This window comes from Thermobia domestica, chromosome 1 (assembly GCF_964235325.1).
Source record: "Thermobia domestica chromosome 1, izTheDome1.hap1.1, whole genome shotgun sequence".
NCBI classification, from domain to species: Eukaryota; Metazoa; Arthropoda; class Insecta; order Zygentoma; family Lepismatidae; genus Thermobia; species Thermobia domestica.
Window position 1 is genome coordinate 216,295,969 of NC_137454.1, and position 72,089 is coordinate 216,368,057.

General features: G+C 33.9%; 1 protein-coding gene across 2 annotated transcripts; it reads right to left on the reverse strand.

The window, feature by feature from the left end:
• Nucleotides 1-582: 582 nt before the first annotated feature.
• On the reverse strand, nt 583-41,896 carry LOC145693718 (uncharacterized). 2 transcript variants are annotated; one of them, XM_081770015.1, is made up of 2 exons: nt 40,322-41,896; nt 583-3,622 (listed from the first exon to the last, which is right to left on the reverse strand). In XM_081770015.1, exon 2 carries the CDS (start codon nt 3,560-3,562, stop codon nt 1,745-1,747), a length of 1,818 nt encoding a protein of 605 aa, XP_081626141.1. In that variant the 5' UTR covers nt 3,563-3,622; nt 40,322-41,896; the 3' UTR covers nt 583-1,744. The 2 variants fall into 2 exon arrangements, with proteins under 2 accessions (XP_081626141.1, XP_081626131.1); XM_081770005.1 differs by lacking the exon at nt 40,322-41,896 and adding an exon at nt 25,307-25,466.
• Nucleotides 41,897-72,089: the final 30,193 nt, after the last annotated feature.

Below are 72,089 nucleotides of genomic sequence, written 5' to 3' on the forward strand. Positions count from 1 at the left end.
ATATATATATATATATCCTTACTCTTGTTTCACCGGCCTTCGGTTGCCTATCTAATACAATACTCTATATTTTCTCTTTCATTTCGGTAAGATAATTCTGAATACCTCCTTTTGCTATTTTATAATAACTGAACAATTTAAGTATATTTTTCTTACCAATAAAACTATAGTCTTTGACCATTTTTTAACTGGTTGAAAATATTCCACACAGACTATATTTAATTCTACCCATTTACAGAAAAATCTGTACATAGTCAATGAAAGATATTTGAATAAACGAGGCAAAAAGAATCCTACAGTAGTATCTTGTGCTTCCACAGCAAAACGTTTTCACACTCACTAAAGTATAACCTCAATGTAAAATTTAACATTATTACAATCTGAAATTAAAGTTTACCATCTCTGATCTCAATTTCAGGTAAAGGAAGGACAGGTCATATTGGCTTCTTAAAATTATAAGGGGAAAGATCAAAAGTAAATATTTTAATATTGAAATGTTAAAATAGGATCAGGTATAAATATTAGATAATAAGAGCAATAGATTTACCTTTCAATGTCTTTAATCCAGGGATGCAAATAACCGGGCGAGTAAAATTTTATTGCTTATTTGTATATCCCTGCTTTAATCGTTACAAAATTGTATGTTGAAATAACTATTATGGTATTCTTCATATACCGTATATAATCCATTAGCGGGGGGAAGAAGGAATGGTGTAAAAGAAAATCATTTTTAGTTCAAAAGATGGAAGTCCTAAAGTAAATAATCACTTTGAACCAGAACATTAACTAAATGTTCAGTGAGCTTTTAATAATTTGCAACTCAATTGATTATTCTTCTTTAAGTTCAAATTATTATAGACATAATTGAAAAGAAAAGAATTATAACCTAGTTTTTACACTTTTGAGAACTGATTTTTTTCTCCGTATGCTTGAAATGATAAAATACAAGCAAACCACTATTTGATTTTACAGCAATGAAACTGTAGCAAATGAAATAATGAAACAAAAAATGAAAGAGAAACAAAAAGCATTTCCTTTTTATAATGAACTTCAAGCTTTGCGTATTCATGAAAAGGAAGGAACTACGCTTGTCATTTGGGTCACAACAGGGAAATGCAATTGAAAACCCGCCTCCTCCTGTTTTTAAATGCTCTTATTTTCGTAGTCCAAGCTAGAAATTGAAAGACTAATAACAACTCGAACGCCAGTTTTGACAATTTTGACGTTGTACTATTTTCATACTCGACAGGCGTTTGTGCTTCTGTGCTTCTGGTTAAATCCAAAACAACCTCTGGATGCAATTACGAATGTTATGCAAGCTCGGTGTGACGTTGAGCATTTAAAAGGAAATGCAATTTATGCAGTGGATATTGGCTACTTTTACGGTTGCGGTTGCATAGACTGCTTTTGAAACGACTTAAATACAATTATATGCCTTGAACATTGTCATGAATACAGACTATTTGTAGGATAAATAGGATAACCAATATAGCTTTTATTTATTTATTGTTTATGCTTTACGTTTGAGCTCCCATTCAAATATAGAGCTTTCTAAAACAGGAACATCATCTATATTGGACATTATTTCAATGATATAACTTAATATTACAGTAACTTAAAGGTTAGACACATTTTTTGATTGAACTTTGCGGCTCAGGTTTCAAAACCTGAACACTTGCAGTCTTCGAATGAAAAATAACAACAACAATATTAAAATTATCACACAAAAGTTTTAGTTAATCATTCACGCTCCGTACGTACTTGTTTTGCTGTAATTTCCTTGGCTTGCACTTCCAGCGTGAGAATCACGATGAAATATAACGTAACTAACTCCTGAAACTGGGTTAGCTTGATGTCCTTTACTGTTAGTTAGACCTACACTAGGTGACGTTTCGTCCCTGTATGGACGACTGTATGTATTATAAACATTGTTAGAGGCTGAATTACTTGTAGTGGAATACCCAGTACCATACTGAGCACCATTGGGTGAATTACTCGTAACGGAATAGCCAGTGCCATACTGAGCAGCATTGGGTGAATTACCCGTAGTGGAATATCCAGTGCCATACTGGGCACCATATACATTAGCATTAACGCCTTGATAACCAGCGATCGTCAAGGGACTTTTCACATTACCGCGGCTGCTGTACACACTACCCAAACTGTAACCCAACTGATAGCCACTGTCTGAATCGTCGTCGTATTCAGATCCGGTATTTTGTTGCGTTTGATACTGTACATCGCCTCCAAAAGCATCCTTGTACTTGTCAACAGCAGTATCTGTACTGTCAATACCTGCGTCATCTTGCTTTCGTGTGTATCCGTAGCCGTAGCCTGATCCCGAGTAGTATCGTCCATAATCATTTAAATAACTTCCTTCGTAGGCATTACTTTTACGATATCTATCTAGGGTCCTATCTCCATAGTTACCTAAACTGTTATATCCTCGATTTTTGTAGCTGCTAAGATAACCTCCAACAGGACTAAATCCTAAATTTCCTGCGTAATATTTGTAATAATCTCGCAATAATTCTTGCTGAAGAGCGTAACTATTTCCAAATTTTGATACACCGGTAGGCTGACTGTAATAATCTATGGGTGACGAACTACTTGCACTGTACTGACCAAAGCTTTTGGTCAAGCTATCACTATCATATCCTCTGAGTCTGTCTCTGTTATATCCTTCACGATTTAAGCTCGATGTCTCGGATCCTAAAGGATGCTCATCGTTATAATAATCACTGTAATTATTCCTATATCTATCTCTGACTTTTCCTGTCTTACTTCCTGCTTTGTAAGTATAATCTTTGTAAATATTTCTAGTCCCTAGGCTGACAGCTCTTTCGTCCTCTATTCCATAATCTATATCATAATCTTTGTATGGTCTTTCAGGCTGCTTAAATCTCCCTCTGCTTCCGTGGCTTGACACTTCACTATGATGTCCCTCAGCATCAGAATCTTCTTCATAATCAGCGCCATGAAGTTTATCTAGGTCTTTTGATAAAGGGTTGTTGCGAAATCTTCCTCCAGAATTCTTAACAAATCTTCCCCGTGGAACTTTCCTAATTCTTTGATGATATTTTACTCTTGACAATTCGGACGATGAATAATCTTCACCCGACTCATCTCTTAAAGGCCTCCTGTTGCCACCACCTTCTCCTCTGTTTGGACGTCCTTCATATCCTCTGGTTGATTGTCCTTTGCGTCCCTTGTTTTTGTATCTCCTGTAACTACCTGTATCTTCAGCACTGTCGGTATCGTAGTCATCGCGGTGGTAAGCAGGCTTCTTTGGTACTCTTCTAAATAAAGCTCCTCCTCCTCGATGAACTCGTATTACTCCTCCTCCTCCTCCTCTATATCTTCTCCCTCCTCTGCTTCCACTCTTGTACTCAGTGACGTCCTCCATGCTCTCTGATGATCTGCCACTGAGACGATCTTCATCTAGGTTGCTATCGCTGGGAGCTATTTTGCACAAGAACTTTTTGGAAGCTGCTTCAAGAGTCTCGCCAACAGCGAGATCTGTAGCTTCTCCCATTCTGTCTATGTATTCGCATCCTTTCATTCCTCTGAGGCGACGTGCTTCTCCTACGCCGACGAAGAGGACGGCAGAGGCAATAAGGATCTGAAACAAAATTGAGAAAATACTTTTAAAACATTTTATTCTTTAATATAATTCTAATAATGTTAAACAATAAGTAATATTCATATGTAATGCAAGAGAAGATACATGTATAAAAATGCCCTATTGCCGTCAAGAAGGAGCTCTAAGCGTTCAACCCTTCTCCAATTTATTTGGTATCTAAGGAGCACATGGAATTCGGAGTTGGATTTCTGAAGGAAGATTAATCTTCACTAACCTATAGGATAACTATGAGACAAAAATTAAACGAAACTAAACTTAACCCGACGTTTCTCTCTATTTCAAAATGTCCATCTTGAAATTTGATATAAGACGAAGCCAGATACTTAATAACTCGATAAAGAACCTGTTCCATTACAAAAAGGCTTACATAAATGTATTATACCATTCACATAATGAAGAATTCTCGGTCTTTGCAATAGAAAGTGTATTAGAGATATCTATCGGAGGAAGTTATAATAGAATATGTCTAAGCAAACTTATATTTTATCTTAAGTAATCATTTCTTGCATGCTATTTATATCTAGATTTCAAAGTTACAGCATCAATTTCCCATCTGCTTTTTATTCGTCTCCAAATTTCAGTCTCATTTCTTTAACATATGCACAGTAGGAGATGCACTCTTACAAAGAATACAAGGAAAAAAGAGTAAAAAAGCAGTGAAGAATGGCAAACATAAGAGCCCTACAGCCCTTATTGCTCTTTATTCTCTTTCTTTAACTTTCTTTTTAATGTTTAGAAACTTTTCTTCCAAATGTTTTTGGCAAGTGAAACTATTTCCAGTGTGCTACTATATGTGCAATCAGCTCAGAATCAACAAAGAATTGACTGTTAAACTTTTTTCTTTTGTATGTTTCATTTATATGATCACAGATATAACATTCGTACACGTATCAGGAGAGCGTATCTTGTTTGTCTTCTTTATGTCCTTATTGAAATAATAATTACTGTATAATGAAATATATCTTCGGAAAGCATGAAGGAAGATAACATTGATTCAATTTTATATAGAGGTGACTATTAAGCTTTCATTTAATTGGAACTTAATATTTCAAGATATACAGCTATTTTTAAGAATATATTCTAATTAGTAAGCAGTTTTAATTGATATAACATTTGAATTTGTTACTTAGCCATGGATTAGGATATGAGTAAGGAGTAGTAAGTACAATCAAAGGCAAAGAGCAAAGCGAAATCGCACAGCTATGAGCGAAATTACGCAACTATGAGTGAAAGAAGTGCGTAACTATAAGCAAAATTGCGCAACTGAGGTTTACAAAATCGTTATCAATTTTATTGCTTCACCTTTACTTAATATTGAAGTGTATTGAAGACATTTTCTCATGAGTATAAAAGATACGCATACACGCATTCTGTTAGTCATGTTTAAAAAGTCTAATGTGACCAATATCTACACTGCATTGTGTAGTACAATGTTTAAGTAATATGAGTCACTTGTTGGACAAGATGGTGGGAAAGTCTGTGATTGCAAGTTTGAAACAACGTGTCGTTTTTTTGTATGAAATTTCTTGAAAATGAAGGCGTAAAACCGGGAGAGATTAACGGGAAGACTTCAAGCACACTACGGGGCCGTGGTGGCTCAGTGGTAGACCGTTCACCTCCGGTGCATGCGGTCTCTGGTTTGATCCCAGCTCGCGCCAAGTGAACTTTGTGGTGGGAAAACACCGTGTGCGTGGGTTTCCTCGGGGTTCTCCCACTTTCTTCATTCCACCATTTCATTCATTTCTCATCATCACCGTCTCCTTTAGCCTAGCTAGCATAACCGTTGGACGTAAAACTCAGAGATTTCATATCATTTCAAGCACACTACGGTCATGAGACTCTTAGACATAGTGAAATATTTAAATATGCAAACTACAAAGTGTTTTAAGATGAACGTACATTAGCGCAAGACGGTCCCAATCGAAATAACTCACTCGTTCCTTTGATCATTCAGTTGGGGAAGCAAGAGGTCCGATGCTTGAAAAATCGCAACGATAACATGTCGCCAGTTTCGAAAACTGACTCACTTTTCTGTGAGAATTGTGAATACATCAACGGATAAGATGTCACCAATTTTGTAAACTGGGGCACTTTTCTGTGAGGACTGTGAACACAATAATTCACAAACACCTACAGTTGCAGGAAGATAGTGTACGTTTGGTTCTGCAACATGCTGTCCACATTACTATTTGCACATGTCAGGAACCTGACTGGGAGTTGCTGCTACATCCTCCTTACGGTTTGAACCTCGATCCAATGGATTTTAACTCATCTAGACCTTTGAAAGAGTTCCTGGAAGGCCACCTTTATAGCAGTAGCGACGAGATGAAGCAGTACAATTTGATATGCATCCAGATAATAGAGAATTCTTTCTACGTTACTGGTATTCAAGCAATAGTGAAACATGTGACAAATATATTAGTGTTGAGATGAGTTACATTAAGAAACACAAATCAATCTTTTCCATACGTCTAAATATATTCAACAAGAGCTTGCTCGTATATTTCTCGTATATTTAATATATATTATTACAACATTTTTAAAAGGCCAAACTAACTTCAACGACAAAAATTAAATATATTTTATTTTGTATTCTAAATTGTTTCCACTTCGGTTCTTTACACATCATCCTAATTCGAGCTAGAATAATAAGCTTTCAATATTCTTATGTCTCACATTTTATATAAATAAAATATTCATGATAGATCGTAAAATATTCACGATCGATGTATGTAGTCCTATATATGTACTCAGTTCATGAATTTATAAAGGTAATGAAATCAAACTTAACATTTCCTTAAATACACAAGCGTTACCTCTAAATAAAATCTAGTCGTGGTATACTCGTCAAAGCCTAATAAAGTATTTCATTATAATCAAATTTTTTTAAAAAAATTGGGAAAATAACAAACAAATAGTCTATTCCCTTCGTATATTAAAAAAGCAATCTGTATTAGCAAAACTAAATCAGAGTAGAAGAAAGAAAAATCGCCGAGAATTTGAGTTGGGACATGGTATAAGAAAAAAGTACCAGATCAAAGATTTCAATAAACCGATCAGAAAAAAAAATGGAGAAAAAAGCTTACCACGTTAATCAAAGAGCTGAGTTTCTCTTGCATTTGAATTTGTACGCACTAGATTCACTGAATTTTTTATGTTTCCTTCAGGGATTTGCATTAAATATGTCCAGTAGAATTTTAGATTCGTGATTTCTCATTTACTTCTAATTTCAATAGAACATTTGTTATGTAGGACGAACATGGTGCAACTATTATTGGAGTAAATATTATAACTATGTTTTGTAATATGACATGGATTTGATACATTAGGTTTAGATTTTCAGACTGTAAGCTGTATATACTATATAAAACTCTTCGGAATATGTTATTCTAGCAGAGCCAAGTAATCATTTCTATCTGGTTTTACGGCAAAGTTCCGAATCACCAATTATACAGAAGGATAATGTAGAGATGGATGTCAAGTATTTATGGAATCGATTAAGATTAATCCTAGAAGTACAAAGCCCGTATGTGTTACTTGTAATAAAAAGGACAGGGTGGGTCAAATTTGCCAGTGCTTTTTCCAAGTGATTTTTGCACTATATCTGTTGGATTTAAGATAACATTTTGAACTTAACTAAGAATACGAGTAGAAACCTTTAATGTAGTTCTACTCTATATTTATTGTCAATGGTTACATATATTACATTGTTTACATTCTTAATTCAAGGGTTTCGTCTTGGAGGTATATGTATATGTTTATGTCTACGTTTAGACTAAAAAAAATAATGTTCTTGTAAGCTTCAGTATTTAATAAGAGACAGAAATAACACTTTTAAGCAAATAATATAGGTTTTAGATTAAAGAGAAATTTTGGCGAAAAGAAAGATTGATTTGCACCAAGCGTCAAATCTGTTTGCAGAAAATGAATTTTTATTATTTTTTTTTATAAAAGTAAAATAGATAATATTATAATATAAAATCAACAAAAGGGAACATTGCATTCCAATGAACAATGTACCACTTAGGAAACACTTTATCCTACAAAAGTAACGAATAGATAAATATATTTATAAAATGAAAATTTGAACTTGTGGGCAAAATTACTCTTCCCATGGTATTTCGAGGGTTAATGAATATAGAAGAGCGGTGTCAACTTATATTCATAAGTATTCTGCAATTACTGGAGGTCAGCTGCCAAAAAATTAGAAGAAATGTAACGACATATTACATAATCACTCGCTATGTTTATGATGGTCATCTTGGGTTGACATTGATATTATAAATGGGTATATGTGATATATCAATTAAGATTGTTTTCAATGAGAAAGCTAATAGTGCAAGCCATTTTGCGATACTTTTAGTGGTCTTGAAATACTCTGTATAGGGAATGATTTTGGAGTTTTTTTTTTAAAAAAAATTCGAACCCTGGATTGTAAATTCTACAATATTTCAATATTAGCGTCAATTACTCGCTTCACTGGGTTAAAATAAGAAATATTAGTAATATGTTCCTTTAGTCAGTCATTTTTTTCTCTGTTACTGAAGCGCTCTCTGATATCTGTAATTCTCGATCATTTTTATATATCTTCCCCTCCCCTAAGTTGCGGGGATGAATTTGGATTTAAATGGCATCGGAAGTGTCACTGTTCATCTCACTGACCCCCAAAACTATGGATTCGACACAAATATCGGTCATTTTCGATCATTTTAAAATATTTCCTCCCCTTCCTTTAAGTTCTACCGTCAAAGTGAAATGATGAAAATTATCCCAGGCTCGAACCTCATCTATGTTGAAAATTTGATCGAGATCTGTCAGGTGGTTCAAGAGTTATTACGTCGCAAACATAGTCACTTTCATTTTATATACATGGTGTTTCAAAACAACACCGACAACGTTTAGGAGGTGATTTCTGACACCAAGATAAGACCAAAAGTATAGACCAACCTGGGTACACAAATGCTTCCTTTCAGAGTTATAGTTGGCCGAAAACATGAAAAATGAACTTTAAAGGTCCAAAGCTCCAAAACTATGGGACCTACCATAGTCGGGTCAAGACTTCGCTTACAAATTAATAAGTGTCCTATCCAAAAATCCGTGTTTCAGAATCCTGCGGTACTTACACAACATTTTTTATGGAGGGATTCTGCCTACGAGCATGCTATTTGAAGTACTCTCCAATTACCTCTATAAAAATTGTTGCGGAAGTGTCGTAGGATTGTGAAACATTGATATTTGGATAGGGTACATACTAGTTTCTAAGTGAAGCTTTGACCCGACTGCGATAGGTCCTATAGTATTGGAGCTATGGACCTTTCAACTTCATTTTTTCGTGTTTTCGGCAGCCTATAATTAAAAAAAAGCATTTGTACACCCAGGTTGGTCTATAATTTTGTCTTATCTTGATGTCAGGAATCACCTTCTAAATTTTGTCGGTGTTGTTTTGAAACACACTGTATATATAGGATTAACATTTAACGTGGAAAATGTGCAAAGAGAAGACATATACCAATCCAAAAATTATATTAAGCTGAACAAATTGATATGGGTGACTGTAAATTCTCATGTGAAGTTTTTGAGAAAAATCGAGATATATATATATTTTTTTTGTAATATTAAAAATTTATGTTGTGTGATAATCACTCTACCTATTAAGATGAAACTGATACTGAACCATATTCTCGTCAAATTTTTCATTATGAAACTTGGAAGACGACAGTATAGAGTATGGTTAATGAAAAATAACCCAAAATTATAATTAACTGATAAATTTTAAATAGTATTTAACTATATTTTACCAAAGATGGCATAAATGAGTCAATAGATCACATCCAACTAAGCAAAATGGCATGCCATAGGGCAAATTCTCATGTGTAGTTTTCGAGAAAATCGAGGAAAAACTTTTTATGACGTTAAAAATTATGTCATTTGTTGCCAATCTGATGTAGTTTTAATAGTTTTTAGTTTGTTAGAATAGACTGTTTATTTCTGTATGTATTGTATTTGAAAAACACATTGTAAAGTAGCAGATTCTATATATAGCCTATTGTTAATCGATTTCTCCTAACAGCGACACACATGCTCCTAACAGTCACTTAATAGTCATACAAGTTAGTCATATAATCTTAACATTGATGCACATACTACATGTAAAGAATGGTATATATGGAGTGTAACTGAGATCAGGAGCTGACATTTTGTTTCTATTTTTATCTTTCAGGTGAGAAGACACGATTTAACGGGAGTGGAGAGAACTAAAATAATTTTATTACGTTGAGGATGATATTCATGTAATAGCTGCTGACTTTAACATGTATATTCTTATGAATACTCGCCGACAAACATCACTGTGAGAAAACCCATACCCAAAATTGAATCGGGTGACCACGAAATACAACCATATCAGCATCATCACCAAAAGCCTTACCAAAACATTTGGCATCTATAGGGTAAACATGGTGTCAGTATCAGATGGCAGATAGCATACCTTCATCTGTTTGCGCATAAAATTTAATTAATTATATATCTAACATTTATGATGGAAAATGAGGTTAACGTCAAAGTTTTTCTTACTAGTCAGATTCGAATCCTGGTTCGACAACTGCAGTGTAAATACAACGTGAAGGTAAGATGGATTTGGAAATCATTGGGTCCATCTTCGTTCATGATAATATAGATCAATTTTCGCTTCGTAATTCTCTTTATCTCACTCAGATTTACATATTCCTACCACATCTAAATTATTTTGTTTAGATTATTCTGATTTTTTAAAAATTGAAATCCTCCTTGTGGCATAACGCACATACTCATGTTACTTTCCTAATTTGTTCTTGGTTGTCTTTTCCCTTCTAATTGTTCTAAACACATTAAGATTCTCTCGTTCATTAGTTTGCCCAAAATCTCTTCCTCTGAAGCTTACTTAGATCAGATACAAGTTGCTATTCACAATTTGCGGGACTGTGCTCATCACTGTCAACTAACTCTTACGAGGAAACTGATTCAAGTGTGACACGGAATTGTGGACAACTTCATATGTAAACGAAGTGTTTTTGTGTACAATCAAACCCATTAGAGGGAAAACCCTCGATCTCAAACGTTTCGCAGATATAGAGGAATAAGAGGAAGGCTGGTGTTCTGATATTTTGCGAATTTTTGAATATGTAGCGCTAGTACAAGTAAAAGAGACTTTTAAAAATGAAGATTTCCTTCTCCACGAAACTTTAATAACACCTCACCTTAGACATGAGAGTTACAAAACCGAAGAGTCCATAAAAATCTAGTGGAAGAATGTTTTGGACGGGGAAGGCGAAAATAACGGACTTCCATTGTTGCCTAAAATAAGCGTGTAAGGTGTCAATGTATAGGTTTCTTGGTACGCTGAATCGAATAAAAGCATCATCAGGTCAAATACTATGAAAAATGTTAAAAAGAAAGTGGCGGTCCGAACTTTCCAAACATTTATAATTTTTTCTACAATTATTAACCGATTGGAACAACAAATGGCCCAAAAATGCGTTTTACAATGTAATAGTCAAAAGTGAAAATCGGAGCGATCCATTGAAAAATAACTGAAAATAATTTTCCAAATAATCGTAATTTCCGCAATCATCAACCGATACAAATCAAAGTTGGAACAAAACTGGGTGTTTGCAATATCTTAGGCAATTAGGAACATCAGCATAACTCAACAATAAAGTTTCAAACTGGCGGCAGTTTGTAATTAAAGAAGATCCACTTGTCTCTTGCAGCCTTGTGTCAAAGATCTACTTGTATTTTTGTTCACATAATAACTAACGTATCTGTTCCTTTGCCAATATAATAAACACATTTTCATATCACTATTTTTTTTCATTTTCTACGAACTAAACAGATAACATATTAGGCAAGTAATAGGGGGTATATCATACAATCTTGTTCTTCGTGTCTATGGGGTTTATTATTGCTCATAGCCCCTTCTTTTTCCGGCCCCGCCACTCACCTCAACATTCAGTACCACTTTTATTCGCTCTGGTGCATCTTTCTTAACGATTAAATGCAATTTTCAAACATGTTCACTGGCAAAATAGCCCAAAATCCACACAGTATCAGAGCATCTTTCCCCTTACCCCTCTATATCTCCGGAACGGTTGAGATTGAGGGTTTTCCTCTCTAATGGAATTCATTGTTCACAAAAACACTTTGATTGCGCATAAACTCGTCCACAATTTCGCGTTACAATTGAATCGGTTTCCTTGTTAGTAGAATGCTGCAATATTAAGTGACAGCAGTCATGTATATTGTGAATCAGTATACGAAACGGATTGCAGTTTTTTCACTAATGTTTCAGCTAAATATTTAATTGAGATATATTACATGCACTACTGGCCTTTTTTTTAAATACCCATTTGGGTTAAAAGAAATGGCTACCTGAAAACAAACAACTATACAATTCAATTCTTGCACAGAATTCAGTAACAAATACCACTGATCATCTATGATACAATGAGTCTGGTTGACAATTCCTGGGCCCTAAACAAGTGTTCAAGTTCCGTTTTAAGGAAATGAAAATGAAATAAAATCTTTGAATTTTATGTCCCACTGTTGTGCCTATTAGGCTAAAGGAGCCAGTGATGATGAGAAGTGAATGGAATGGTGGAATGAAGAAAGTGGTAGGAAACGGGAGAACCCCGAAAAAACGGGAGAACCACTGTGTTTGTCCACCACAAAGCCCACTTGGAGCAAGCTGGGATCGAACTAGGGACCCCACGCACCAGAGGTGAATGCTTTACCACTGAGCCGCCGTGGTAAGGAAAACTGAAGAAGAGCATAGGCTATAAGAAGACTTCAATATCCCTAACATAAATCGGCACCTACTTTGACAAAGTTTATGAGCTGCTGAAGTGACATGAAAATATGGCCAAATTATTAGCAAACATTTGAACATGCACTGCATTTCTGTCACATTTATTTCTAGGTTGATCCTTGATAATGATTCAGTAAGCAAGATGTTGAATACAATGCATGGAATTTCTAATTGTACGTCCTACGGTTATGCCCTTTTAGGCTTTAGGAAGCGGATTATTAATGAAAGTAAATTATTATGAATGGAAATGATAAAATGGGAATGTGGGAGAAAATAGGAGAACGCGACCTGGGATCGAACTAGCGACTCCTTGTATATACAAGAGGTGAATACACTATGAGTCACCGTGCCCCAAATATGTGTTTTATTCACGCCCTGACCTACTCGCATGATTTTCTCTCTCCGAATTTTACCATTTTCTCAAACTTAGAATAAGATTAACAGAGTGAGTTTCCTCTCAAACAAAAGAATTTATCAAGAACTACACATAATGCTTATTACAGCTTTTGAAAAATGTCTTACGTATTATAAATGTGCTGGGTGGAATTATTCTAGGGTGATGGCAGCCACTAAGTAAGAACTACGGTAAATTATGTATTATTATATATTTTACTGCAACAGTTTCCAAAATTTTTGAATAGCACCACCAGAATATTTTTCCTGCGAAAGATTCTGGTGGTGCTATTCAAAAATTTTGGAAACTGTTGCAGTAATATATACACTAGTTTCCCGTTTCTTTCTACGTCGTTTCCACTAACATTTTCAATTCTTTTAAATATGCTTTTTGCGTCCACCAATTCGTTTTTTCTTGCGTTCATTTTATGAAGAATACAATGTCAGTTTCACAACATTTTACACCTTTTCCACGGAATGTTGATCTCACTTTGCGAGAAAGCAAGGGACATTCCATTCAGACAGTACTAAATAAGTGCAGTGATGATTTCCTTCTTTGAAGGACGGCTGCGATTTCATTAAAGAAGAAAATTCTGCTTTCCCATCCTCTGAATTAGATTTTACTTTTATTATTCCGGATGTCAGAGCGCTAAAAGCACTTAGTCAATAGTGTCATCTGCAGATATTGCAGTTCGGTAAACACAATGCTTTCTTTATTTTTACCATGCTATTTATTTTTGTTTAGTTTTATTTTGTTTTCTTCCTTTGTTTTACCAAGCGAATGACACAGTTGAGCTTTGAAACATATTTTATATAAATGAAATCTGCGTTTTATATCGCCTTTTTACGACAAAACTGCTGAGCCATTGGAAATGAAATATTGAAAATAGTTAGCACTTGGGCCGAGATGGATTTTCATCATTCAACTATCCAAAAGTCGAAATAAATTATCATTAGTGTCCATTGCATCGCAAAGAAGCCAATTTCACATTGCGGCGGCAGGTCACTACACATGTGTAGTGGACCACTGCACTCGAACTACTAATTTTTAGATAGGTATCACAAACACGAAGTGGAAACACTGGAATGACGATGCTTCTGTCCTCATAACTTTTGGCAGGTTGCCTGAGTTAATTCTCTTAGTACCTCTTGTCGTACGAGTACAATTCTGAAGGCGCATATCCTACTCACAGCTACTCTCAATTTCATATCATTCGGTTCCACTTCGAAGTTATGTCGAGTCCTCAGGTTTCCTCTTGTCAACGAGCAATGTGTTCTCCAGCACACATTTCGATATCTTTGTCATGCATCAATGCCATTTTCTCGTGATTGCACGAAAGATTTGAAGATTTTGGCCTTCTTTTCAACATATTTTCCCGGTCGCTTTGCTTAGTGAACTGTGTGAACCAATTTGAACTTTTCTTTTTACTGATGATTGTTGATTCTAATCTGATGGGAGAGGGGGTCACCCTCGACTTTTGCTTAGGTATCCTATATTTGTATTAATATCTTTTTTGTAGACGATATCTGTCCACGAAACACATCTGAACATCCCCCTCCTCCGAAGTTATACAGACAACTCTACTGATCGAAGTAAATTAGTTGGTGATTTGTTTGTTTGTTTTCATTTATCATGAGTGTTACGAGACCAGACAACTACTTTCCTTTTTCTTCTCTTCGGAAATCTTTGGCGAATCTTTTGGCCTTTCAAGCTTGGGTTCGTCTTCTAAAGGATCAAAATCAGGATTTGCAGAGTATGACACAGAGTTTTTCCTTGACTACGGTAAGCTTTCTACGTTGAGCTCATTGTTGTTCAACGTTATGAAGTCTGACAAGTCCAATGACTGAGATACAAGATCGCATGTTCTGCAATATTCAGTCAGTATACTCGTATTAGCAACGTTCTATGCGGATCTTTGCTTGTGATCGTTTGTTAGTCCAGCTTTGAATCTGTTGAAGTCGACGAAATCCTCAAGTTCGCTGACTAAATCAAAAACATTCTTCACGTTGAGCTTTGACAATTGATTTACACATTCAAAAATATTTCGTAAGCTACATCACTGGATCTAAACCATTTGGAGCCTAACATCCCTTGGCTGAATGTGATTATTCTGAGAGTCCCTCTTCATCTTAATCCAATCCACCCATGCACACGCCTTTAGACGAACATAATGGGTTTCGGCACATAATTAAAAAAAATAAAGTCTAACAGATCAGGAAACTCGAGCACGCCGTCGGTCTTTCTGTTTCAGTACCTCCTTTATATACAAGAACATCCTCCTGTGTGCATGGAGAGGGGGAGGGGAGTTAACGTCCATGTTGAGAAACACTAAGTTACACGAAACAAAACTCCAATAATTGAGGTTGGAAAAATAACTTAGTTTGGAAGAAATATGAAAGGTAAGGTAAATCAAAAGATTGGACATATCTTTGGAACTGAATCGAACAGGGCAAAATTGAGAATAGTTCTATAGTAAGCCATAAAAGACTATTATATAATAATATAATGTTTCATTTTGGTATTTTGATTCTCTCTACCATTTCTGATTAGCAGAATAAGTTTTTCTTGATTCACGTGTAACGAATTTTAAAAATAGTTTTAAAAGTAGCCCCTTCTTGCATTTAAACTTTATTGAAAACATAAATTTAAAAAAAATAGTCTGGAAAGAACTACGTATGAGAGATTTTTGTGGATTTTGATACCTTGATGTGTATCTTTGCGAAGTATAAGGAATCAAAACGCGGTAGTCGGGTCTCGATCTTGAATTAACGATTCTATAGATTCGGAGCTTAACGTAGAACCTAAAGCACGAGCTCTCCCTGGAGGTCGAAAAGGTGTCTTCCGCACCGAGGACGTGTATGCTAAACATATAGCCACAGAGAGGTGAGAGGACTCTTATGGAAGTCAGAAAAATAATAGAGATTATTATGACGAAATATAAACTGAAGCATCATCAACGCTGCTTATTTGTAAAATAATACACAGTAGAAAGCAGAATTTTTTTATAATTATTGCGTAGTTACCATACGCTTTTTCTCCTTAATCTATTATACTAAATATAGACTAAATTACTAGTACGTGATTAAACTATGTAACAATAATTATGTAGAGTTGTTCTAGTAATTGTGATGGAAGTAATCTGAAGAAAATTACGAAAGTAATATTGTCACAACGTTATCTAGACTCATAGTATTGACCTCTATATTGTAATTGACCTGATATTCCGGTTACAATTTTTAGTTAGTTATGTTAATATAGCACTCAGTCGTAACAATTCTTACTAACATTTTGAGTGGCAGGGTGACAACGTAAAGAATGGTAATCAGCCACTGCTTGAAACTAAATAAAATGAAATCTTTCAGTTTTACGTCTCACAGTTATGCTGTCCACGCTAAATGAGACTGTAATGAATGTAAATGGTGGAATGAAAAAGCGGGAGGAAACGGAAGAACTCCGAGAAAAATCATACACTGCCATTGCTTGAATGTAACTTGTATGCAAACGTTTGGAACTAATGCAGAACTAAGGCGTTCAGAGCACAATTACCAAAGTCGAGAAAGAAGGATACAAAATTTGTACGTAATACTTAAGTACATGATAAAGTTAACACTGCTTTATAGGTTACAAGTTATTTACAATATCTGAAAATAAACCTTTAAGCTCCAGATAGAGAACTTAAACATTAAATATGTCCAAAATGATTAAAAAGTGGACTTGATTTCCTTTTGCATTGAACATGCCGACTGTAGAACATCATATGACTTTCTTGCAAAATGTACCTAAACTTGCCCATCACCACTCTAAAAAGAATTTCGTCAAATATTCCACTCATAGCATTGGTACTGTAAACGACGGGATGTATTCTCCCTTGATATAACACCTATGTAGTGAACTTAAAGTTCTAGTAAAAAAAGAAATGTGTATATTTAAGGAATAAGTGTGTGGAAGTTACTATTTGCATTACTATTATAAATACATTACGTGTACATCCGAGATGGAAGGTATCGATGGATGGCAGAGAAAATAGATTAAAAGACTATGTATTAAACTAACGGAATATATTTTGTAAGAACAGTTTCATATTTAAAAGTAAAACACCAGCATTCTGAATAAATATATTCTATCTATTCAGATATATGGATCGAAAATGTGGGCACAAACAAAATCGCACATTCGCTATCTCCAGATGATACTACGAAGCATAAAGAACTGTGTGCCAGGAGTTTTTGCAAAGTAGGAGGGGATTACATGGATTGTTAATATGATAGGAATGACGGATATTATCTTGGAGAACATTGGGGGAAGCGGGCCTGGTATTGGCCTTATTATCTCCTCTGTATGTCGAGGTCATAGAAACATAAAACTTATGTCTTTACATAACCGCTCTATACTAAATGAGCCTGTATCTTTAACCTAGTATACACTAAACTTCTTGTAAAACAAGTTCGAAGCTACTTCTATGGCGCAATATTCGTCTCACGTAGTCTCACTGCTGTAATGAGATGGCTGTAACTTTAAGTAACCAGTCAATGTATAACTCAATGAATTTTAAAGTTTAGATATATATGTAAAGTGAACTCGACGAAGGAGAAGGGAAAAAAGAGATTGTATAACATAACATTTATAATAAATATTGTTTATTTTATCCGTAAAGCTTTACTAACATCCTCTATATTCAATTACTTACTGTTAAGCAACGAAAACAGAATGGATATTTACAGAAATTAGAATAATTGAAAGAAAATTTATTTTATAATCAAACAAGTTCTAAGATAGATTGAATACTCAATTCTTCTTCAGAAACTCTGAAATTAGCGCCTTTAAAAATTATATTAGATTATTTGAGGCGCCTAGTATCAAAATCCGCCACATCCATTTCCTTTAGTTTCGAGTAATCTTGCAAAACGTGCAGCAAAGCTCCATATACACGCACGCAAAGTCCCATATTTGAACTAGTTTTTTTAGTATGAAATATTAAGCTTTTAAACAAAATTCTGTTTTCATGGAATTCCTTTAGATCAGACACACAACAAGCGATATATAACTCAATTTCGGTTTTAAAAAATGGATTTGGCAGTTTTTGATACTAGGCGCCTCATTTATTTGAGTACTTGCCACAATTCAAATCTTGAATAGATATTTGTTTTCGAATTGTTTTTCGAAGAACTACTTGTGATCTGAATAATTAAATACACTCTTGTAATTCGAGTAATTATTCAAACAAATTTTCGCCATTTAACTATAGAGGAGTTAGCAAGAAAAGGTCGCTGATAGTTCACAGCGGCGTTGTTACTACTCACGTGCCAAGGCTTTTTCGGTGCATCTATAATGGCAGATTTCATCATGGTGTAAAACAGAGTGACCGTGGTTGGGATGCAAAGGATCCCCTATCAACAGAGTAGCGGATGCATTTTCACTCCGCACATGGTAAAAAAATTCAGGGACCATCTCCTAATGGTTCCTTTATAACTATTCACATAAAAGTTCAGTATTCTAATAATATTTGAACACTTGATCGTCATTTGTATCATTATTTGTTGTTCAATATTTGTTTGTTTGTTGAAATAAAGTGAGTGAGTGGAAACTATAATGAACTGTATAAGTGAACTTTTGGCCAAAATTCATAAATGATATCCATGTATAAGAAAGTTCATGTGATAAAGAGATCTAACAGAAAATATTATTGGTCAAATTTATAGTTGTTTATAATCGCATTTCTCTCTGAGAAACTTATCTAATCAGTCAAGTTTAATATCATTTTCCTCAGAAACTTACACTTTATCGTTTTAACTCTTCAATTGATAGAACAACTATTTGATTTTTTCAAATAATTGGAATCCGAATAACGATGGAGAAGGATTGGAGGAAACATACTAATCTTTGTTTCTGTAAAAGGTTCCTAGCTAACCTCTGTATTAATGTATATACCTATCTACTAAAAGGCAGATTTTGAAAGGAAGGTTAGTCCTAATAAATTTTAAAGGTTTAGGAAAATTTAACAAATAAATAAAACTCTAAAAACGTGTTTGTATTTACTATAGTTTAATGAATGAGATATAATTTGTTACTAATGTGTTAATAAACAGTAGTTTCAACAAGAGTTCTAAAAAAAAAAAAAAAAAAAAAAAAGGTTAAGCTGGAATGGAAAGATCGATGACTCATAAGAAACTCATATATGAACCAATAAGTAAGTGTTAGAAAGGGAGGAAATGACACAGGAGAGTGCAATTGGAAGGAAAGTTCGATATTATGCTGTCTCTCGCCAACATTATTTAATATATATTTAGAAGAGATAGTGAAAAATACCTTACATAAAGAAGATAGCATTTCGGTAGAAGGTAGAATGATTAGGTGTTAACGGTTTGCAGATAATATGGCGCTTGTTGCAAAATCTGAAAAGAAAATCAATAATATTTTAGATAATTTGAGGAAGGGTTGTGAAGAATATGGATGAAAAAAAAATAAATGTTAGAAGCACAAAAGCCATGGTGATTAAAACGAAGCGGTTGGTGTCAAATATAGAAATAGGAGGGGAGAAAATAGAGCAGGAGACTAGTTTTTGATATCTGGATAGTATTATTAGTGATGATATGAAATGCGAACGTGAAATAAAGGCAAGAAGCCTTTAGAAGGAAGAAATGGCGAAAGAAGCCTTTAGGAGAAAGAAAAATCTATTTTGTGGGACCTTGAATAAAGAGTTGAGAAAAAGACTTATAAAATGCTTCGTGTGGAGTATCGTACTGTATGGGGCAGAAACATGGACAGTAAGCAAAAATTATGAAAAATGACTGGAAGCTTTCGAAATGTGAGTGTGGAGAAGAATAGAGAGAATTAGGTGGGTCGAGATGAAAACGAATGAGAGGGCCTTAGAAATGGTGGGGAAGAGAAGAATAATTTTAGATACTATTTAGAAGAGGAATATAAACTGGTTAGGACATTGGCTAAAAAGGAATTGTATCTTGAGAGACGTGCTAGAGAGTATAGTGGCAGGAAAGAGAAGGAGGGGGTGAAGTACAGTTAATGCACGATATCAAAACAGAAAAATCGTACTTGAAGACAAAGTGGTTAGCGGAATACCGTGCCGCATGGCAGCTTCTCAGTTGCAGTAAGTGACCTGCCAATAATGGGTGAATACTTATGGTGATGATAACGATCAACAGTGAGAAACAGAGTTAAAAATATATAATCAATAAAAAAATATTCTACCACGTACGAGTATCTAATTTCTTACATGACTTCCCTGGCCAACCTGTGCAAATATATAGTGTGTTATTTTATACTAATATAAATACACTATCACACATCATTCCTGTAATTTAATAAGATGTTCAGATACGTAATTGTGCGTAATGTATTAGCTAGTGTTGTTACAGAGCAGTTCGGGATCTGTAGTTATATAATATATTTCTTTAAGATATTATTATATACATATGAACATTTAATGTTCAATTAATTTCTGTTTGGAAGATGAAGTGAAAAATAAGGTTCATAGTAATCGTGACTTTTTATTTGCACGTATTCAGTGGCGGATCTAAGGGAGGGCTATAGGGGCTATAGCTCCCCTTTGACGCTCAGGTATACACTGGATAAAATGGGTTTCATTCCTGCTTTACACTGAATAAAGCTGCAAACTATGGTTTAGCCCCTCCCTTGATCATATCCTGGATCCGCCACTGCATATATATATATATATATATATATATATATATATATATATGTGTGTGTGTGTGTGTGATATTACGGATCTCACATTTTTACCCCAAATGTTAGAATTGAACTTCCGGTGAGATCATGCATACCGATATGGAAATTATTTCGTTACTTTTTGTTCACGATAAAGAAAAAGCTTACAAATTATTTCCTAGTGGATGTATGTCCCTACTTTTGCAAAAGATCATCATCATCATTACTGTCTTTCTCTTATGACCCTATTTTCTTTACGTTTCTTTCTCTGAACTTGTGGTAGAATTTTCTTTAGAAAAATAAAGCAAAAAGGTTCTCTTGAGTTTTTCACGCATTGAGGCAAATACTTAGAGGGCGGGAAATGCACGTTTTTTTTCTTCTTAAATGCCTTTTCCTCACTGTATATGCACGCTGAAGATACTTTCAATAATGTCGTCATATATACCTATATAAAAAAGATGAATATCCTTTCTGTTTTCCTCATTCTCTGTGTTCGAATTACTGTTGACCTTGAATTTTCCTCGAAAGAATGTTAATCGTGATAGCCCTCTTACGTTGGGCACACTTTGGACTACAGAGAATTCACAATCAACACATCATAAGTACGTAAATAAGTCATTGATATTTCAGCTGCATAAAGAACTTTTATTTGTAATATTAATTATAAGTTTCTTTCTAGCTTTGACTTCAATCATTGGTTGCAGTACAATGCTCCTTTTCAACATCGATCTTTCATAATATGGAACTGTTTTTTAAGCCCCTCAGGTTTTATTCAACTTAAGCACTTCCACTCGGGATCGAATACACAAAAAATCACAGATGTTTACCTACTTAGCCGCAAAGGAGCACGGCTTTGATTTAAGTGAGTTATTAATGTACGTACACTTATATACTGGAGTATACCATATTTTTCTTAGTTTAACGTCGCACGATTATGCACCGAGGCTAAGGGTGGTGATGATGATGAGATGGATGATCATAATGAAATGGCGAAAATAGGAGGAAATGGAAGAACACCAAGAAAATCCACCCACATGGTATGTATCCACCACAAAACTAACTTATGGATCTGGGGTCGATCCAGGAACTCCATGAGCCAGAAGTGAGCTCTCTATTAGTCACCGCTTCTCGTGTGAGCCATGATGAAGCGTATTACTGATAATTAATACTCGTAATAATCAATGCATTTTATATTCCTGTTAAATGCATATAGGCTACGCAATTTTGCCGCATCTTGCACGCAATTTTTTATAGCACTGTCACTAACCGATTAATTAAACGCATACAATCGAAGAACACTGTATAGCAGTGGGTACATAAAATTTCATCAACGGAGCAGGAGTCTGAATTCAAACTTCCAATTCCTATCTTTTCAGGACTTTTGTATATGGTAAAGAGGAGGAAACACCTACATACACACATCTATCATTACACTGAGCAAACACTGCTTAAAGTACTGTGTGTCTTCATTGATTAACGTATTTTCAGATAGGGACAGTCGACGACGTCATTTCATTCTAGAGATTATTAAACAATGAAACATGGGAAATAACTTTTAGAAGAAGTTGGTCAGGGCTTATATACAGTAAAAGTCGCCTTCAGCTGACCCATTATTAAATGGCATTTCATCGCAAACGGAAATATTCCATGGTTAATTGAATTTGGGGATGAAAGACACGTTAAATTCTTTTTATTAAACGGAAACTGTGTTACGCGACAACGGAAATTAAAATGAACCTTATAACGGAAAATTTCAAGTTCCGAAATGCAGCATTTAGAAACTTCCTAAGCATATAAGAGGTCAAGTATGCATATTACATTGTCTGCAAAGAGGTCACCGTTCTTTCGTTACTTTTCTTCGGCCAAGCCTGTTTGGCTATGTAAGGCCCTAGATACCACGCGACTTTTTGAACGTAATGCAACTTTAATACAATTATTTTCAAATTCCACTAATTCATTCCCTAGCTGGTCTAGAGTTATTAAACAGAAACAGAATACAGTACGCACGATAGATCACATTCAAGAGAGCTAAAAGTAGAGAGCGGCTGCGGAAAAGAACATAGCATCTCATTCTTCTAGGTTGAGGCAACAAACTCATCTGCGGAACATTTGAGGTAACTGCATGCATTAGTTCGTAGCGGAAATAAGTAGTGTAATTCAATAACGTAGTACACCATTCTGTTATATGCATGGTTTATTTTTTATTTTTTTTAAGCATAGGTCCATTTTCATTAACCGGAGTTCTACCTTCAACGGAATATTTATCGAGACCCGTTTTACTGTATTAATATTTCGTTCCAGTATTCGTCTGCTCTAACAGAAGAAAATGGAAAATCTCAATCTGGATGACACCAAGAGTTCAAACTCAGGATCATCTGATTGCCAAGCGAGAACCCTAATCGTTTATCCTTTCCCGTTCAAATAAACATAATTTCTTAGGACGGTACAATTCGAAATCTTTAATTCTGATGATAAGGAGTGACATGTGCTCGAATATTTCAGATCGTCATCAGTGCTCGAATGCATGATATCTTTCTAATTAACGCAGTTACACTGTATGGACTTCAGTGCGTTTTCTTCTTTTATTTTCTATATAGATCTACAAAAGGCAAAACTCATACGGCATGTCTGATGTTCTTCGAAATCTTCGGTTGATGTGCTTTGACATCTGCGTGTACTTTGCTAAACGATGATAAATATTACCAAGAACTAAGTTCCAAATTAGCACAAATTAATGGTTTGACGCAAGACAAAATATTGCTATTTCTTCTACCTAAATACAGATAAAATTACTTCTGCCATTTCTCTTTGGATGAAAGAAATTACTAGTACAGTATTTTTTAAATAATGAGTATTCTCAACAAAATTTGAGGAATAGAAGCCACAATAATTAAATAACCTGTCTTATCTTTAACTCTAAGATGATTATTGTATATGAAGCTATTTTATTTATTTTATTTTTTATTTTTATTGAGGTCATGGTGGCTCAGTAGTAGAAGGCTCATCTCTGATGCGAAGGGTCCGCGGTTCGATTCCAATTCTGGTGTGTTTGTAGTGGGTTACATCGTGTTCTTGAGCTTTCTCGAGGTTCCTCATTTCCTTTCACATTCTCATTCCACCAAGGCTTATATATTCATCCACTTTCATTAATCATTCGCCTCCTTTAGCCTAAAATATAGAACCATGGGAACTTAAATTAAAGATTTATTTTTTAATATATTTTATTGTTAGAAAGAGGCAATTTTAGTTGAGACTATGGTGATGTTGTATATCTACTATAATTTACAATTATAGAATAGGCAATACGATACAGTTAATTTACATTAATTAGCTTTCCAATTGTCAATTTTGAAATACGTAACATACGAGTTTGCATTTTAAAAGTGAAATATTTTAGTTAGGATAAGTATTTTTTTAAGTTTAGTAGATAATGGCCAATCTTGTAGTATATAACCTGGAATTTTTATTTGTTGAATGATGCCATAATATACATTCACAAGACTACATTTTGATTAAATTTACTATAAACTTTGTTTATAGCTTTTCTGTTGAGCATATTACAAATGATTGTAGATGCTGTCTTAGATCATAATGTATTGTATTTATTTTGTATATCATAATTACAGGTATTTTCTGACGACATTCTCCATGGCGAAGAGAAAATTGTTGTATAAGTGAAAACTTATCAAAGACTTAAAGGATTGAATGACAAATACTAATGATTGTTAGGGAAAAAATGCTAAAATAAAGATAGTGGCAAAATCCTGGGAAACTCATAGATATGATATTCTCCACATGACTTAGGATAAACCAACACCTTCGCACTAAGATCTAGTAATCTACCACAGAGCTACTGTGAAGAAAATATTGTTATTTAAGATCATAATTTCTAGAATAATTTATTTGTCCATATGATTTAAGATATAATGCAATACTTGATTTTCTGTAAAGTAGGTATTTTTCACTAGATTTGTCACTAGTCACTTGTTAATCTAAATATAAAAGACGAAATTATGCAGTATAAACATCCACACATGTTTACAATGCAGAATTTCATCGGTTGGAAACTATAGAAGTGCCGTAGTATGACTGATATGTTGATAAATGCAATTATACCGAACTTAATATAAGAAATTTTTAATTATATCCGGTGTAGCTTACGACATTAGCTTGTTTTACATAAATTAAAAAGAGAAAAGCAGTGTTTTCTTGACTTTACACACACTACCAGTTCATCACTGGACAGACGGGACAGAGTGTGGTTCTAGATTTGTTGTGTCTTTTAGATAATTTTCTAAATATTTATTTCGAAACTATTTGACATTTTCAAAGCTCAAACCAAAATCATTAGGTAACTCAAAATTATTATTTTTTTGTTATATATATTCCAACCGACATTTAAGAATTATTCTTTGTATCTGAAACCAAATTAAGCTCTCTGAAGTCACAACCTACGAACAACTATAAGTCATTTGGATGACCTATGGTCAGCACATTGCCTTTCATCTCCTTATTTCTGGTTTCTTTCACCGGATCTCGCTTCCTCTCACTTCAAGCAGATCCATACAACTTAAATTCTGTGCCACCAGTGGGAATCGAACATGGAACCACATGCATTAAAAGTTATCATTCGCATACACAAGGAACACTATTTTTCTTTGAATCAGTAATGATAGAAACCACTGAACAAACAACTAAACGTAACGAATAGTAAAGTAACCACACTTAATAACGAAAAACTTACGCATATTCGGCCCATTTGTTCTGCTTCATACACAATTAATTTCTTTAAAAAATATTTGTTTGGAAACCGAACAAAATATACACAGCTTTATTGGTAATAAGAAATCAACCAACAAAGACAACAAACACACTAAGGGAGAAACACTTAGCAAATGTAAGCCGAGTTAACTCATCTTGTCTTTTTATCATTTCTCTTTTTTGGAGGGGACCAGGTTTTCTGCAGATGCTGTCTTCTCACTTCAATTACCTCTCCTTTTCCGGTTATTTTTATTTTTTGTTGTCGAATCCTTCCTTCCCTCTACTTTCTTGGTACGTGCGGCCAACAGCCAAGGTTAAGGTGAACGAATATGACATTCTTTATAGAAAGCGAGGTGTGTCTTCATTTTCTTCGGAGAAGGAAACTAGCAATAAACGGATGGACGCCAGATCAGGAGAGGGAAAGGGGAAGGGACATGGAGAGAAGAGAAGAGAGAGAGAGAGAAGATAGTAATATGTAAAAATGGGTCAAAAAAGAAACTTGGACTAAACCGCAGAAGAGCTAGCTATAACGTGTAACTAGCAGTGATGCCATTCGTACAATTATTTTCAGTGGTTTGATGGCATCTAAAGTATCATCAGGCATGCGCTTCGCCGATACCGTAATTAATGGCTCACTTGTAATAGCTAAGTTTCATTGTGCAGTCAAACGAATACGTTTGCAAGTACACATGTCTCTAGTGATACATTAACTTACTATAATGCAAAATTAATATAAAATGTTCACTCAAAAACGAATGTGAAATCGTTATTTCTTCCCACTAGAAAGCATGAATCAAATAGTGTTTTTCTGTTATGAACAAAAATACGTACTCGTGCTATGTAACCTCGGAGCATAGCCCTCTCCGCTGTCTAATGACTACCAAAAGAATATCTTTTCTGCATAAAAAGCCGGGTTGGATTCCTGACGAGAGAATATCGAACACACACTACATTGTTTCAATTCCACTTTAAAACCATAGGTCTGGCCTTATATAGCATCATTATTGATGAGTCAAATGGTATTTACTTTCTTCCGAAGCCACTGACAGAATATGCATGAAGATGAGTATACGCTAACTGCAATTGAATTCAATACAACTACTGTATTTGGTGCTTTTACTTAACTAGTTTCAGTGTTTCTTTTGCGTTCTACTAGACAAACTATTGTATTCGGGACAACAATTAAAATATCCCATTCTAGAAATATAATTACTTATTTAGGTCTATGTGCCTGGATAGAGCAATAGATTTTGCTTGCACGATTTGATGCAGCATCGAGGTTAAGAAGAATGGATTTCATTCACTGTTTACATAGGCACAGAATAAAACCAGAAGTTAAATCCGGTGCACTTGGCAGGTACGTTGACTATCATTCAAGACCACTTCATACAGAACTGAACATGCTTCACGACAAAGTTTTGCCTTCAATGGAGTTGGATGACAGGATGATAGTATTAACTAAAGTTACTACCAGTGCCGGATTTATGTATAAGCTAAACAAACTATAGCTAAGGGAGTCCCCAACTCTCTTGGGGACCCCAAAACAATTACAGAAATGTGGATGCCCATTTCCAAATTATAGCATAAAGAACAAGCTATAAACTTACATACATCAACAGTATTTTGTTTGTGTATTCTCCTGTGATGTAAGTAGTGGTGCCCCTCTGCTAGCCTGCTCTCAAAAATATCACTAGTCTGGTCATTTTTGCGTATAGGGTGTGACTTGGTTGCATGGCAACGTGTACCATACAGCTGCAGACAGTTTGTCATTGACAAATAATAGCTGGACATATAAAGGACCTCATTACCTTCAAGAGTTTAGGGCCTCATCAAATCTAAATCCGGCTCTGGTTACTACCTATGGTATATGGTCTGGCGTGTGTACTTTATATCTATGTCATCAATTATTATTATTTTCGGGACAAGCTTCGTTTTAGTCCCGTTTTAGTCGCAGACAACCAGGCTATAAGATCAACGACAGTTCTCTCCTATTTGACCCCTCATTCACCAGCCGTAAAAGCACAAATTACAGAATTACAGGGTATAACACAGGTCCAAGCCATTGTTTATTTGAAGTTGAACTTCCTTTCCAGCTCAAGATTATATAAAAGACATGAATCTACACCCATTATTCTACAAGATCGATTGTCAATCGAACTCAGATCTCCGTCACAAAAAGCGAGAATACAAAACTTTAGCCGCGTAAAACTATCTTCGATATAGGATGAATTGTAAGATTTCACCGTCCCAATCCAGTCCGAGTATGCCCTGGGTTCGATTTCTGGTGAGGACACTCGGTCTAAAAAGTGTTAAATCTTTTTTAGACCAGCCATCTTGAGTAATGTTTTCTCTGGGTTTTCCTCATTGAACTAGGTAAATGCTAAGGATGGGCAAAACCGGTTTCTAGAAAAAACCGAAATCCGAAAAACCGACATTTCGGTTTTCTCCAAAACCGGTTCGGTGTTTCCACTGAAACCGGTTTCGGTTTCCTGCAAAAGCCGGTTCGGTTTTTCACCGAAATCGGTTTTCTCCAAAACCGGTTTCGGTTTTCTAGAAAACTGGTCCGGTTTTCACCGAAACTGGTTTCGGTGAAAGCTTTTGGAAAACACGTAAAATTATTTCTGTTGAAATGGAATCAGTTTCCGAAGAACAACGAAACATTATTTTGGTCAGAAATAGAGCCAATTTTGAAAAAAAAACGGAACCGGTTTTGAAGAAAACCGAAACCAGATCCTGTGGAAAACCGAACCGGTTTTGGAGAAAATCGAAACCGTTTTATTAATTTTTCAAAAACCGGTTTCTGTTTTTCTAAAAACTGAAAACCGAAAAATCAGTTTTTGTGCCCACCACTAGTAAACGCTGGGATAGTACCTCACATACTGGTCCCAGGCAGCTTTCTTCCTCCCCAATCTCCCGGGCAGTGTGATCGACGAGGAGCGTCATTCCTAATACGTGAGTTGGCTAACATGACCATAGTTGCCGGAAGGCAAGAAACCCAATTCCTAATCCTAATCTTAATCCAATCCGAGTAAATCTATTACTTAATGTAAGCATGGATATATATAACACACTTAAGTATTACGTATTAGCTTAGTTGGAATGACCATGAGAAAAACTCTTTATGCAATACTCTGTCTTCTCTTCCACACTCCAAATTGTTACACATTTATATAATGTTAGTCTAATAGATATTTGAGAAATAAGGAGAATATTTAATGGATTTCCACAATTTGGATAATAATACGAATTAATAGGTCCTGACAAAGATATCCATTGAACTATATCGTGTTTCAAAGTTCGGACATATTTTTAACAAGAGAATTTCGATTTACAGCGTAAAACTACATTGGTCTTTCAAAGGTATGGGAATTCAATACTCAAACTTGAAGTAATATATTTATAAATAGTGGTTGCAATAGATTAAGATCAAAAATAGTACCTGTTCATCGGACGCTGAATCCAGTATCAAAAAGCCATTACTCGCTATACCTTACTGTTTTTGTTTTATGGCGATAAAGGTTGAAACCGGGAATGGTTACTTTGAATCACTTCCGGTTTGAATATATGGTTAAGGAAAGAAATAGGACGTACTCTTGAGAAGCTAAACTGATTGCATAAAACTGCATCTCGATATATCTTACCGTTTTTGATCTATGAAAATAAGTATTGAAATTGGAAGTAGTAGTAAATTAAACCATTTTACACATCATCTTCGTTTCTGTACTTTTTCCATTCAAGGAATTTTGAAGATACAAAAAAGGAAGTGGTAATCTGAGAGAGCAGTATCAGGTGAATGTAATGAATGACTTAAAACTTTCCTACCAAACTCTAGTGTTTTCTTCTGGGTCGATAAAGAATCGAAATCTTGAATTATCATACAACGGAATAACACCTTTCCTTTGATATTCGTAGTCAAGGTTTCCAACTGTAGGCATTGTTTATCAGAATTGATTGTCTCGTTTTTCCTTAGAAGTTCATAATGAATTAATTCTATGTCATCAATTTCTTTTTTGTTGATAAATCTTGTTTTGATGTAGAGGGAACGGCTTGTGTTGGTTTGTAGTAAACCCGTTTCCTAACTACATTGTGATAGATGATCAATTTTTCATCACCAGTTACTAGATGGTCTAGAAATGGTACATTTCAATCCCTAGCAAGAAAAGAGGAACTAATAATCACATGCTCCTGTCGATTCCTCTCAGCCACTATATGTGGAATCCATTTGGAATATTCTAACAAACTCAAAATATCTGATTTCGTCAGAAACTTTTTTGTTGACCAACACAAAAGTTCCGTACAATTCCTGATGTAGTCAAGAATTCACCCCATATCAACAAATTACGAAAAGTATCATCATTGATAACGGAAGATTGTCCAAAGCACAGATTATCTTCAAGTGCTAGGTCATCCTCGTTAAATTTCTCGAACCGTCTTCTGCATGCGTGATCAGGTACAGCTTCCTTTCCAAACACCCAAACACAGCATAGAAAGATTCAGTTACATCTGTTGCATTCTTCACCTGCTGGAACTCACAAAGTATACGCAAATAAACTTTATCGAAAGATACCTTTTAGGGATACAGACCCTGTAAAAAATGTAGAAAAAATTCCAACATTATTTTAAAAGTCATAACGTATGACATTAATGCATAAATTATTAATATATAAAAGGGAATAGAATTTACTGTTGCAAAAACGGACAGAACTTTGAAGTAGACCTGACATTATGTAATATTACGAACGAATACATTGTCTACTTATTTGATATTATTTAATTGACATAAATTTATGTACGTTCTTTCATCCACGGAAATACAACTATGATGGACCTTAAATAAATAGGAATACCATATTTTGTATTGTTTAGATGGCAATATTGATATGTAAGTATCGTGAAAATATTCAATTTCTGTCATTACACACAACCACACAAACACAAACACACACACACACACACACACACACACACACACACACACATATATATATATATATATATATATATATATATATATATATATATATATATATATATATATATATATTAAATGCTTCTTTATGAAAACTTTATGATCGTTTAAAGAGCTGAAATTTTCCTCACACCACTAACTTAAAAAAAAAATATTAAAAACATTACCTCATTAAACTTATGCTTTCCAGTTTTTGTAAACTGCTTTGAAAATAATGAATAAAATATACTGTACTGATAATTTTACTTTTCAAAAAACATTTTATAGTTTAAAAGTGTTTTATTTTCACTAATTGCATACATTTGAAGGTAAATACTATAATTACAATAAATAAAGGAAACATAAAACAGTATACAATATTGGAAGACGAATCGGAAGCTAAAACACAAAGTAAACATCCGAAAGTATTATTAATTTTTATTTTTATTCTCTTTCCTATTCGCAGTTTATTTTTCTTGTTGGTATTTTTATCTTAACCATATCATCAAACGAAAAATGAAAGTATACTCAACATATATTTATTTGCTAACAAAGATATAACTTTTTTATTTGAATTGGATGGAAATGAAGAAAAAATCAGCCCGAATTTGTCAGTACATATGCATGTTTTATCATTCTTAATGAAAGCTTTGTACTTTTGTGCAAAAAAGTTTATTTCTACTCTCGCAAACAGAATATCGACACATTATTATTATTATTATAATTATTATTATTATTATTATTATTATTATTATTATTATTATTATTATTATTATTATTATTATTATTATTATTATTATTATTATTATTATTATGCAATTTTCTCTATCACACAGCTTAGATCTATGCTTTGTATTTTATTAATTTACTTTACATACATAAAGTGATCTTAGTAAGTTTCGTTTAGTTTATGATTAAACTACATTCTATGAACTGAAACTCATTGTACATCGCCCGATTCAGTTTATGACTTTTTATTTTTATCTTTTAAAACTCATTAAGGTAGCTCGAATAATACTAAGCTACTTTTACGATCTTCGATTTTACTACTAGCTGATTGAATTCTTCATTTTTTTCTTAATATGTTTTAAAAAACTTGTAATTAAGTAATATTTTTAAAAATAATTTAACATATTGACCAGTTAGGCATTGTGTAAAGTTTATGAACTCAAATTTAATGAAATTAAAATTTCATCTTTGTGTGTAATCTGTAGGATATTATATTTACGCCATTGTCGAACTAGGAAAATGGATTGATAGAGCGAGGAGAACGAGTTTGTATTCTCCTGACAAACTTTCAGTTTGTTAACTTATAGATAAAACTATCTAAGTGTTATGTGTAACATTACTTTCTATTAGTAGCAGATTATTTTTAAAGTAATATTCATCACTTCACTATCACTATCCTCCGCTAACCTGCAGTCTCTAATACTTCAAGTATTTTTTTTATAATTAAAGTCTTAATTAGTAGGAAAAACTTAATTGTTTCTACATAATTTACAATTTAATGTTATAATAATTGGACAAAATACTATGTAAACTAAATAAAATAATTTTTAATGCAATGCTTGCACTGAAAAACAATGAAAAATAATAGAAGTCTTAGAGATAAATCTTACTTTTATTATCATTAAATTTATGTTATTAGTTGAACTTATCAGAACATAGATATTAGTTCTTTAAAAAATAAAGTTACAATTGTAAGCAGTGAAGTTCATTTTTCAGATTTTTTTTTCAAGAGAAAGGAAATATTTTGCGAAAATAGGCAGTGAAAATTCCATCAATTACAGGGAGATATTACAAATATTGAAATCATTATTTATTCCTTTTTCATTCCCTTTGTTTATTTCCTATATCTTCTTTTCCTAAATGGAAAGAAACTAAAACAGAATTTCCTTTCAAATGGAAATTGCTAAATTAATTAATATAGATCTAAATATGATGCTAAGTTAATATAGTAAATCATTACAAAAAGTATTTCATTAATGTTGTTTTGACAATTTCAGAACGTATGAAGCAATGCGATTACGACAAGATACAGAACTTAATCTTTCTGAATTTACTGTATGTTTATGTATTTGTCCGCCTTACAAATCCACACCGTTAGCTTGACATACTTACGGAAGTTTAAATATTTCCTATGTATTCTAGGCTGACGTTAATATACAGTTTTACAATAAATGATCATTAAGGCCTAACAGAGAAGCTGGGCAACCGTTATCGTAACCCCCAATAAATCTGGACTTGATTCAACAATCTTTTAGAATCAGAATATATTTGCCAAGTATTTTTCATAAACACGATTCTTCTTATGTAAAGAACGGGTATTCTGGTAGTAATTTAAAACAATAATCTCTAAATTGAGAAGATAATCGAATTTTTTTATCTTTATAACAAATATCTCTGCAAAATATTGTTAAGTCCAGTGTTAAATTATGATACAAGTTTTACAAGAAAATAGGGGTCGAACTTTTCAGTCTCATAGATTGAGTTGAGTGTATTTTATGACATAGAAAGAGATACTAATCGAAATTAGAAGTGAAGTACCATTTTGAAGGAGAAAGATACTATATATATAAACACACATTTATTAAATTTAAGAATAAAAATTGTTTGTCTGATGAGATTGGTAAGGAGTTCCAAATACTTTTTATTAAAGTAATATACCAACTGCATAGACTGTTAGAAAAGACAAATATAACTTATTTCCATACACAAAAGTAATTCAACTGCTTTAAAAGTGTTCAATATGGCTATCATAGTAATCTGAATTCGATTAATATTAAACGAAATTGAAACTCTACTTTAATTTGGAACTGGCTTCATTTGTTATTGAAGCTCTTTGTCTCTTAGTGATATCGAAACATTGTCTTATAAATGATTAATGAAATAACAATTTGAGGACTTGTTCATGCAGAGAGAGACAGCTCAATGTTAAGTGAAACCCCGTGGCATTTAATATAAATGTTGGCAGTCGATTAATCTCTCAATGAACATGCGCTTTTCGACTCTAGTATATGGTAATAATAATTCTAAAATGTTGCAGTACATTTATTATTCAGAATATTTTATGATGATAGAAAAAATATATTTCTTATTTAGTTTGTTTTTCTGTTTCTTTCTTTCTTAGGCAATTAGAGTTGTAGAAACATCACTATCAATCACAATTGACATATCAAAGTAGTCGAACATAGAAGGTAAAAATTTTACCTAGAATGACTTTCTGCAAACACATTTAAATCAACTCAAGTTGTAGATGCTTAGTATATAAATATAGATTACTTACAACTCAGACTTTGAAAGCATTTTGAAATTAGCCATCCTCGTTGGTGTAGCCGGTATGGTGCAATCAAGCGGTATGAGGTATTAGGTTGACGGTCGCGAGATAAAACCCATTGAGGGTTTGAGTCCCTGTAAGGAGCAGGGATGTTTTTTGGTTGTCCTCGAAATTTCTGTGTTCATGATCCTATTGTATTGGATTTAGGTAGACAAGTGATTATGACCACACTGACCAATGTCCCGGTTAAGGTGACTTTTGATGCAGGGGTTCCCGAGTTCGATCTTAGGTGGGAGAATCTTGAATTTTGAAAGCATTACGGTAGTTCGGTTGAGGGATTGAGTTGGAGTTTAGCTTCCCCTTCTGTATAGAGGCTATATGAGACGTGGGATTAGAACCACATGAGCTTCTACTCGGAATCGAAACCGTTTCTCCCGCACCGAAAGCGCTTACGCTAATCACATATCCATGAGGGAGCTCATTACGGTGATACGGATACCACTTTACAGTATAGGTCCTAGCCTCACATAGCCTCGTTGCTGAAGAGTGATACTATGCTCCAACCAACTATTTTGGAAGTATAAAAAACTTAACAATATTGAAGCATTAAGGTTATAGGCTAGAAAATACGATCAGTTGCAGTTGTAATACCATCTGAAGTCTAAATTCAACTAGTTTGATTGATAAAACAATACAATGAATAAAACAGTTGGTTCTACATTATAAACAAATAAAGAAATCACGTACAAGGAAAAAATCTACGAGGAAGAACCTTAAAAGTGTTTTCTGGAAAATTTTGCAAAAGGTAACTACGCATTTTCCTTTTGTACCCTTTATATGTTTCCAACATCAAAAAGATATTATTCGTAACCACTATCAAGATCAAAGAGCGTTATATATATGGTTTACCTTCCTTAACCAATCCTTCTTTCTAGTGGATTAATTATAGAACAAGCTGTAGTGAACAGATAAATTATAATGTAATTGGTAACTTTGATTGGTAAAAATATAGTATTAGGATTTGGTACAGATACTACATGCACACACAATTAGAATTTAGGAGTATTGAGATATTTTTTGCAGGCATTACATTGTTCTATGGAGAAAAATAGTCAGATAATAATAGCATGGGGTACGTTTGAGCTGTTTAGTTTCTCATATTCTGTATACCTTTTTCTAATTAGTATTCCACTAATACTGTAATATTTTAAAGGAGAGTTCTATATTGTCCCTTCCGATTGTGATCTTATTTCGCAGGTCAATAAAGCAGTGACTTCCAGTCACGTAGAATTAACGTGTGAACAATGTTATTCAGTGACTTTCACATCCCTGAACAAGAATATACACAAATCAATCAGATGGAACCACAGTTGTGATAAAGACAGATTTCTCTTCCGTCAGAGTAATATTTGAAGAGAGAGAGAGAGAAAAAGCTATACTATATTATTGGAATATATGGAGCAGAAATGCATTTTAATTATTTCTGTGGATCTTCTTTTGAGGCAAATAAGATCTCGAACACGTTCTAAAGTAATAAAAGTATAGCTTTTCACCATTGCTTTGTAAATAAAAAGTATTCTGTATAACTTTTGTTTTTATGTGCAGAATAGTATAACAAGATTGGATCTCAAACAGATGTTACATAGATCAAAAACACTATTCTTGCCAAGAAAAATGATTTCAGATAGTTCTTTAGCGACATTGTTTCTCAATTTTTATTTCTGGTTTAACCTTGGTTCAACTCGTACTAAAACAGTAATCCTTGTCTTGACCCTCCTATCCCATAAGAAAAACTAGTTTGATAAGACATAAATGAGGATTCTTGGAATTTGAGGGAGGTTCAGTGGTAGAGTGCTTATCTCGTATATGTGAGATCCCTGGATCGACCGCTGCCAATTAAATTTCTGGTGGACAACAACATGGCCGTGGGTTTTCTCGGAATACTCCCATTTTCTCCCAAATTCGCATTCCAGTTTGGGCACAAAACCTCGCGGCCAGTACCTCGCAATCCAAAATCTCCCCTGGCCAAAACTTCATCATCCAAAACATCGCAGGCCAAAATCTCGCCTGACCGAAATCTCGCATGTCCAAAACTTCGCTACTCAAAACCTCGCATGCTAAAATATTGCTTGGTTGAAATCTCGCGTGATCTAAACCTCATGAGCCGAAATCTCGCCTGGCCAAAACGAGAGATAACTTTACCTAGGAAAAAGTCCCGTCAGTACAAAAACTTGCCACACCGACTTCTTCAGTGTATAGAGTTTTATATATTGCTATAAAGGTAGCACATAGACACTTATATTACAAGTGAAATACGCATAGAATTTTATTTGTTTTTCTGCCCAATACTGACCGTTGACTTCTATTTAAACGAGATTTATTATGTTCTTGTTAAGTCCAGTGATTTAGAAATTCGCTTGTGTAGAACTCGGGAACTCAAAGTCTGTAGTATTTAATATTTCACACGCAGATCGAGGTATACTACTACGCCAAATTTGATCCCAATCGGATGAGTTCGGTCTTTGGATTTTTGTTTTGTAATATATGATACAAAATTTGACCACCCATAACTCGGAAAATGTAAGCCTGTCATTTACATAATGTATCATATTCCTATATAACATGCCATTGTCTAGGACCATATTAACTTTGATTAATTCTGATGGTATGAGTTCGGTTGTACTTGTATATACAATGTATAGTGTCCTTAATTCTTAAAAAAAAAGGACAAAACTAGATTCGATGGATAAGATTTCACTTCATTTTAGTTTGTCTTAGAATTATATATCAATTCATTTTGAACCCGTCAATTTCTAGGTCTTTCTTCTTATTCTACCTATATTATTATTATTATTATTATTATTATTATTATTATTATTATTATTATTATTATTATTATTATTATTATTATTATTATTATTATTGTTATTGCCCTAGAAACTCATTGAGTAAATTATTATGGTGAAACTTTTCTCCGCTAGGTTCTGAGCAGGGAGGTTTTGGGAGGAGACATTTTAGTCCCACAAGATTATGGGCTGCGAGATTTTTCCCATGTGAGGTTTTGGGCGGCAAAGTTTTGGCCCCGCAAGATTTTGAACCTTTATAATCCGTCTCCCTTAGCCTAAAGGGCATAATTATGGGACGTTCAACTGAAAGATTTAATTTTTTCTTGAAATTTGAATCATTATTTTACTAACTTATATAGGCTTTACCTACTGAGGACGCATAATAATAATTTTATTTTGAAAACGTCACATAGTTTTAAGCTGTATCTTTTAAATATAGAGAATAGAAAACAAATTCTAACACTAAGATTTCTAGACAAAATTTTTAATCCTACAGTTGAAAGATCATTAATTTTCATTTATTTATTTATTTATTTATTTATTTATTTATTTATTTATTTCTCTTAAGTGCAAAAGATATGCTTACCAGGCTTTCAGCACCTTTTAGATGTATATTTTTTCAGTTACAAAATTAAAGCGTATATTCGACTCCAGATTTTTGTGGTACCGAAATATTTTCAATGCAACAGATTGAAAAATCTTTCTGAGTATAGTAAACAGGGGTTACTTGAAAAATGTGGGACTATTTGGAAAACTGACATTTTTTATTATATGGTATAATAATGGGAGAACTATGACAGATATGTCATTTTCTTCCAGAACAATGAAAAGTACGCACCTAAAAGAAGCAATATGGATGGTCATTAAGTCTGTATCTTATTCATAGACGAGCCTAAAAATTCTCACAGCAATTTATAGTTTGTGTGTGTGTGTGTGTATTTTTTAATTTTCTGTAAATTGGCCCTGTGTATCCGTAATGAAAAGTGATTTTTACCTAGTTCTGCTAAATATCATTGCTTTCAGAAGTTTCCTAATGAGAGGAATTAATTTTACATTTTTACTTTTTTCTTGGACAATCTGTGGCCATTTTTTATTCCTTCCATTTTTCTACTAAAAATAATGATACTGATCACGGGATAGACAACGATGACATTATTGAAGTTTTTTCCTGAACCTACCTACAACCGCAGAGAACAAATTGTTTTTTCATATGACTTTGCAGCAAAGAATTTCAATATGTAAATTTTTGTCCCTATCATACTGTTACATTATTATTATTATTATTATTATTATTATTATTATTATTATTATTATTATTATTATTATTATTATTATTATTATTATTATTATTATTATTATTATAACAGTACCATATGATATTTTTGAAGAGTTAACGTATCTGTACACTTGTAAAAATGATACCAGGTAATTGTGTATACCAATGTAAGTCAATTACTGATCAGATACATACATAAATTTCATAAAATTATGTAGGGCATGTTTTAGTGTCTTAAATTAATCTCAAGAGCTTATACGTATATTGGCATTTGCCAAAATTTCCCTTGCATTGCTTGAAAAACTACCGTTTATGAAAGCATATTGCAAAAACATTTTTTTACTGGTTCCGTAGGCCTTCAGGAAGACAAACTTACCACTATAGTTAGTTTAGATTGGTTCAACAATTTATTATGTTTAACTAAAAGGTTGAGCAAAAAAAAGTCTCTTTGTTTAAAACAGCCTAGGAACACATTACTATGAAAGAAACATAGGCACATTGCATATCAATCTTCTCAGGATCTTGATAGTGTAATCTTGCAAGTGGTTCTCTCCAAATAGTCCCATTTTTCACATAGCTCTTACTACTATGAAAAGACATATTTTCCAAGTAGCCCCAAAAGCGGGGCTACTTGGAAACAGCATATTTTGGCTCCTGGGAGGCTTCAGTCTCAATAAAATTTGTTATAACTGCAGGAAAAGGTAACATGAACTAAGCTCTAGAAACATCACAAGAAGAATTAAAATTAATTGCAATAGATAAGAAGGGGTAGTATGTAAAAAAAAAAAAAACTTTCCAAGTAATTCCAGTTAAATGTATCTATTTTGTTGTAAATCTCTCTCGGAATGAAGAGCAATGGAATTAAATATAATATTGTTATTTTAATTTAGGATTTAATCACAGGTCACTCATTCATCTGTCCTTTTCTATTTTGAAACGATGATGGAATGAAAGGAGTGTCATAGTTGTGAAAAGAGTTGAATTCAAAATTTTAACGAATTGACACATTCTATGATCCCTACGTGTAGAAAAAGTCACTTTTGGATGCTGTCCATTCGTCCTCATTTCTGTAAACGTCAAGAGTCCACGACGTTTTATGAATCCAGATTCGACTGGGGAGGAGGTAATTTTCTCCCTACTCCCAAACTAAACTTAATTTGCTGGAATCGAAGATTGCCAGTGTCTCAAATACAGCTCTAATGATTCTGTTAATATTTCACAATTCAATATTTCATTAACAACCTTATGCATGATTTCATTATATCTTTTGGAAAAATCTCAACTGTTAATTCACTTTTTGTGACGATTTTCTTAGAAGCTGTTCAGGCGATTTTTTTTTTGTATCTCATAGAAAAATATTTTAAACACAATCCTGCTACAGAAAATAAGTAATTTTCCTTGCGAAAACCCGCAAGGGGTAGTTTACTCTTGGAACGAGTTTTCTCGAACATTTTTGTCAAAAACCAAAACCCACTTCGCCAATTTTATTCATATGTGATAAATAAATACAAGTGTTTCATTAACAACCCTGCAACGTATCATAAGTCATTTTTCCTGAAAAAAGCCGAAAGAAGTAGTTTACAGTTGAATGAGTAAATTGAAAAAGGTACACATTCCAAAAATAGACAAACTAAACTATTTTGTAGTTTTCGTTGCTGAATTCCCCATTTAACCATCATCCATTTATGGAAACCTACTCCACTTGAGAAGAACAAGGAATATGTTTCTTAATTTAGGTCTTCTGTACTAAGATCTGCGGAAAAGAAAAACTTGTATAAGTGGAAAATGGAACATATTCTTGGAATGTGTTCATTTTTCCATCCAGTGTCGGAAAGTTGTATCTTGGAATGTGTTCTTTTCTCAACTCACTCATTCAATTTGGATGAGTTTTTTATTCACCTCTGGTGCGTGGAGTCCCTATTTTGATCCCAGCTAGCACCAAGTGCGCTTTGTGGCGGACAAACATCATATGCGTGGGTTTTCTCGCGGTTCTTTCATTTTCTTCCACTTTCTTCATTTCACTCATTCTCATCATCACCATCACCATACTACACAGTATAACCGTAGGTCGTAAAACTGAGATTTCATTTCATTTTGGAATTTTGTTTCTTTTACTTCCAACAAACAAAGGAAGTGAAGTCTTGTGCTGTTACGTAAGAAAGAAACTCGATATTTTGACAGATTTACATGTTTCATGATCCGTACAAAGCTGAATATATATATATATATATATTGTGGCGGGCCGGTGGTATGCGTTTGCTTAGACCGGCACCCACACAAGAGAGTTTTGTAATTTACCAAAATACTTCTAATTAGTCAACCAAAGTTTCTGCGAAACACCAACTATAACTCGAGCGGCAAAGTTATACTGGAAACAGGAACTCAGCTAACAAAACAGTCTGAAGAATCTTAGTATTACACGGTAGCGTTGGCCTGGGCCAAGACTTATCTTCTAATGGAAACAATGGAATCGTTATCCTGATTAAGGTTTGATAACCAAACAATCCTTTGGGATATCTCTTGAAACAAAACTCAACAAATATGTTCCTTGCAGTAAGCCTGCAGTTTATTGGCTCTAAGCAAATTACAAGAACCAGAGCCGGGGCGATAGTGTAAATACTGTGTCTATATATAAAAGAGTTTTAACTTACGTGGCGGCGTTCCAATAGGTAGTTAAAAAAATAACTCACTAAACGTCACTGATAAAAACAAACTTAACTGTAGCACTTTTCACAATAAAACAAAACTGCACTAGACTGGGAGGGCACGAATCAGTCCTAGTGGGTAGGTAGGTAAAAGGTATACTATTTGATCTACCGGTCTGCGAACAGACATCAAATAGGGTAGGCTACCAGAGGTTAGGAACAGGTTACCGTTTGATCTACCGGTCTGCGAACAGACATCAAACAGGGTAGGTGTAAAGGTTACCGTTTGATCTACCGGTCTGCTAAGCAGACATCAAACAAAGTTGGTTACCAGAAGGAATTAAGGTTACCGTTTGATCTACCGGTCTGCGAACAGACATCAAACAAGGAAGGTGTAAGGGTTTACCGTTTGATCTAAAGGTCTGCGAACAGACATCAAACAGGGAGTAACTATTTGATTACCCGTGCGTTTTAGGCCAGCTAAGCAATAAACTTAGAGTCTGTCAAAACACACATCAAATAGGGGTGCGACAGAACTTTAGCCGTCAACTTCCTAAGCTTGCCAGCAGTTTCTGGAGCGAGTCCGGGCTGAAGCGAAACTTGCGGAAGTAGATTGCCAAGTTCGGAAGGAGGTAACTTTAGCCGTCAGTTTCCTAAGCAGACCAGCAATTATGGGAGAACCCTGGCTGAACCGTCTTGCTTTCAGAAACAGATTGCCAAGTTACCGTGAGGATTAGGTAGGGTAGTACTTTGACCGTCAGTTTCCTAAGCCGACCAGCAATTATGGGAGAACCCTGGCTGAGCCATCGAGCTTTCAGAAACAGATTGCCAAGTACTGGGTAAACCAAGGTAGTGAGGTAGGTAACCAATAGATTGAGTAGGCAGGCCTCCGTAGAGGCAGAGAGGTTTGAAGGCAGAGGGATGGACAACTAGAGACTTCTTCGTGATAAGTTCCTGAACTGAGACGTACCTAACGAATTGCGTACTCCTCGTAGTCTGCACGTCTCTGAGGGGTTCAGGAGAGGGACGTTGTCCGACGAGAGAGCCCAAAACATGCGTTTTTAAGGGCCTCGATCGGAGGTGCAACCGGCACCAATTTACGGTCTGTGTGCAAAATAGTAACGTGAGCAAACGTTGCACTAGGACCGTAAGGTCAGAGGTTGAGCATGCGTGGAGATCTAAAAAGTACCTAGGGCGGAGCCCGAGGGGGACCAGTATCCTGAAAAGAAAGATTATTGGCTTTGCACACGATTTCGGGTGCAGATGACCTCGGAAGGGTTCCACTCTGAGGGGTGGAGCTACTAGCTATTGGAACGAGCCATGCCATTAACATCTAGATTGGCTAGAACAAGGTGCCTTGGGCGGAGCCAGGCAAAAGATAAGATTTTGTGTGTGCGCATGCGTGTGCGTGTGATGTGTAGTCCTTGAGTTTAGGTGTGTGAGCCCCTTTCTCTGGAAGAATGAGGTTACATCGAGATATTACAGAGAATTGTACAAATAGTATCTTAAACTATAAAACATATATTAAACATAAAAGATTTCAAGTAATAAACTTGAAAGGTTTTATACATAATGAACTCAAGACCCTTCGACAGTTTATCTTACTTGTTTTAGACCAAAGACATATATATATATTTAATGTTCCGAAGAACGAAAAGAATCTTCTTTTTAGAAGCAAAAATGACATTTAACAGATACACAAAACTATATGGGTTTTCTTAACAGTATTCTACCACTAATAATAATAATCTAACTTGTTAAAAGACTACATAAATATAGAAAAAGAAACCAAGCTTCTGTATCGAACCAAAGGGGAGAATGTTTATCTTAACTGCTGTTGACCTACAGGTCAGAAAGGGGGAAACTCGGTGGCGAGACGTGAAAGCAGACTGGATGTCTGGTTTCCAGCTAGGAAAAAAAAGAACATTCAACACGAATTTGTATTTTAAAAGAAGTAAATGAAATACGAATTCTGTTGCAGTTTTAAAAATGAAAAAAAAGAATATTTATTCGCAAAAAATAGTTTGCGAATTTGCGGCCCACTACAATATATATATATATATATATATATATATATATATATATATATATATATTCGAATTCCGTCCGTCTGCTCGTAACAGGTATGAGGTATGTATAGATCCCACAATATTCAATTGATCGATACTAAATTTCAAAGTAATGTTCTAACAAGATTTTCTTGCTGGGAAATGGAAATTGGAAAATAATACGTCCTAATATAAATTAAGCTAAGAAAAAAGGTCTTAGTGTTCAGAGATGGATGAGTAAAACAGAATGAAGTTTCACAATTTTCATTAACATTTTGTAAATATTTAATTTCGTTATAACAAATCTTTAATATATCCACGAGGGGCACGGTGGCTCAGTGGTAGAACGTTCATCCCCGGTGCTTGGGGTCCCTGGTTCGATCCCAGCTCATGAAGTGTGGACTTTGTGGTGGACAAACACCGTGATCGTGGGTTTTCTCGTGTTCCTCCCATTTCCTCCCACTTTCTTCATTAAACCATTTCATTCATTTCTCATAATCACCGTCTCCTTTAGCCTAACCGGCATAACCGTGGGACGTGAAACTTAAAGATTTCATTTCATTTTAATATATCCACGGGGAAGATATGGATAATATTATGCATTTGAATATTTTTTCTATACCCCTTTAATAAACTAAAAGGAACATCGTTGAAGAGTTTATATGCCAAATTTTGTTTAGTGTAAAAGATGACGTCAACGCATTGGTTTTATTGACCAAAACAAGAGCTAGACATCCAATAACTGATGTTATCAATCGTTTTAGTCAATGGCTTCGAGCCACATTCTCTAACTCTTACTAACTTAGCAGTAACCAGCAGAAGCAGTTGTCAGTCTTTTATCGAAAAGATCCATCTGTAGATGAGATGTAGCGAGAGAAATCCCACTGCAACTGTTAAACTATAATTGCGGATCTCTTTGAGAGCTTGTGTTTAATGGAGCGTAAATTAGTTATGGGGAAGGAACAAAAAATAGTTTGTTGGTTTAGTAAAATAACGTAATGGAATGCTGGAAAAATTATTCTCACGTGTTAAAAAAATGAAAGTTGTTCTGTTTTTGGTGTGGAGTAAATCAGAAATGAAGAAAGAAGAAGGAAAGTAGGGGAAGTAATAGATGAAGACACGTTTTGCTTTTTTTTATTCTTTCTTTTAAAATCTTTCGTTTGTAACACCAAAATCGGTGCCGCCCAATACAGTATAGCTATCCTGATGAATCTGCATACTAATCTATCAATATATTTCTCTTCATTCCCCTCTTTTTTCTCTCTTTTTTGTTCATTTTAGTAGATACTTTTGCCACCTTCAGTGATAATTACTACTGTGTTTACATTTTAAATGATTATGGGAAAAGATAAGAGTAGAAAGCAAACCAAAATAAAGTGAAATCCAATAGTGTCAGTACAAATAATTATGACATTAATTTTAGAAAACATATTCCAGGTGTTTACTCATGAATATTTATAATCAATATATATATTGATTGTGTAGGCTATAAGTATACTTGTGTGATGAACAAAAATTCAAACATTCATGTGCATGTATTCTTGAGTAAATTTGGAAAATAAACTTTATTCTATGGTTTATGGAACCCAAAGGTCCAATGTCCCATTTACAAAAGCTTTCCATTGAGTTTTGTCTTTAACCAACTGGATTGAGTTTATCCAACTATCCATGTTTCAGAATCCTGTGGTACTTCCGCAACAACTTTCATAGAGGTAGTTGGTAAGGGTACTCCAAATTATATGCCCGTAGCCAAACTCCCTCTATAAAAATTGTATCTTGAGTACTTCAGGATTCTGAAACTTGGATATTTGGATAGGACACATATCAGTTCCTAAGTGAGGTCTTCACCGGACTACGGTAGGTCTCATAGTTTTGGAGCTATGGACTTTTAAAGTTCATTTTTTCATGTTTTCGGTAGCCTATAACTCCGAAAAGAAGCATTTGTACACCCAGGTAGGTCTATACTTTTTGTCTTATCTTCGTGTCAGGAACCACCTCCCTAACGTTGTCGATGTTATTTTGAAACACTCTGTATAAATCTCTGTCCTAATCTATTAATAAAATAACAGTCTCAATCTGAGATATTCAGTAAGTGTTCACATTTCGTACAGACAAATTCAATCTGAACTTTTTTCATTTGTAAAATTTACGATTTCATGTTCTAAAATAATGATTCTTCTATAGGGTGGAGATATGATTGTCGGAATTGGGTAAAATTTAGAAATTTCATGCACTGGACTCAGATGTGAACATACTATCAACTCATGTTGCACTCGTGTAAATTCTTGTTTTTTTTTTTTTTTTTTTAAATCAAACTCTTCATTTCTACTAACGAGAGTAATTACTTTATAGTGATAACACATTCTTAATCTCCTGTCCTGTAACGGAAAAAATAAAGCGAATTTGAAGCTTATGTCCTTTCATCATGTCAGCAATTTTTACACTACTACTGAAACTTGCTAAAAGTTTGAAGGAGAGGAATTACTGATATTATATCTTCGTCTGTATTGTTTTAACATTAAATCTTTGTACAGTGATGTAATGCTATAATTTTTGGTAGGCATCTTGTTGACCATCTTAAAATATATAGCGCATACCCACCCCCATATACTCTCATTCTTTCGAAATTTAAGATGAGTATACGGTGAGCTACAAAAATATTAGGTGAATATACACCGGCTTATTATATCCCTGTCTTTGTGGCTGTAGGTACAAAATATACACAGTAAAAATATTAGGCAAAGCTTTAAATACAGAAATGAGGCGAAGCTTTCTCACTTCCAGCTTGAGTGTATTATACAACACCAGAATATCAACATGGTGAATTATATTCATATGAATACATTATTCTGGATATACACGTAAAAGGCATTTCGACCATTCATGCTAAAAGGCTGGCTGAGTCTCTGGTGCTATTGGTGGACAGGCATTGTTTCAGAGTTCATTGCTTTGTATGCTTCGTACTGATAATCTTCATCTTCTGTACCTGTACTTTCATGTGGCCTCACAGAAGCATTGCGACGCAAAGGGTCGTATATCGTGGTGGCCTCTTACAAGATTCAATCTTGTAACCTATAATCATGGACATTTCAAATCCAGCTAGTGTTGCACCTTATGAACACGATATGGAGGAGATCTATCGGTTTATTCTAGACGCTGCGTTTCGTGCTGCACAATGTGTTACCTACTCAAAAAACTGCACTAGCCGATCAAAATAATTCTCTTTCATATGATGCAACAAATACACTAAAAAAACAAGAGTAGCACTCGTTTATCTTCAGTATGCTTTGGAAGCTGCTGCAATTCTCCAACGATATTGGTAGTTTACCATTCTCACAAAACACTCGTCGATTGATTTCGTCGTTAGATGTTTTAGGACATCATATTCTCGGTAGTGATAGTGATACAATAGTGACTTATATATCTGTATCAACTTTGACACTATATCATGTGTGATTTCTGGCAGAGATTGCGTGAGACAATGAAAACTTGACCCGTGACCTACTGACCCACTATCCACCTCAACCCACGACCCATCACGCATGCGATATTATTACCCACCTCCCGACACTGATTAAAAGTTCACACTTGTATTAAAACAATCATCTTAATTTATCACTGCGTCAAATTTTACATCGTGAAAAAAAGAAGACAAGAAGGACACCTCAAATTTGCTTATCAAACTGTGAATCTCTACGTCCAATTGTTCAAATACCAGTCCGTTGTAACACTAGTGAATGTAATCTAATCTTTACGATATAAATAGTGTAGAGTGTTTGACATGGTCCACATTACGACAAATTTGGACTAAATTAGCATATGAAATTATTTCTTTTATAAGTTACAAGTACTTTTCAGTGGAAAATAGGGTAAAATTTGAGTCTCTTAGATAATGTAAAGTACACAAAGAGATATGATAACAAAAAAATTCGAGTTCAAGTTATGCATTCGTAACAGTAGATTTTCCCCACTCATTAAGTAATAAAGAATTTCTCTTCAATTTTATCCTCCGCTTTTTCCTAATTTCTTTATCGCCACTTTTATTATCTACAAACATTGCTATATCAGGTATAAAAGTAACAAGTCTGGGTCACTTTTTAGACTTATTGTAAGGAGAAAATTTGAACTTGAAGCTTACATTGTCTTAATTTTTAAATGTGTTTTGGCTGGCTTCATTAATATTTGATAACTTCATTTCCGTTGAGACAATCTGTTCTATGGAGATGATAGCCATTGAACTGAAGTTAATGTTATGGGAGTTCCTCATTTATTACTAAGAGTGATAAATTACTAAATTGTCACATTATAACTCAAAACTTCGAAAGGTGTACTTTTAGCCAATGTTTACTTATGAAATATATATATATATATATATATATATATATATATATATATATATATATATATATATATATATATATATATATATATATATATATATATATATATAAAAACCGTGTTGGGTTCAGCATACAGAGACGTCAAATAAAAATATTATTATAATTTTTGTATTATCATGTCAATGATTTCGAGATCAGATGTGAGTCTGTCCTTAATAAAAACAGGTACCAATGTCATACCGCATCATTTAATAATAATAAATTTAAAGTAATTCCGTATATTTGGAAAAAGATGAATGAATAAATGAATTAGATAACAGCGTGTTATATTATTTTGTTCTACATGAACGCTCATTCTAACTTATTTATCTATAGTAATAAGGTCTGAGGGGGGACTAAGCCAGCAAAACAGGAGTAGAATGATCAGTTGTCCTCTGTGGTTCAAAAAATAGATATATAGAACACTGAAAATTAAGAAGCTATAGAGGAGGAATAAATTGATGATTAGGATTAAAAATACCTCGCATGCAGGAACTGTGTAATTATAGCGTTATTATACAAATAATCATTTTAGAAATCAGCTAATATTCCTTGATATAAGAAACTCTGACCTCTAATGGTATAGAACAACAAAATTGCTCACAAGTTGTATTATATGATTTTTCTTAATGTTTCGAATTTTAATTCAATACTCCTTCTACTGACGCCCTGAATTACTAGGCGCCAGGGTAACGTATTCAGTCTTCTTCTTCACTTAGTTACTGCTCTGCTTAGAAAGATATCTCATATTGTGGCAAACGAAACACAGTGGGTCATGATGAATGGAGGGTCAGAATGAGTCATAGCAGTCAGTGAGTCCGAGTGGGTCATGGTGACTTGGGTAATTCGGTGTATCACAGTGGGTGGTAGGTCGCAGTGGATCACGAAGTGTTGACTCACTCTCAAAATTTCATCCACTTGACCCCCTGCCCACTGATCCACTCCGTCTCTAGTAGAGATGCAAGGGCTCGGAAAAAAAACCCGGCTTTTTTGGAAAAAAACTCGGTTTTTTCTGCTTCGCTTTTTTGCTTGGGAAATTTTGGGCTTTTTTGAAAATTTTGCTTTAAACTGATAAAGCAGACTTTGCTTTGCTTCTCTACAACAAAAAACTCATTTAATTAGTGGCTGATGCAGATAATAATATGAAACCTCGAAAATAAACCATGAATTTCAAAAAGATTTTTTTAAAATTCTTAACATATTTACATTCCAAAGGATTAACCAATATATGTAATAATATTTTAATATCTTATGCATAAATACAATAAGTACTTTAAAAAAATAATACACAAATAACTACCAAAATTTTATGTAGTATTTTTACTTCAAAATATCACACACCCTCTTTTTGAAGCAAAATAAAGAAAAACATGAGAGAAATATGCTCATCAAGAGCTTCGTTTCGGGTGGTTCTGTACATTCTTGAAATTATTCAGTTAAGTTTTAACTTTCATATATTGTATGGATATTTCGAACAAAGTTTTCACTGATTGATCACATACGTAATAATCTGTTACCACCTATCAGGTGCTTCGGATCTGCAAAATCGGTAAAGCTCCAAATTCTGCAATGGACTGACTGTTCCTTAAACTTGTTCAAAATCGGGAAAGTATCGAATTTTCTGTTCATGAATCATATACGTAATAGACGGTTCATTTGAGCATATGGTTTCCTAGGCTTTAGAATATATAACCACTATCACGGTTTACCCAGTCCTTAAGGTTTCTGAATTTTTAACAAGAAAATTCAACATATCGTTACGATTTTTTTTACAAAAAAGAAAAACTATGGAATACATTAAAAAAGAGTGGAAGAATCAATCACTGTTCCAATTCACAAGAAAGACGACAACATTGATTGTAATAATTATCGAGGCATTTCTCTTAACATTCTATTAATAAGACTGACTCCATACGCAGATAACATTATTGGAGATTATCAGTGTGGATTTAGTCGAAATCGGGGCCGCTGTGGCTCAGTGGTAGAGCGGTCACATCTGGTGCTTGGGGTCCCGGGTTCAATCCCAGCCCCCGCCAAGTGAACTTTGTGGTGGATAAACACCGAGTGCGTGGGTTTCCTCGGGGTTCTCCCATTTCCTCTCACTTTCTTCATTCCACCATTTCATTCATTACTCATCATCACCGTCTCCTTTAACCTAACTGACATAACCGTGGGGCGTAAAACTCAAAGATTTCATTTTTTGATTTCATTTAGTCGAAATCGACCAGATATTTACCATTCGACAAATACTCGAAAAGAAATGTGAATATATTACCCAGTACATCAACTGTCTATTGATTTTAGAAAGGCTTACAACTCGGTTAGGAGAGAAACATTGTACAACATTCTTACAGAATTTGGAATACCGAAAAAACTAGATTTATTAAGTGTTTAAAAGAATCCCAGAATAAAGTCCGAGTAGAAAAATGCGAGCTTCCACGTCGAGATTGACCTAAAACAAGGATATGCGTTATCGCCGTTATTATTTAGCTTTGTTCCGGAGTACGCTATAAGAAAAATCAAAGATAGAAACCAGGGCCTAGAGTTGAATGGTATTCACCAGGTTATTGTGTATGCTGATGATGTAAATCTGATAGGAGAACAATCGAAAGAAATGCAGAGGCCTTATTAAACGCTTGCAGGGACATGAGTAAATGCAGAGAAATCTAAATACAAGGAAATTCACAAGGATTGTAATACGGCAAAATATGAATGCGTTAAAATATCAATTAATACTTTCGACACAGTGGATACTTTCAGATATCTTGAATCAGTATTACCAGACCAAAATCATATCCACAAAAGAAATTAAATGTCGACTAAAATCAGGAAATTTTTGCTATTATTCAGTTCAAAATATTTTGTCGTCGCGAATTCTGTCAAGGAATTTAAAGATTAAAATATATAAAATTATAATCATGTCTTTTATGCTTTATGGTTGTGAAATATGGTCGCTTACGCTGTGGGAAGAACGCAGACTGAAATTATTTGTGAATAAAATTCTGAGACGAATATTTGTACCCAAGAGGAACGGGAATGGGGAATGGCGGAATCTTCAGACGGAAGAACTACATAATTTATACGGTTTACCAAACATCATTAGAGTCATCAAGTCTAGGAGGCTCAGGTTGGCAGGTCATGTAGCCAGAATGGAAGAAAGTAGGAACGCTTTCAAAGTTTTAACTGGAAATCCAATCGGGAAACGTCCATTAGGAAAGCCTAGGCCCAGATGGGAGGACAATATTAAGATGGATCTAGCAGAAATAGAAATACAAACTAGAAACTGGATTGAATTGGATAAGGACGGAAGTCAATGGAGAGCTTTCGTGGCCATAGAGAAAGAGAGAGAATACATTTAAGTTAAGCACAACTGCACAACAAACATGAGTGAGTGGTTAGCTTTCGCGCTTCTATCGTGAAGTCCGGGATTTAACCCCGCATTCAACCATTTTGACAAAAGTTTTTCTCAATTCCATCTGTGAATGTAGAGATAGTGCGTGTACTATGAGTCCTGGCCGACTTACTTTCTAATCGTTTTTAAATCTTTGTTATTACTAATTACCAGCAGTGATGGATTTGCGAAGAGGGTTAGGGTGGGGATGTCTTTCGGATTGAAGCCTCTACCCCGAAATTTCTAAAACAAACTAAATATTAGTTTTGCCTTTACTCATAAACTTCAAGCTGTCCTCAAATAAAAATTATGAATTTTTAAAAAAACTAAGCATTAATAAGAAAAGCCTCTCACAAAATACTTTTCTAAATCCACCACTGATTAATATCAGTATAAAATGGTCTTCAAGGTTGTATCTGGAAGATTATAGCTGAATATACAAACGAAACGAAATATTTGTTATTCCTGTACTCATAAACTTAAGCTCCTCTTAAATAAAAGTTAAGAATTTTTAGAAAAAAAATAAACATTATTCAGAAAAACCCCTCCCAAATATTTTTCTAAATTTGATACTGATTTATTTCTATCAAATGGTATTCAAAGTTGTGTCCGGAAGATTATTGTTAAATCATTGTACAACTACAGTAGAACGGAAATGTGAAAGTACGCTCTGACAGATATATTGAAAAACGTACGCTCTGATGGATATATTGAAAAACATAAGTTTAATTATGTGCTAGAAGCTAGAGTACTAAGCCCTAAGAAATGAAACACGGATGACTAAAAAGAAATGATCTAGAGAAGAAAAAATGTCGATAATTCAAAAGTTAAATAACTTCTAAAATTGCCCTCAAGTACTACGTACTTTATGTTTACTTTAATTCATAAACCATGTGCTCCATTCACCATGATGGTGAATTCCAGAGCGAAATATGGCATTTAGGTCACGGAAATATGGCATTTAGGTCATTTAACTTTAGAGTATACTGTAAGAAAGCTATTTAAACAGAAAAATCATGAAAATGAAAAAAGCCAAAATTTCCAAAATTCTCGTTTTTCCCCAAAAAAGCCGGCTTTTATGTGCAAAAAACCATCGATTCAAAAAAGCCGGCTTTTTTTGCATCTCTAGTCTCTATGTTCTTAATGATACTATTGAATTCTTCTACTCTCTCTCTCCAAATATATATATATATATATATATATATATTAGTAGGATGTCAAAAATCCGAACGCGATCCCTAGAAGCTTTTTACATTTTGCCTTAGCGCTAGTGATAAACAAACAATAGGGTTGTCCGTCGGCGTTGTGTGAAGTCAGTGTTTTTACAATAGTTCATTCATATGTAATTATTTGTCATACATATTGTTATTTTTATTTTCCCATAGGCCTATACAAGTCAAGTTTTAAGTGTGAGTTACAAGAACAGTGTAATTTAGTGTACGAGCAGGTTCTTCAGAAATATTAAATGTAAGTAGCCTTACGCACGGTATTGTAATTATCGTATGTACTGTTTAACCACTGTATCGATAAAAGAGCATACCGTACAGTATATTTAGGCTTAAGTGGCATTTTCTTGGTCATCCTAAAAAAATCGGAACTACCTGTGGTCCCAATTAGTTCGGATTTTCTACTTCCTGCTGTATATATATTCATATATATACAATGCAAGTGTGTGTGTATCAGAACATATAACTTATATTCTGGGAAAGAGTACTGTCAGGGTAAGAGCCACTAGCACACTTAGGGGGAGGGAAAGGAGGAGACACAAAATGATCGAAAACAGACAATATTAATGTCGAATCCGTAGTTTTCGGAGTCGCTGAGATAAATGATGAAACTTCTAATGTTTAAATCCAAATTCAGCTTCAATTAGTATTACTTGGAGGGGAACGGGAATGGTGACGTAAAAATGATTGAAAAAGGCCGATATTAGTGTCCTATTCATTTCGGGATCCCTGAGTAGATTTGTAACACTTCCAATACCATTTAAGTCTACATTTAACACCCAGTATCACCCCTAGGGCGGTGGAAACAGGTTAAGTAAAAATAATCAAAAATGACCGATATTAGTGTCGAATCCATAATTCTCGATGTCGCTGAGATTAATAATTCCATTCTCGATAATATTAAAGTCCAAGTGCAGTTCTCATTGGTATAGGGGTGAGAAAGGGTGAAAAATTAAATGTCTCAAGTGACTGAGATTAGTGTCAAATCTATAGTTTGGGTTCGTGAAGGTATTAAGTTACAATCGTAATGACATTCAATCCCAAATTTAGGTATGAACGTCCATGCCAGCTGTGTTGGGAGTTAGAGGGCAACGCTTAATTAAAGTATCTCCGGAACGTTTGGAGCAATTTTAACGAAACTTGGTAGAGATATGATTTTCAATCTAGAAAAAAATACTGTGGGAGTAAGATACTTCAAAGTGTGTGGGTTGGAAGGAGTGACTTGTAGAAATAATGCAAAATGACTGATTTTGGTGTGCAATCCATAGTTTTCGGGGTCGCTGAAATGAATAATCACTCTTCCAACGTTTAAGTCCAAGTTCATGTCTATTGGCAGAGGGTGCGGTTGGGAGGTGAGAAATGGAATTTTAAAAATGACTGAGATTTGTGTCGAATTCATAGTTTATGGGGTCGGGAAAACGTACGGTAGGTAGGTAGGTTTGAGCAGTTTGAAATGGCTATTTGAAGATAGTTAGTATCTGCTTCAAGCTGGATTTTTTTTTAAATAATATCAATTTGATTAAAGACATTCTGTGGGAGTAAGGTATTTAGTATTAATGGCAAGAGTAGAGCAACTTTTGTATTTTTATCATTACATTTTCACTAAAATCGATATTCTAATGAGGAAGGGGATTCATTTCTTATAAATCTATTCTTTCTTCATAAAGAACGGACATTTCAACTAGTTAATAGTATAATTTCAATTTACTTCTCCAGGCCGGTGGCGTAGTGCTTTAATCCAATTCTTTTGAAATCGAGATAATGTAGTGGGGAATGGCCTATACTGTATAGGTTGATGTTAAAGGATGATCTGTGTATCGGATTAAAATCCCAGTCATGGTTTAGAACCCACTTTATTAGTAGGTTCCGTCCTTCATCATTTCCGTGTTGTAGAAGGACACAAAACCCAAAAACCCAAAATTCAGAACAAGCGGCATACTTCACTTGTAAAGCCAGAAAGATATAATGTCCTGTGCTTGAGAACTGGTATTTCCTACTTCTAGTTTTGTTCCTAAATTGTTGTAGAAGTCCCCTTTCATCTCTAGTGTCAATGGATCCTTTCTCGTCTCGTCTTGTCTCGATTCTTTAAAAGCTTTTCTCGCCTCGTTTTGTAAATTTATGTGTTTGACTTTTGAAAGTAGTCTTTGTTGACTTTGCAGTTAGTAACAGGAAATTCATATGCTATATAGGGATAACCATTAAATATTTAGTATTAATTAAAAACAAAATTACATGTATCCTTCACCCGGGTCACTTAATAAATGTTTATATCCAAGAGAATATAAAAGTCGTTTACAGTAGCCCTACAGAACTACTATTATAGTAACTGATTTTAACAACGCAAATTTTCGGAGTGTATATGAAATACAAAGAATACTACTAACTAAACTTGTGACTCCTTACAAATATAAATAACAGAAATAATAATATTGTGTAACAGAAATAACAATACTGTTACATTTAATCAAGTATTAGACAAAAACGTTCAATTAAAAATTAATTCATGTTGAAAGTAGGGATAAAAAATTTAAGCAGTCTAAACAGTTAAATCGTATCACACGAAGTTTAAGCTTAAGCCACTAAATCATGTACTGACATATGATGAGGATTTAACTTTGAACCTTCATTATTTTATTTCTTATCTACTTACAAGAAGAAATTACTCATAAAAATTCATAATGCAATATTTATTCCGATAATGTTAAGTTACGTAGAGGAAACAGACTATAGAAAATACAGGATCATAAGGAAATTGAATTGCAAGATCTATATTTAAACCATATTTACAATTGAATATATTGTGTAATGATTTGCGCATCTTTAAACGTTCATAAATACTTTTGCATTGTACTTAGAATCTCTTTTTCAATTTATAGGTTTTATTTATTTATTTCGATTTGTTTTACATGTCAAGGTTAAGGCTAGGTAATTTAAATGTTATATCTTATGCTATTAGAATTAATTGACGAGCTGCGCGATTGGCTTTTCTGCCTCTGTATACATTCAATCCTGCTTTGATAACAATAAATTGTAAACTGCACTTTTGAAAGACGATGCAGAGCTTGACTCACGTATCGAGGTTGACAAAGCATTCCAATCACGACAGGTTGAAATTATGTATGATTTCGAAGAATAAGTAAATCTATGGAGGGGATTTGCAAGCTAACCGTTAAAACGTGATCTTGTGTCCCTGTCATGGAAATAACTTCAAACGTTAAGATACTTTAGTAGGTAAGAAGGATCTGAAGATTGATGTAACAATAAAACGTCATTTGAGACCTAAGACTTGGGTAAACCAGTGTTGCTCACAAGACTCAAGAAAGATGTCGTCACGTCTTGAGAACGAGACGACGATTGCCATGTTCTTCGTCTCATCTCTAATTTAGGAATCTACTTCTAGTCTTGTCTCTTGTATCATTGTTATAATTTTATTCTGTAACATACAGGTATATCATATTTAGTGGTATAATCCCTAGAATTATGTTGGATATGTTAATTTATACACACATTACTTAAAGTGAAAATATAGTTGGAAATCATACTTCAATCATTCTTCATCTTAGGTTATCGAAATCTCTCTTTCTATAAAATTAATCCAAATTCGAAGTTCTAGTGTATCGTACACCTCGAGTCTGATCTGTAACACAGCTAAGTTACCTATTTATTTCTTCCCCACTCATTAAAATTCAAACATGATCATGCACTAAAATATAAATTACAAGAATATTGTTTATTTACATAATTCTTCCAAAAACTTCAAAGAGTCTTCGAACTTCGTGTAACATTTATGAACAGAGTAGTATCAGTTTTATGTGAAATTCAGTAGTATGATCAATAACTTGCTCATCAAGCTGCATATCAAAAATGAAATTTACAATTTATTGAAGAAAACTGTAAATGAAAAATCCATCTAATGGCTATACAACTCTTTGTTATTTACTTGAATTATTTAACATCGCAAAGGGACAATATGCTGTATCTTTTTAATCATTACATTTCTTCCATCACTTGGAAGAGAAGTATCGTAAGTAGCAATATTACATTATCAAATAATCGAAAAATGCTGTAAGCACTATTTGCCGACCTGTCCTCTAGCAAAGGGCATGAAGTTATTTTTAATCTAAATAATAATAATAATAATAATAATAATAATAATAATAATAATAATAATAATAATAATAATAAAAAGAGAATGCGCTTTTTCTTTTGAAAAATAAAACAATTAAACATGTTTTGTTTTGTTTTAGAAAAGAGACAAATTAACCAAGAAAATTTCTTCCAATAAATTTGGAATAGCAGAGAAAAAATGCGTATAAAAAAAAAGAGGGAATCTTTTCTGCTTGCAGTTGAATGAAAACCACAAAACCACTCGTATGTTTTTTAAACAAAAATAAATAAATGTTTACAACAGAAAAAAAAAACATTTTCCGTTGCATCTCGACCTACTTTTCGAGCGAATATTTTTATTCCACAAAAAGAGAAAAATGCAACGGAAACTGTATTTAAGTAAGTTGTAAATATGTAGATTAACGAAGAACAGTAGAAACCGCAAGATTATTCAGATTATTAGGTCATCTCATTAATAAAGTATTTGCATGTTCAATTTCTCAGTTTTGCAAGTTTTCACTCTGCTTGAATCCTACGAGGAGATTTGATGAACTAAGGATCTGAAGTTTTGCCCACTGACTTTTTCTTTTCCTTATATTTATCTCCTATGGTCACACACTTCTAATAAATGTGGAAAAGTATTTTAACATCAGCGTCGTAGAAATCTGAGATTTGGTTGCAAACCTGTTCTTTACTTCAGTAATAGTTTTGCCACAATCGTAGTTCGCGGAAGTATCTTCATCACACAAGTTGTAGAAATCGAAACATACGATGTTCGGTGAATAAGATGTGTGGGCAAAGTTTCATAACCACAACAGATAACCAAAATGACCATTAGGTTAGATCAACATTCCTGCTTACTTCACCATCTCCTCACACACATCTTAAGAATAATATTTCTGGTCATTATAACATCTATAGCCTATGTAAGCCCGTCGCGTATGAGGGATGACGTCCTTCGGTGATCACACTACCCAGGAAACTGGAGAAAGAAGGAAGCTGCTTGTGATCATTACCTTAGGTACCATCCCAGCATTTGCCTGGAGTGAGGGAAATTCAGGGAAAATCTCACTCAGGATGACTGACCTAGAAAAGATTTTACATTTTTTTCGACCGAGTGTCCCCACCACAAAATGACTATTGCTGCAGAATGGTGTGCCGGCGTACCATTATCTATGATAACACCAATACAATTTATGCTACTATACTCAGTCTTTCTTTCGTTTAAAGCAGGAAGCTTTTAAAATAATCTCTGAAGTATAAAGTTGCTAAGTGCTCAGCTTTTTTGAAGGAGAGCTGTGAGTCATGTTTCCAGATTTTGTTCATTTCTTTGGTTCCAGAACCAACTAGTTATCCCCAATTTCCAACCATGGTCATTAACATGTTTTTAAAGATCTCCCAATCTTTGTGATAAAGTTTCAAAATGTTTTGTATATAATCCACATGTTGCTGTTTCTGGACAACTGGCAAACATTTTGGTAGTCTTCTTGCTTTATGTAATATGCTGTGTACCATTTTTCATCTTTATGACTGAAAAATTAACCTTCATCGTATATCTTCAAACACTAACTGAGTGAACACACTTGGTTCTGTAGCTCTGGATGAACATCCTTCCTTTGAGCCATCTTATGCACTTGTACGTACACATTTAAGTCCTTTCTTTAATCATTTGACCTTATCATATTACGGATATTCCTCCACAGGCAGCATTTCTCCATGCATTACTTGTGGAGACTTCCATTGAAACTACAGAAAACTGACACATTTCGATACTGAATCTTGTCTACTAATAATATTTCCTACTATCTTAGCTTTAACTACAGTTCAACAGGATCTGTAATATAAATTAGCATGACTATTATTGAGAAAGTATCTAGAATTGAATGAGATTCCCGAGCCCAGTAGATCTACATTATGGTGAGGGTAAGAACCTTCTGACCATTCTTCGAACATTACGGTCCTTTCTATAAGCTGTCCTAAAAGCCAAGGTTGAATAATATTTGCAATTAAAAAACGACTTTTTGTAGGAAATTGGACCAAAATATTGCGTAGATTGCGCGGAATATTTATTCATCTCACACATTTTTTGTGGTGTTCGTTATTTACCAGTGATATCATCTTCTGGGTATTTTTCTTCAATACGTCTGTAACCAGAGAATCGAAATATTACTGGGCTGATTGCCTGGACTATCTAATACGAGAGTAACGTAGTTCTCCGACAGGATGACATCGCTGAATGTTACTGAAAACTCATTCAGGAATGATTGAGGTAATTTCCAGTGTGGATTGGACAACAAAGTTCTCTAAACTGAATTGTCAGATATCCCATCTTAATATTTAACTTTTTTCCAATTACTTTTCGTCTTTAGCAACGAATTTGAATGCTTCTTAGTTTCTCATAAATCTATGATTTACGGCTAATATTTCAAGTTTCTACGAGTTCAAACTAATGGTTTTATATTTTATTTTCTTTCTTGTGCATTCTGTGTATCAATGTCACTTTCACTAAGGAATCTTGTAATCCACGTGCAGGTTAGAGACCGTTAAAGGTCATTATCAAATGATAGAGTTTAACGGTCTTTTTCACAGTGCATTTATATTATAGTCTTCTTGAGATAAATTTGTAAAATATTTATTTCTTGTAATTATTATTATTATTATTATTATTATTATTATTATTATTATTATTATTATTATTATTATTATTATTATTATTATTATTATTATTATTATTGTACAGTATAATTATTTCCAGTGTAGATGATTCTGTTCAATTAAAAAGAAACGAAACATATGTTGTAGATACAGAATGAGTTTTTTTCCTGAAACTTCTTAATCTTTGCATCATAAAAATGTATGTACATCTTTCTTCTTTCTCCAGCTCTTGAATCACTGCCAACTAAGGATAATTTGATGCAGTTTGATTAGCGTTTCAGCGAGATGGTATCCTATCAATTTTAATTGCAACTCAATTTAATGTTTTTCTCCAGTTCCAATCAAATTTATTGAAAATACCCCCAGTCTCAAAAGAAATTCCTTTTTTCGGAAGATTATGGAAAATTATATTTAAATAGGTCTATTAGTTTCTTAATTACAAGGCACAGTTGAATATTATCACTGGATGTACGTTTTCTAGACATCAACGCATATACTCTTAAACTAGTTTGTGATCAGATAGTGAATCAATTGTTTCAATTCAATCTTACACTAAGGCATTTTTATGTGAATAATTTGTAATCTTCTACATTGATGGTCGAATACAAATTCATATTAAAGCCAAGGAATTCTATAAGAGTTCGTCCGAAAATACAAGCACAATCTGATAATTTTGTTATCTAGGTATTAGTTAGTAAGTTATCTAGGTATTAGTAAGTTATCTAGGTATTAGTTTTTTCTTGTATTTATTATTTGAATATCTAAGAAAACATTACTATAAATGAATCGAACATAATTTAGTTCACAAATATATAGCAATGATTTGCAGTTCGAATGTGTTAATTTTACATGTTCTTTCTTTATTTTTCACCATTATTGAAGTAAATTGTATTAAACTGTATCATCAGAGACAAATATGCAAGGAACTACAATACAGATCGTCAAATTGTACAAAACTGAATGTTGAGTTTATTTGCACAAAATGGAATAATATTTAGTTATTCCATTTAGTAGAGTTAAATATTTCATTCATATAATGCAATTTTTCGCATTATGACACCACACTAACGTACATGCAAATATGGTTCAAATAAACATTTTATTGAGTTTCTCTTCATCCCAATTTAGCCGTTATTATGTACCGTTTGGATGTTAAAGTTCAAACAAACAAATTCAAATCATGTTGACTTCATAGTATTTGTACTAGAATTTGCATTGTTGTTTTCAAATATTGAAAATGAGATCTGAGTTACCAATAGTTGACACATTGATCAAGTAGTGGGCTTTAATATGCATGATTGCGTATATTTTCAGAGATTTAGCAGATTAGTTTTTTTTATTCTCGGTTCGAATTCAACTTAAACTTGCCAGTTAATCAGCAATTTCAAATATATGATGTTATATAGAAAATATTAACAAGGGAATTATGGGAACATATACAAGTCTGAGCCAGTTATGCATATCGTATTAGTATTGAGTTTCTCAGTTAAATAATACGTATGATGTCTTGATAGTGCTGTATATAGAAGTAACTTTAGTTCTATTAATGCATTAATTTTCATAACTTAAAAGATATTTCTAGTCTTCAATTCAAAATTTGTTTGCTACTGTTCTACATTCAATCTTGGTGCCTTCGACATTTTATTTCTTATCACCTGTAATTGTTTAATATCTGCTACGCTTGTTACTCTCTTCCTGTTCTCATTTTATACACATCCCTCAGTTTCTTATACTTACTAAACTTACATACTTCGAAATATGCTAGATGTAGTGTTAACGAGTTAATTTAAGATACGTGCATCTTTCCAACCTTTGTTGGTGCTTTCACATATATAATTACATGATGAAATGTGTCCTGATACAACGATACTGCATTAATATCCTATCTCATCTTGCAATATGTCTACGATGAGGGACACCACGATGGCTCCGTGGTAGAAAGTTCACCACTGGTGAATGGGGTCCTTGGTTCGATCCCAGCTCGTGCCAAATGAGCTTTGTGGTGAACAAACACCGTGTGTGGGGTTTCCGCGGGGTTCTCCCATTTCCTTCCACTTTCTTCATTTTACTATTTCATTCATTTCTCATCATCATTTCTCCTTTACCCTAGCGAGAATACCTGTGGGACGCAAAACTTAAAGATCTCATTTCATTTCATTTCATTTCATGTCTACGATGCACGTATCTTTGTCAATATGCTCTTACGTTAGTTCTATAGAAGTATAATAAATATTGCAGATAAACAAAATTTAAATAGAGGAAGTAGTGGCTCAGTGATACAGCGCTGGTGTGTGAGGTCTCTGGTTTGATCTCGGCTCGAACTATGTGACCTTTGTGATGGGAAATCACCTTGAGCATCTATTTTGTCGAGGTTTTTATGTTTCCTCCCACTTTCTTCTTCTTACCATTTGATTCATAGTCAAAATCATCACTGTCTTTCTCCGTCTCAGAGCATAATTGAGAGATTAAATTAAAATAATTCTGTCAGGATAGAATTGTGTCTCATATAAAATTATTTCAAGTATATTTTCACTTGTTAAATATAAATAAGTTTTCCTTGACTTTAAATAGATTAATGCAACATTTGAATTAACACGACTTTGTAAGAAACTTTAGTCCTTATTTTCCGAAGAAAGGGTATGAAAAAAACGCGATATTTCTATGCTAACAAAGTTTAATATACTATAGATAATGTGCAAGCTAATAATAATATCAAATATCGCGTTTCTTTTTAAAAACGTTAGTTTTACATGATAGCTTTCTTTTAATAAGGTAACAAAGGATATATCAGTTCTTGAATCGGAGAAGAACTGGATAGTCTGTTGTAGTCAGAGTTTCTTTTACTCTCTCTCTCTCTGATCCGTTTTTATGACTTTTGTAGACTCATAAGATTCTGAATACTAGAGAAAAATCTGGGACAACTGCACGTGAACGAAGGAATATGTGGCCAGAAGGTCACATGTCCAAGCTGGACAGAGCAGCTTTGGGAGTACAAAGATAGTGTAAGTGGATATGTGAAACATTAAAGGAAAAAGAAAATGAAACCGCTCAAGGAGGAATTCGTTGGCTGGAAAGTGAACTTTCATCACATTTGCATATATGTAAAGTATTGGTGGGCGGTAGAATGGCAAGGCCAGCAACAGGGCTAAGGCTTCAATCAAATCTTCGTTAAATTTTCCTTTCAAAAATGTCTTGAAAACTTTATGCACTACACTTCAAAAGGTTTAGAAGGCTATTCACCTTTTCTAAATTTTCACTATGGTCTCTACATAGGTGTTACCAGATTACAAATGTATTTACAAATAATAATCTAAATATATCTAGCTAATATTTTTTTGTATTTATTCAGTGAATATTTTTCAAAACTAAGAAAACAGTGCTATAAATGAATCAAACATAATTTAGTGGATAAATATATAGCTATGATGTGCAGTTTTACATATCAAATGTGTGAAATTTTCATACTCTTTTTTTATTTGTTTTTCACGTTTGAGGTAAATTATATTACAGTGAATAAATAGAGAAAAATATGTAAGGAACTACAATACAGATCGTCAAATTGTACAAAACCCAATGTTAAGTTTATTTGCATAAAAATGAAATAATATATGCAGAGCTAAATATTTTATTCATATCATGTAATTTTTCCGCATTATGACACTACAGTAATGTACGTACGCATATAGTTCAAATAAACGTTGTATTGAAAGTTTCTTCTCATTCCAAGCGACTCCTTTTAAACAATTAATCTAACTACGGAAATCAACCAACAGGACATAAAGCTTTAGACATTGTAACCATTTTAGACTCTGACTTTAAATCACCGTGAACAGTATGATTTCCAATAATTATTAAAAATGACCCTACATCTTATAAAGCCTTCTCCGTTGGTCTAACGTCTAGCGCATGTCTTTAGTATAAGAGATTCCACTCGGTGAGAGAGCATTGAACCCAGAACGGTGGTTCGGATTCCACCTTAAATTATGGATCTATTACCTATATGGCGAGTTCATGTGTTTCTTTTGTGGAGTCCCTGTTATTGTGTTTATATGCTGTTATTGGTTGAATGATTTGTCGAGAGGGGAAGTATGAGTGATTCTCTGTATTAATTTACAGGGTGGCCAGAACATAAAAACGCTAACTTTCAATAGACAATCCATTTCTTGTTTTTCTGTGTTATAATATTGTTAAAGATTGTTGTGACGAAGCGGAAAATGAAAAAATCGCTACACAAAGTGTTACATCTCAATATAAAAGTACTACATATACATAGAAAGAAATATAAAAAATTGACTCATATTGTGCTTAATAAAACTACAGAAAAGCTGCATGTGCAATAGACAGAAGTGTGAGAACTGTTATTAAAATTGGTACATTTTATTGAACCATATTATTCAAAGTACAGTATATGCATAAATCCACATTGTAAACTAGTAGCGTAGACAACCAGAGGTGCTATTCTAATTTATTAACAACCGTCTCTCTCTCTCTCTTTCGCTATATATCATTTTTAAAAAATAAAGGCGCCGGTACGCTGGACATCAGGTTCATAATGATTAAAAAGTTGCATACCTTTCAGGTTAATAATAATAATAATAATAATAATAATAATAATAATAATAATAATAATAATAATAATAATAATAATAATAATAATAATAATAATAATAATAATAATAATAATGAACACAATATTCAGCACAATTGACTCCCATTGTTCAGAGTCGAACCTCTACACTTTTGTGAGACAGCAAAGGAAAACAATAAAAACTTTGATTTTCAATAAAACTACATATTATATTTACTATTTGATATTTTCAAAGTTTCTCCTTAACCGCTTTTTAAGACAGAGGAGGAAATATTCTGTTCACATTAAAACGGTTCCGGTATGCCATACCGTTGCATACCTCCAGAAAAGAACACTATTACGACGGATAGGTAATGAATAGATATAATTTCCCTTGTGACATGTAGCCACCTACACAGCATACTAATATAAGGTGGTGTGACGAAATTATGTAGCACTTCGAATATCTTAGAAATAAATTATCCGAAAAAAACGGTTGCTAAGAATTATTCTAAAGACTTTCAACCAACAATGGATCGACAATTGTTGATAATGGTCTGCATGTGTGTCAAATATGCATAAATGACCACTTCACTCGTATAATCTCAGTTCTTATTCTTGATATCTGAGCATTTGACATTAAGGAATAAATGCCTATAGCTTGTTCTGAGAGATCGTACGTTTAACCCTGTAGCTGTAAGAATTTCTAAGAACAAAGATACTTAAAACAAAATTTACAGTTCACTCCGCCCTTCATTAATCTTCTAGTAAAGAGCAAAGGAACGTTCTTCAAATAGGTTAATTGTTTTTCGCTGTGAAAAATTTGTATTCTACAAGCTTTCCCTTCCAGCTGAAATTTGGAGTGCACACACTTGTTATGCTAATAGAAATACAAAAGATATAAAAATCTTATCTGTATGGTTTATTATCGATTTCCGAAAATGGATTGTGCTAAATGAAGTTGGCACCGCGCATTTTGTTTTTGGTATAAATTGTTTATAAGGCATGAACGAACGAAAATCTTATGAGAACAATCGTGAACAAACGATCTGCATAGTTTATTTTCGATTTCCAAAAATGGGTTCTGCCAGGTTCTGCCACATAATTTGTTTGGGTTCCTTCTTTTACTCTTAGTTAGGTTATATCTATGTTTGTGTGTGTATATTTACGTTTGCTTATAACAAACGGTTCTGCGAACTCGAAATATTTTAACAAAGTGTTCTAGTGGACCGGTGCGAGCCGGCTGAATAGCATCACTGTAGACAACTAATTAACTAACTAACTCTATGGCCTATGGAACCCGTAGGTTTAATGCCGCGTTCACAAAAACCCTCCATTGGCTTCTGTTCTTAGGCCAATGGATCCAGTTTCTACTTTGTATTTCTATTTCTGCGAGATCCATCTTAATATTGTCCTCCGATCTGTGCCTAGGTCTTCCTAATGATCATTTTCATTGGATTTCCAGTTAAAACTTTGAAAGTGTTTATACTTTCTTCCATTCTGGCTACATGACTTGCCCACCTGAGCCTTTTAGACTTGATGACTCTAACAATGTTTGGTAAACCGTATAAATTATGCAGTTCCTCGTTATGAAGTTTCAGCCATTCCCCATTTCCGTTTCTCTTGGGTCCGAATACTCGTCTCAGGATTTTATTATCAAATATTTTTAGTCTGTGTTCTTCCCTCAGAGTAAGTGACCATATTTCGCAACCATACAGCACAACAAGTATGATTATCCTTTTATATATTTTAAACTTCACATTCCTCGACAGAATCTGAGACGACAAAAGATTTTGAACTGAATAATAAGACGAATTCCCTGCTTTCAGTCGACACTTAATTTCTTTGTGGATAAGGTTTTGGTCTGTTAATATTGATCCTATATATTTGAAAGTATCCACTGTCGAAAGTATTGACGCATGCATAATTTGGAGTATTACAATCCCAGCGAACTTCAATGTATTTTGGTTTTCTCTGCATTTACTTCTACGTCCACGTCCGTGCAATCGTTTAATAAGATCTCTGCGTTTCTTTCTATTCTTCTCCTATCATCCGCTATCAGATTACATCATCACCATACGTCACAAACTGAGAGTACCATTTAGCTCTAGGTCCTGGTTGCTATCTTTGATTTTCCTTATAGCGTGTTCTAGGACAAAGTTGAATAATAATTGCTACAACGCATCTCCTTGTTTCAGGCCATTCTCGACGTGAAAGCTCTGGACAAGAATTTCCCTACTCGGGCTTTACTTTGGAATTCATTTAAAAACACCTTAATTAATCTAACTAGCTTTTTCGGCATTCCAAATTCTCTAAGAATGTAATGTAATCTTTCTATCCTTTCCGAATCGTAAGCCTTTCTAAAAATCAATCAACCCCAAGTCCAACTCTCTTAGTATAGTGATATAAAAAATTGATTCAGCTAATGTGCAGTATATTTCATTTATGATTTCCGGCGAAGCGACTTTTCTTATAATATATCACAAATATTGTAGGCCTACCTACAGTTGTGTTTAAAAAAAAAAAAAAACTTACTTCTCAGAAGTTCCCTTTAACCATATATAAGATTTCAACAAATTGTTATGTATCGCATTCTTCCTGTTTTGGAGGGAAGCGGTTTTCCTCGTCATCATATGCAACAAAATTTACCTTCTGCGGGTGCAAGTAAAGAACATAAAAAAGAAAGAAATTGGATGTTTGATTTTTTAAAATTTTATTAAGCTCCTACTTAGGCGAATTTTTAGCACACGTGACTTCGTATTCGTAATGCGTGGTCCTGGTTTTACTACCAATTGGATTACTAACATTTTCCAGTATTGACCGGTCATGAAGGACTGCGATGGCTCAGTGGTAGAGAGCTCAATTTTGGTACGTGGAGTCCCTCGTTCGATTCCAGCTTGTGCTAAGTCGGTCTTGTGATGGGCATTATGTTGAAGTCCATTTTCATTATGAAGTCTATATGTTGAAGTCTCTTATCATTGCGTCTATTTTCTCAGATTCTATCGTTTCCTCTTACTTTCTCCATTACATCATTTCGTTAATTAACATCATTGTTTCCCTTAGCCCACAAGGGATAATGGTGGTACGAGAACTGAAAGATTTCATTTTCCATTATCATGACGCAATTGGAGAACTATATAAATTAAAAAGTATCAAACTCAAGTCCAGAAAGTAAAAAATGATTATATCCTTAAGCTGATACGTTGACCACTCATCACCTAGTTGAAATGCTAGTTGAATCTTGTAGCGGCATAGATTGTAGTGGCAGTGAATTTAATACTTCTTTCTATCTATAAACTAATTTCGTCAGTATTTCAAACTCATATGACTAAAAAGATAATTATATATATATATATATATATATATATATATATATATATATATATATATATATATATATATATATATATATATATATATATAAAATTTTGTTTGTAATCTGCCTGCCCTGTAATTCGCAGTACCTCTGGCAACCCTGCCATGTGGCTGACGTCACTTGTAAACGAGAAATCAGTTCATAACTATGCCGCATCCACAGATAAATCAAACATATAATGCAATCAAACGTATAATATTAATTCCTTGCTGATTTGTTCTTATTTGTTACTAGAATGCCTAAAATTTTTACATTTAATCGCCTTTCTATAATAGTTTCCTTGTACTATGTTACTGTTTTTTTTTTTCGTGGTTGCTGTTCCGACTTGTCAAACTGTAGTCGCCACAATGCTATTACGTACGCAGTGATTTGCAACGGTAATGGCTATATTAATATAACTAACACTATTATTATTATTACTATTATTATTATTATTATTATTATTATTATTATTATTATTATTATTATTATTATTATTATTATTACTATTTATTCTGCAGTTACACATGGATTGAGCTGCTCAGGTGGACATAATGGTAAGCACTATTTCCGGTAAAATTGAGTTATTAGGTGGAATTGGTTGACATCGAACCACAGAACAATATGTAGGATTTTGATTTGAGAATGTACCTGCAGATGGCACGAAAACCTTGTTTTGTATGTGTTATTGCATTGAATTACAATGTTGAACTTCCAAATGTGTATTTCCCACAGACTTCCCAATTAAAATTCTATTCAACTCCTGAGTTTTTCCTGGTGTAAGATGTGCCCAGCTCATCTTTGAGGTCAAGACCAAGTTATTCTCAATATAATTCACTGAAACGCACATGCATCGTCAAATTCTGCTTTTGTGTATCCGTCTTCATTCACTCACTTTGTTCGTATCTTTGTGGTCTAAATATTAATTTTAAAATCGAATAACATTTTCGTTTTCGAAAACCTTTAGTGTTGTCCATTCTTGCAAGGGGAATCTGAGGATTTCCTAGGAAATTCTTTGTAAATTCTTCATATGCATATTTCAAGGAACAACAAAACTGACCGGCCATAAATGTAAGGTTGGGCTAATAAGAATGGGAATCCTTTTGATGGTGTCCATGACAAGTGTGGTAGACGCTTTCAGCACGACTCAAAGACATTTGAAGTTGTGCTAGTGGTAGTTCAACATCGGAAGATACATTCTTGTCGAATTGCTCCAAGTGGAGTAGTCAGCAGAGGAAAGCTCTGGGAGCAGTTAGTCCAGTAGCCAAACTGATGGAAATCATGTTGGTTACTACGCAACCTTGATGTTAGTCCCAGAGATTATCAGAATATGTATTTATAGATAATTACAGTAGATACATAAATATTGGTAAGACAACACTTATGTATATTTGGAATTGTACTTGGATATATTGTATGAAGTTCTATTGTTAACATGTTATCCTGCAAGTAAGCATGTGTACATTTTCAAGATAGGAAACTGTCTACTCTTTACTGTGGCCGGTGTGCTCATCTCCTAGTGGGAATCGAACTCGGGAGAGAAAAGAGAGAGAAAGAAAGAAAAGTCGTTTCAGTGAATAGAATGCTCAGAAAAATGACAACAGAGAAACAGCAGAAGATTTCATGATCTTACAGAAACAATTTTCTTTTACAAAATGTATTTGTTTTAATCTTTTTTCTTCTTTTACCTTGTTGGAAACTCCTATCGTCGCGCGAAAGTAAAAATAAGATCTGCTTGGAAAAGGTATGGATAATTGTCACGAAATTTAGCTAACTTTAAACTTAGTTTGGCGTGTTCTTCTAGAGGTACAAAGTGTGGGATAAAATTTCACTTGAATCGGATGTTAAAGGTTTTTTTTTTTTAAATGTGTTTCCACCAGCATATATGTGCGAGAAAGAGAAAGAGAAAGAGAAAGAGAAAGAGAGAGAGAGAGAGAGAGAGAGAGAGAGAGACTAATGCTTTACAATCAATGTTTGGTTTTCTTATACGTAAAATTTAAGAATATAATTTGGTTCGGAGAAATTATCTACATTTAATCTAAGTTAATTAGCGATACAAACGAACTGTAAGAGGCAATCCCTTACATCGAAATCAGAAAATAAAAGATACAGACCATCGCACTAAATTCCAATTTCTTAAACTAAATGACGCTATGTTGCAGTTATTGAAACATTTATTTAAAAACATTGTAAAATACGAAATTATAATGCATTTTTAGGGAAATTTTGTCCAAAGAATTGAAATGCCCTTTATGGATATTTTCATTAGGAGTACATAATTTACGCAACATTATAGGCTAATAATAAATACAAACAGTATCACTTGAGTCGATTTTTGATTTAAAAAAAAAACATCCGAAAATAAACTCAACCTCAATTGCAAACTACCTCTTGTGGCTTTTTCACGATGAACAGGCTATGCTACGTCATCAGTTTATTAATAAAATATTTATTTATAATATATGAACAAAATCACCTGAGTCGTTTTTGAAAAAAATACCCGGAAAACTCACCCCAAGAGTAAACTACCCTTTGTGGACTTTCGTGGTTCAAATGAATTATGCCTTGTAAACTATACTTCATGGGTTTGTTTCAAGACAAATAAGTTACGCCGAATTGTTAGACTACTAGTAAAATTTTATTTAAGAAATAGGAACAAAATTATCTCATTTGTTTTTTAGAATATCAATAAAACACTCACCCCAGGAGTATTTTTTTGATATGTGGACTCACCTTTTACAGTTTGTTGGTATAGTTCATTAGCTCCCTGTATAATATAATTTCCTCCATACTATAAATGCATGCATCTAACAAAGTAGTTGAGTTTACAAGAGCAAAATTCGCTTTCTAATGACAAAGCAACTTAATAAAGTATCTAAAAGCATAGTTACCTCCCTTAATTTACTTAATATGGTTAAACCATGTATGTGGAATACTAATAGGCTATCAGATACTACGAAAAAGTGTGCAGGAACGTTTACTATTACCGTATAGGTTGACGTCATCACGTTCTTGAAATATTACCTAGTAAAAAATTGAAGATAATAATCTTGGAAGCAATAATAAATGAAGAAATTTTAAAACTGGTCATTTTAATAAGAGAAAAGAATTGGAGCAACAATTGGAGACAATTTAAGAAAAATGAGAAATTACCAGACATACAATTGGATAAAAGGTACTTATTTTGTCTTATTTTTCGCAATTTAAAACATAGATAGTGAAAGCAATTCTTCCTTTTCTTCTGGTTGTAAGCTGCAAAGCAACTAGTGAAAGCTCTTCATTAGACAGGGTGTGCAACAAAAGCAAGCAAGAAAGAAAGAATAATAAAATGACAGTGAAAAAGAAGAGTCCCACCGATGGGGTGTAGTATGTAAGTTACTTCGCTACAAACAGCATTATAACGTGTGCACTTTCCTTGCCTTGACCCACAACGATGCGAACATAACACAGAAGAAACCAACACGCATACATACGTGTGTGTAAACAAAATTTTAAAGTTGTTCCTTAACAGGTTATGGTTAATGATCTTGTTTCACAAACCGCTTTAAGGTGTTCACTCATACTTTTATTTTATGTACATAGATAACGAAAAGAGGTATTCTTGTCTAAAAGGCAAGAGAAAAATGCAGCCGAAGACACCTTAGTACGAAAACTGGTCATCTGAAGAAAGTGAGAGCTGAGACAAGTTGTCATTAAAAACAAGTAAAATAGAAAAAGAAAGAAAGGAAATGAAAATATATACTTTACAAATTTAATATGTGTTTTGGTGTGCTCTTCTTTATTTTTTCTTATGTCGTTTTACATTCCTTGAATCGCACAGCTGTCAGTAGAAAAGTGCATATTGAAATTTTCCTATCGAATTTATAACTTTAGGTGTAGTTACGAACTCACCCAGACAGAATTACCCATCTGATCGATTTGTGTGTGGACGGCAAGATTGCGAACTAATTTCGTTTTCATCAAGTGATGTCAGATATATAGCAGTGTTGTCGGAAATACTGATTTTTCTTTCTTGCATATGTATACATTTTTCAAGAAAACAAAAAAAAAGTAAGTTGAACTGAATCAAATTTGTGTAAGAGAAATCGTGTGTGTACTTTAAGTAGTTTTTCGTTGAATGTGTAAAATTATTTAATACTGGATCAAAAATACCATCCAGACGACTGCTAATTTTGTTGTTCTGCAAGGAAAAAGGGACTCGTACATTAAAGAATATTTTAAAAACCATTAACATTGGTTATGGTGTATAGTATATTTTATATTTTTTTCACTATCGGGTACAATTACTTTGTATAGCAATTTTTGACGTTTCTAATTTTCTATCTAAATCATAAGAACCCTACATAAGAACGAAACAAAACAAGAAAAGAACTATGTCTACAGATGGCTTTAATTTCGCTCAATGCGGGAAACCTCAACAGGCCCGGACACCGGAAGGATTGACATATTTGAAGATTTGAGATTTTTTAAAATAATTTTTGAAACATGGCCATTCATAGTTTCTAGCAATTTGTTTAGTTAATTTGGGTGAAACTAAGTTTTACTATTTTTACATTCTGGCACAAAGTGGAGAGCAGAAAAATCACTTATATACCCCCTCCCAATACACTTTCAAGCAAAAATATCAAATAAATATGACAGATACTACAAAATATAGTAAATGCAGTAACCTATCTGATACATGTAGCTACCCAATTTTGGATACGTTACAGGAAATCAGAAACGTAATGGAGGATGAACATGGGTACAACGCATAATACGTATACTCACATCTAAATTTCTAAGATCTTGTCTCCACCTTACACTCACTGTTTCCATGGCCTATGTGATTGTCTATACAGAATTACACACTAACACATACCTTTTAAAAATGTTTCTATTGCATCCCTGCCGGAAATGATATTTACATTGGCCTAATGCAGTCATTTCTATCTCACTGTTCTGTGATGTTACAGTTTGTTTCTACCATCCTCAATGAACCAGAAGAACAGATATAAGAAGTAGTCCAGCGCTGATAATTGTAGAAGTGATAAGCAAACAAGAATATCGACGAGAAGCCTGACATTAATAACTGTAGCAGTGCTAAACAAACAAGAACATCGATTAGAAGCCTGACGCTGATAAAAGTAGCAGAGATAAGCAAATCAGAATATCAACAAGAACACTGATGTTGATAAAAGTACAGAGATAAGCAAATAAGAATATCAACAAGAACATTGAAGGTTCATAAAGGTAGCAATCATATGCAAACAAAAACATTGATGATTTAGGAGATACACCACATGTACACTGCCTACTACTTTTCCTATTTTTTCTTTCTCTTCCCATTCCCTCGTTTGCTTCACCTGTTCCTATCGCTTCTTTTAGTATAAAGGATTGCTCCGACTGTTCCAATGTTATCGAGAAAAGCACACATGTGGATAATGGATATTCTTTTATTGTTGACTGTGTACTGAAATCCATTAAGGGAATCCACATTCTACTCAGGGTTTGATTTATCCCTTTGATACGAGACCATTTTAGTAGTTTTACAAGTGCTATTAGCAACGTTGAACAACAATGAACGTAGGATTTCAATTAACACAGTGAACTTGGATCTATAAAAAAACGTTTACGGCCATGTGCACTAACGAAGTTCAACTGTTGAACGAGGATCATAACCAAGCTCGAGGAAAATGTCTGTTGCACCAACAAGGTTAAGTCTCGGTCAAGGTGGATAAACTTGGTTTTAGCTTGACCGGCCGAATTTGGGGGCTTAAATTTCGTTGATCCAAGTCAGTCTGTTTACATACAATAATGTCTATTTTTCCACTAATGCAATTACAATACATTCCTTGTGTTCGGAACAATTTTTTGCTCGTGATTTCATTATTTTTTCCATTACAATTACGATCACTGAAATTAGACTACTCACAACTCTATGCACATAATCTCGAAAGTCGAACCGGCACGCGGTATGCTTTCATAATTTGTTACTTTATTAAAAGAAAATTAGAGACAAAAGACGACAATCAATCAGAATCGATTTTACAAATTGACCAAAGTT